Genomic DNA, 69,553 nt, shown 5'->3' with positions numbered 1-69,553 from the left:
CAAGGTAGCCAAACATTGATGACAGGTATGACCACGGGTAACTGCCATCTTCTAAAGAAAGAGATGCTGTTGATGGTGATGTCTTTATCCTCATCAACGTTGGGCAAAATGTCAGTGGTATTATTTGAACTTTTAAATGTAGTAGAGTAAAAGTAAAAGTGCTGATTAAAAAAAACTCAAGTAAAGTACAAATCATCAAAAAAATTATGTTTATGAGAAATATGTTTATGTATGATTCTTTTGAAATGCAAAAAATACCTAACTAGTCTTTTGCTATAGTTTACTGCCGGTGGTCATTCATATACATGTATATAAGTCCCGCCTTCGTTCATAGACCCCGACTTTGCCCAGCCAATAGGCTTTGACTTCCCGGAGCGGGCCACTGTCAATCAAAGTGAATGCACGTGCACAGTCACAACAGCAAACAGGTATTACTCATAGTATTACTGTACAGCATAGCGTCATAGTGGAGTGCTCCGAAACTCCAGTTACTCATTCCACAATTGCCAACGTATAAAGCTTTTACTAAAAACAAAAAGAAAAGTCCGGGTACAAAGCTTGTGGGTAAACGTTTTCGTGACCGCAGCAGAATTTATCTCGGGGCTGCTTTTCAAAGGTGGAGGGACTTGCTACTTTTAAAAAGATTCCAAACAGTCCAGGATTTGGCGACAGGTAATAAACATTTTTTATCAAAAGTTATGGCACGTTAACAATAAATGTGTAGTTTTTGTAGTGATGTGAATTTATTATGTTTTGCAATGCGCATGCACAAACGTAGAGGCATAGCTTCTGGTAGATTGGCAGAGGAAGTAGAGCTGTTGAGGGTGGGACATCGAGACGTTCTCTCAGAAACTCCGGATAGCAGCTTTAAGTATTGTTACGAAGTACATTTACTGTACTCTGTTACTATACACCTCTGTCTACTTGTCAATGAAATCAGATGAAACTCATCAGTTATTAAAATCCCAGGCCTGTCTTAAAGACATCAGATCCTGCAGGAGCTGTAACTTTCTTCTTCCAAAACACTGAGGAGGCATCATCTACCCTCACAGCAGCCCTGGTAGACATACAGCAGTGGCTCACCAACTCATTCTTACTATTAAAGAAAAACAAAACCGTGTCAATGATGTTCACAAAAAATTTTTATTAAACTGGATCGGCCCAATGTGTTCCTTGGAGACACTGAGCTTGACCTTGTTGAGGAGTTCAAGTATCTCGGGGTCACTCTGGATTCAACACCCTCCTTTAAAAAACACATTAAACTCACTGCTAATACAATAAAGTTCAGTTTACAGAACTTCAAACAAATCAGGCCATTTATGACAATAAATTCAGCAAAGATGTCTCTACATTCAATTATATTTTCACACATAGATTACTGTATTACAACCTGGTCACTCACTGGAGAAACAAATATCAAAACCATAGAAATCCTCTTCAAAAAGTCCATAAAAATTCTGGATCAAAAGCCTTGGTCATATCATCACTGCAATATCCTGGAAAAAATATAAAATGCTCAATTTTCAAAATTTCATAAATTTTAAAAACTGTTGCCTTTTTTACAAAGCACTTCATGATTTTGCCCCGCCCCCGCTCTCTAACTACATTAAACCTAAACCGGTGAGGAGTCTCCGCACCAGAGCCTCTTCCAGAGGAGAACAACATTTGGATCCATCAGAGGAGGTCAGTTTTGGAACAGCCTTCCAACAGACATAAGAGAATGCCCGACTTATAGCTCTTTTAAAAAAACAACTTAAAGTAAATCAGTTCTGCGCTTAATTTAATTAAAATGAAATTTGTATAGTTTTTTATATTGTGTTTTGTATTCCTGTATAAATTGTAGTACTTGTTTGACCTGCCTCTGGGACTACAGATGTAAATTGGCAGTTTTGCTATAAGTTGGCACATTCAGAATGTGTGTACAACTTGTATATGATTGTTTATTAATGTGGTGTTGTCCCGATCAAATAAATGAAAATGAAAAAACATCAGAGACAAATTATCAGAGCAATAGTGTCTCTGGATGGCATTGCTTAGTTACCCAGTACCACAGTGACAAACCAATTTGTTACTTTTGATACCGACTTATCCTTTAACTCTCATATAAAGCAAATCTCAAGCACTGCCTTCTTCGACTTTGGTAATATCTACTTATTTGTGAAAGTGTCTAACTATGGCCATTTATTATTCTTACAAGCATGCAGCACCTGGTGCTGGTCTATCACATGAAACCCCAATAAAATGTATTTACAAGTATGATTGTAATGTGTCAAAATGTGGAAAAGTTAGCCAGCCAGTGTAAACATGCTGCTCACAGAAACACATTGAATAATCAATCGCACCCTTTGTGTTGAAAGGACAGTGAGAATAAAAGAAAAAGAGGCAAACTGAAAAGGTTGGTACCTCATCATTAGTCACAGTAAACGGATAGCGCCCCCACAGCTGAGGTGAAGCATTTAATGAACATGTGTGTCAGCTTGTTCCTAATCCATCATCACAAAGTAACAGCCCACTCAGATGAATCAAGTCAGACCGTGGCTCACATGCTGCCATTTATGGGTAGATTTTGCATGAATGGGAACCTGATTTATTTCATTTAATTTACAGATTCTTCCAAAATCACTTTTTTGGCATTCAAGTGATTGGAGATTTAAGGCTAAAATCTGATTGGGAAGGGGTAAACGTTCTTATCTGATTGACCTCAAGCCAAGCTGATCTTCAGTGCTGGAGCAATGGATTTACTAAAGAAAGTGTCATTTAAGAGCTGCGCGACACAAGGACATTAAACAAGCTGGGATTCTGTTTGGAGAACGTCTGCATGCCGAGGACTCAAGATGAGGGAGTGTAATCTGGCAGGATTGGGAGGATCTACTGTATGATGGATTCAGAAAGGTATGTGTACCCTTCACAAAAGCCTACATTATCCTCTGAATCAATGAGCTCCTTGGAGGAGATAGTTTTTCATAATAAGAATAGGTAATTTAAAGACGACAGATGTGAGTGGGACTAAATGTGCCTTCCTTACTTTTATTATTTCTTACTCTACATTTTTCCTATTTTGTGTCTCTTTATGGCAGAAGCTAGAACAAAACTTTTCCTCCCGTCTGCAGAAACTGACTCAGGATATAAAAGTGGGAAGGAAAATTGGGAAAAGTGCAGCAGGTTTTTGGGTAAAGCTGCCCTTTTATCACCCTGCAGGATTTCAGTCTCTGGCATTGCCTTGACTTTTGAAGTTGTGTCTTTTGTTGCAGGGGACATGTCCACTACGGCTGGATGCTGCAGTGAGACACAGAGCTCTGTGAAATGGCAGCTGTGTTATGATGTCTCTGCTAAAACGTGGTGGATGGTAAGTTTGACTTTTGACATTTACTCTGTGGAGGGTCTAAAACCTTCGAGGCCACTACACTTGTGTGGTCTGACCTACATGCTGGGGCTGAACTGCGGAGCCCACAATGTTTCTTATTTACTTAAAGGTTTAGATGTGGTTTTAAGAAGGCATGCTATCAATTTGGGCCTCCCAAATTGTCTACCTACGAGTGTAAAATAGCAGGAGGGAGGGGCAGCATTTAAAATGGTGAGCATCAAAAGTTGGACAGAAAGTGAATGCACAAAGGGGTTGAGAAGATCAATCTCTCTTTTCAAATGCTGATTTTGTACAGTCATTTAATGCTGCTCCCCAATTGCCAGTTCCATCTCTTATAGTTTCCCTCAAATCAGACATCAGCCCTCGGTCTAATTATGTGAGGCCCCCAAAGTGAATTAACAAACATTTAAAAATACACACAAAAGGACATAAAAACAACAGAATGATATATAAAATGACAACAAAAATACACAAAATGACTAAGAATATGAAAATTACATAAAAATGCAGAAAATTACATCAGAAATACACAACCAGACAGTCCACAATCCTGTTTAGAAACACTTGGTCCTTCCATCATGACAGCAGTCATACATTATGTATTCAGAAAAAAGGAACAAAAAGAGTCAGAGCGTTGTAGTAGCTGGAATCCTATGAAAACTCTGACCAATCTCTACCATTTGGGTCCGAATGGAAAGTAACAATCAGAAGTTTTTATGTTTTGTCCTGACCACGTTCCCTCTGTCTATCCCTTCTCCTGCGTGCACACTTACCACGTTACATCTATTATGGGAATATGAAGCACATTATTTGTTTTTTTGTTTTGGTATTTTGTTATTTTTATTTTAGATGTGTGTTTAGGCTTGTGGGGGGAGGCTTTGGACGAAACCCTGATGGGAGCATATGCGAGGGGGAGGAGGAGCTTAGAAGAGGTATTACTAGCTCATATCATGCTAGCTTTCCAACATTGTGGACTGCTTCTTTAAACCAACAGCCCTGCATTTTACTGCTACGTATATTTAAAACAAGTTCAGATGAACTACGACCGGGCCCGCGGAACGTCTTCACGCCGAGTAACACATACCACATTCCCGAGTATTCAGTCAAATGACTCGGTTCCACTGAGGAAAAACCAAATTGTGCAATGTAAAATGGTAATCTACGTTGAATTGCCTTTGAAACATTATATCACATGTTCCGATAATTTTGGAAATGATTGGAAATGGAATTTGAAAAAAAAAAAGGGCTCGTGTATCTTATCATATTCATTCATAGAGTATTATACTGAACTGCATTCTGATCTAACAAGAACTAACAAAGGATAGGGTTACACATCTCCCTGTGATAAACGATTCAATATGCAACTTGATACACCGGTTACGATTTGATTCAAAAACATATCCTTTTATTACTGACCGATTCAATATGAATGGAAAAAGATGGAAAGATGGCGCCGCGGATGGTCCGCCTCGTACTGCGCTCTCTCGTAGTTGTTGTGTTTTTCTTTATTTTTGTAGTTTATTGCTCCCCTTCTCTGGTCTCTTTCACCAGAGAAGAACTATTACAAGTTGGACAGTCCTCTGCTGATCTTTTTTCACCGGTTCTCATTGAACCAGAAAGTTATGCAGAGATTCTCACCGGAGGAGCAGCAGCTCTCTATGGAATTTGCAGGAGACGCCGCAGACGGGGTAAACGAGCAGGCGCGCTCGTCAAACTGAGACAGCGGGGATTACGCACTGCGCTTCCATCCATTCACCTGGCGAATGTCCGCTCACTGGCAAATAAAATGGATGAACTGCTGCTCCTAAACACCAGAAACTCGGACTTTTGCAGATCCGCCACCCTGTGTTTTACTGAAACCTGGCTCAGTGAACTCATCCCGGACAGCTCTTACATCTACCGACTTCAGCTCCTCAGAGCGGACAGCGTAAAAGAGCTCTGTGGGAAGACGAGGGGCGGTGGGATATGCTTTTACATTAACCAAGGTTGGTGTACAGATGTCACAGTGTTGAAAACAGACGTGTAGCCCTAATCTGGAGAGTTTTTTATAAACTGTAAAACCGTTTTATTCTCCACGGGAGTTCTCCTCGTTTGTTATGGTCGGTGTTTACATCCCACCTCAGGCTTGCGTAACAGAGGCGTTACAGCACCTGGCCGACCAGATAGCAGACGTGGAGAAACAACATCCCGACTCTTTGCTAATCATTCTCGGGGATTTTAAACAGAGCAAATCTAACCCACGAACTCCCTAAATACAGATAGCATAAAGTGTCCCACCAGGGGTGCTAACACACGGACCACTGCTACACTGTAATAAAGGATTCATATCACTCTGTTCCCCGTGCAGCTTTGGGGCTCTCTGATCACTGTCTGATTCACCTCATCCCCACCTACAGGCAGAAGTTTAAATCTGCTAAACCTGTAGTAAGGGACTGTAAAGAGGTGGACAGAGGAGTCAAAGCAGGAGTTACAGGACTGCTTTGACTGCACACTGATTGGAGTGTTTTTGAAGCTGCATCAGACAACCTAGATGAACTGACTGATCCTGTGACATCTTACATCAGCTTCTGTGAGGACATGTGTGTGCAGACCAAGACTTTCTGCACATACAACAACAACAAACCCTGGTTCACACCTCAACTTAGGATGCTACGTCAGGCTAAGGAGGAAGCCTACAGGAGTGGGGATCAGGCCAAGTACACACTATCCAGGGAGATCAAAGTAGCCAAGAGGTGCTACACTGAGAAGCTAAAACAAAGCTTCTCAAACAAGATCCCTCTGCAGTGTGGAAAGCCTGCATGAAGTTACCAACTATAGGAAACCCTCCCCCCACCCTACTGGTAACAAAAGACTAGCTAGAGACCTGAACAGCTTCTACTGCAGGTTTTCACACCCACCCCCCAGCTCATTAGCATCAGCCCATCACCTGGACTCTGCCCTTCCTGCTCCCCCTACTTCCCCCCCTACCTCTCCCTCTGTCCCCCCACCTGCCTGAAGATCAATGAAAGAAATGTGTGCCAGCTTTTCAAAAAACAAAAGATCAAAAAGGCTCCAGGGACCAGACGGAGTATCTCCCTCCTGCCTGAAAGCCTGTGCTGAGCAGCTGGCTCCCATCTTCACACGGATCGTCAACACATCACTGGAGCTGTGTGAAGTACCTTCCTGCTTCAAAAGTTCCAGCATCATCATCCCAGTCCCCAAGAAACCTGCCATCACAGGACTTAATGACTATCGACCCATTGCTCTGACGTCTGTAGTCATGAAGTCCTTTGAGAGGCTGGTTCTGAGCCACCTGAAAAAGATCACAGGACCCCTGCTGGGACCCCCTGCAGTTTGCCTATCGGGCAAACAGGTCTTGTCGAGGATGCAGTCAACATTGGTCTGAACTACATCCTGCACCACCTCGACTCCCCAGGGACCTACGCTAGGATCCTGTTTGTGAATTTCAGCTCTGCATTCAACACCATCATCCCGGACATCCTTCACCAAGAAACTCACCAGCTCACAGTGCCGGCCTCCACCTGTCAGTGGATCACCAACTTCCTGACTGACAGGAAGCAGCAAGTAAGGCTGGGAAGCATCACATCTGGCACCCCGGTCACTCAGCACTGGCTGCTCCCCCAGGGGTTGTGTTCTCTCCCCACTGCTATTCTCCCTCTACACAATGACTGCACCTCAGGGGACCCCTCTGTGAAACTCCTGAAGTTTGCAGATGACACCACCGTCATTGGTCTCATCCGGGACGGGAGACGAGTCTGCCTTCAGACGGGAGGTGGAACAGCTGGCTCTTTGGTGCAGTCAGAACCATCTGGAACTGAAACCCGTTCAAAGACCGTGGAGAATGACAGTGGACTTCAGAGAAATCCCCCCCTTACCATTTTAAATAGGGAATTGGCTACCGTGGACTCCTTCAGGTTCTTGGGATCCACAATCTCACAGGACCTGAAGTGGACCTCCCACATAGACTCAACCAGGAAAAAGGCACAGCAGAGGATGTACTTCCTGCGTCAGCTGAGGAAGTTCAACCTGCCCCAGGAGCTGCTGATCATGTTCTACACCTCCATCATTCAATCTGTTCTGTGCACCTCCATCACTGTCTGGTTTGGATCTTCAAAACCAAACTAGACAGACACAGACTACAAAGGATAGTCAGGACTGCAGAAAAGATCATTGGTGTTGATCTGCCCTCCATCCAAGTCCTTATACCTGTCCAGGGTCAGGAAACGGGCAGGTAGCATCACTGCAGACCCCTCTCAACCCTGCACACATCTGTTTAAAAACTCCTCCCCTCTGGCAGACGCTACAGATCACTGTACGCCAAAACAAACCCGCCATAAAAACAGTTTCTTCCCCCAGGCTGTCACTCTGATCAACACTAAACAGTCAAAGAGTGTCAGTCCTGTTTCTGTGGAAAAACCCTGGAACCAAACATAACAACCCTGGATCAATCTGACACTGAGAATGTTCATGTACATACCTTTAATTTAAATGTTCTCCTGCACTACTTATCATGCTCTACTGCACTATTTTCCTTTATTATTATTATATTTTATTATTATCTTTCTTTTCTATTATTTTTTTCCTTCTTTTTATCTTATTTTTTTTAATTTTATTTTGTATTTGTTTATTTTTTTTTATACTATTATTATTATTATTATTATTATTATTATTATTATTATTATTATTCATCTTGTTATTTGCACATTCTAGTCTAACTACTGTTTATATTTATACTTATGTTTATACTTATTATCATCTCTTCTAGTTGATTGTTTATTATTGAATGTTTTCACTATTGGAGAGAGCACAGTTGACCGAGTCAAATTCCTCGTGTGTACAACATTCACTTGGCCAATAAAGATGATTCTGATTCTGATTCTGATTCTGATTCTGAATTGATTCGATACAGTGTAGGAACTATACAATTTGTTTCTGTGGTAAATATTTGTTGCAGATATTTTACAAAATAAAGAAGCCAATTCTATAGTGACAATACAATATTTTATTTTCAAATATGTAAAAGACCACATATCCCCAAGCATTGTGGTTTTATGGCACTGCCAAAACAAAAACAGAACAACAAAATCACGTCAATGTATTTATTTTTAGGCATGGACCATAAAATAGTCTGGCTGACTCATTAGATGGGAACTCCAGAGGTAAAAGTAACACAGAATATTAACAACAGAATGCAACATTTCAGCCTGAGCATAGTGTTTTGAGCATAAGAGGTAGGTAACAAAGATGCATGTAAACAAGTTACAGACATAAACAAATCATAAAACAATAACCTTATAATGGTGGTCATCTCAAAATGTGGCCTCAGGCCTGGGGAGCAAGAATGGAAGGACAAAGCAGCAACCACATTCTTATTTTAACAATGCTTAAAATACTCGTCACATTTTTTTTCCAAACCTAAACTCTGCTGTGATCATTAGTTATTATCACCCTCCATTGTGTTAAAGTACTCATTTTGGGAATTGACGTCATATATGACAGCCGCGGGTCTTGCATAGCTCTCTTTGTGAATAGCATAAGCAGTCACGTTGTGAAGGAAAGCTGAGACGTCACTAAACTTTTCCGTTCAGTTTTTTTGACTTTTTTGAGCTATGAGTACTAGTACTAACCTCTATGATCTGAACATCTGAACAAGACGTTGGTAGAATTTCCAGTACGTTAAATGGGTGGAAGCGTGTTACCAGGGCTTTTCGCACCAGACCCTACTGCGCAGACTCTGGCTGCAAATGACATCAAATTTGCAAGATGGAAGCGCTCCTAAGCGCCGTATTTTGGCTACAAGAATGTTGAGTGGGAACAGCTACAGTGCACGCCCGCGATACCTGATCCATGACTCTACAACCGATTCATCTTGGAATTCATGGCTAATTCCTATTGATTGAGGAGGCTGCTACCGATGCAGCCGTATCTCTCACTTGTTGAACCGGAGCAGTCATTTGAAACCGCCCGTGACACATACGAGGTAATGGGCCCCATTTATATATTGGTATGCACCAACTGTCGTAATATTTGACTCGCAAATAAATGAGAAATCGACTTTCATTTTTTTTTCAGATGTGTACTATGCGTACACATCTTAACAAATTTCAGTTCTTGAATAACAGAGGAGTAGCGATTTTAACTAGTGTACACAAGAAAAAGAAGAACAACAGCAACAAGAACAACAACAAAGTGAGTGGCGTTTTGAGTCCGATGGCTCGGCCGAAAAAGGTTTTTTGCATCAACATGGAAGTATTGCCAATCTCGACATTTTCCCCAGTTAGACTTAACCCTTTCAGTGTAAAATCCATATGATTTAAAAAGCACTTTACGCACCTCATTAAGTTCTATTTCATAATATTGTGTGAGATGTGGATGGGATACACACTCTCTGTAGCCCTCAGAAGCACTTTTCTCAATTTGCCAAGCCCTGAGTGGCTGGAAAGAACTTTCCATCCCCCAGGGACACTCCCACCCTCTATAAGAGGGAGGGCGAATGTACAGTTCCTCATTTAAACACCTCTTCTCTCTCTCATGCACATCTCGCGTTCTTATCAGCTAAATTTGCACAGGCGGATTCCTTCGGGTTTTCTAATCGTTGGGTGCTGGTAAGTATGAACGCATTGCGTGTACTACAACAGGTCAAGAAGCAACCAGCGCTCACCTTGCTCTGCTCGGTAAGTGCTGCTCCTTCACAGTTAAGTGAAATTCAGAGCCCCAGCTCTGGCTGTTGGCTCTCTCACTCGTGGTGTCTGTTAGCCACTCCGAGCTCTGCAGCGACAGGTCCAGAGCTCTCGGACATCACCACTTGACGCCTCCGGGCTTGTGTGCTAGGCGTGAAAACCCTGAGCCTCAGCTCTGGCTGACTGCTCCTTCCAACGTTGCCGCTCCGGCGTACACGTTGGCCTCCAGTGGCCTCTCACTCTGATACGACCCCGGTGACAGCCCTGCTTCTAGCTCTGTAACACAAGGCCAGAGCTCACGGACCCCAGCACATCTGCTGCTGTCCCAGACCACGGCTTTCATCACCCTCCGGGCTCCGGCACTCGTAGGTCTCTCTCCCGAGCCCTCACCACCGTGTAAGACCCGGTTCCAGCTTCGTACCACAGTACCCAAGTGATCTGATGTCACAGGCAGGAGAAACGATCTTCCACCCACACCCAGAGTGACTGGGACTGCGGGCTTGGCCCCTGAATGGCTCCATCTGTCAGCGGTGGAACCCTCACAGTGTGTGGTCTCCAGCTTACAGGGTGCCCGGGCCTCTTCCACTCGATCTCTATATGATTGCAAGTGGAGGGTTCTTTGTCATAAATATGAGTGAGGCATCTCTCTCATATTATTCATGAAACCGGGGTTATGTAAATAACCTACAGTGTTTCGAGGTTTGGTTCCCCCAGGGGTGTCATACCTTTTCAGGGCCCGGGGAAGTGATCTTATCATCCTTGCAGGGCCTGATAGACAAACGCGTAGCCTGTTACACTGTGAAAGTGTATTTGGCGGCGATCGCAGCCTGTCATGTTGGCTTTGGGGATAAAACGGTGAGTCAGCTCTCGCTGATCGGCCATTTTTTATTAAGTGAGCACACGGGCTCCCCCCCATGGCCAGACCGCTGGTTCCACCGTGGGTTCTGGTTCTAATTACAACTTAATAATAATTAATTATTTTAATTAATAATTATTATTGGTTTGAGGTTCTAATTCATAATATGAGTGATACATCTCACTCATATTACTCATAGAGCCAGGGTTATATACATAAGCTCGAGAACTTAAGCATCCTCCCATTTAGCCGCTAGGGGAAGCTAGCCTTAGGGTTGCTTCCATGTGACCTGTGTTGTTACTAACGCTGGCTTCAGCTAAGCGGGTTAGTGACATCCGTGCTCTCTCGATTCACATGTTATGCTTCGCTCAGCTCTTCCCGAGAGATGTGAGGATGATTTTGGAGCCCAACTTGGCCTTTGTGCTGACGATGGTGGACTCTTCATCTCCCTATGACCTGTTGGCCTTCCTGCCTCGCAGGATGAGCAGCGGTCTAATTTGTCGTGTTGGATGTATCAGTAAACCCTGATGCATCCTTTACCAAAGGAGACGAGATAATGCTGACTCACAATTCCTTGCAACGACAACATTTAAAGGGACACGCACACCCGAGCGCTCACGGAAACTCACACACACACTTACATCAATAACAAAAAGTTGTACCACTTTTCTATTCAAAATATGGCTATTACTTTTCAATCTGAACTCAGAGTATTTATACGTACATAAAAAGTCTGCACTCTGCCTTGGTTCATACCCTTTGATCCAGGCATCACATAGAGAACAATGTGCCATTTTTTTTTTACTAAGTGCACCCAAATGATGTTTTGTTTACGGTGTGAATGTCTTGAATGATGAATCAAATACCTCAAAACATCTCCCCTCTCATTCTAAATGTAGAACATTTCTGAACACTCCAGTGGTGATTTGATCAATTTACCTATTTTACTTTTTGAGATATGATCATTTTTATGAACAGAGTGTTATCCTAGTTTGATCACTACTGCTGAACCAAAACAATACATAAGATAGAAACCTGAACAAAATATTTCTCAACAATGACATTGTTTCAAGTTACTATATAACTTATATAGACATTTTATCATATACATATATACATTTTACACACACATACACGACCTGCTTCTATCCCGCTACAACAACCCTTTCATTCAGCGGTGGCGTGAATAATTGCAAGTTTTGTACTGCATGTAGCTTTTACGTAATGAAGTCACTACCGCAAACATCTTAGCTTTCTGTAGGAAAAAGAATGAGGATTCTAGCTGCTTTCTATTTTACATCCGTTTATGCGGAATGATGCGTACAAAAGGGGAGGGGTTGGGCCGCCCGTGAGAGCTTTGTCCCCTAAGGCTTTAAAGGTGATATCCAGAGTATCTGAGAGGACGTCTCGATGTCCTGTCCTCGACACCTCCACTTCCTCCCCCTGCCTCTGCAATCTACCAGAAGCCACGCCTCTACTTTTCTGCACGCACATCGCAAAACATAACAAGGTTGCATCGGGTCGTATTGATATAGGTCTATGGGTCAGGTAAGAGCCAAAATCATTTTTACCTGTTTGCTGTTGTGGCCTTGTTTCCGTGCACAGTTCCACATTCATGTTGATTGACAGTTTCAAAAACATAAAGTCGAAGCCTATTGGCTGGCCGCCCTCAGCGATCGTTACCATTTGTATAGGGTCTATATTAGGGATGTAACGATTAATCGTAAGGCAGTTAAAAATCGATTCATAGGTATAACGATTCACATCGATGCTGTGAAAATTGAATCGCAGTACTTTTTTTAAACCAGCAGAGGGCGCTACCCAGAAGTGTTGGCGGCGAGCGAAATCTGCTAATACTTTCTTTCTGGCCATCTTCTACTTTTAAACATGTTCATAAATGATTCCTTACCCCTTTAGCATCGAAAGAATATCTGTAATATTACGTGAATATCTGTAAAAGTCACGTTTTTCTATTAGCTCTGTCTGCTAGCATAGCATCTCTTCTTCACTGCAAAATATCTGCATGCCAACCGACCACTGGGAAACCAGCGCCCTCTGCTGGTCCAAACAAATATCTGACCTAAATACAGTAAAATGACTGTTTTTTTTTGTTTTTTTTTAAGTCCAATTGTTAAGGCACAAAATACATTTTCAGTTGCACTTTTAAAAAGAAAAAGAACTATTATGCAGTTTTGTATTGTTTGCTATAGAACCAGAATTTAAATAATAAGCTTCTTCATTTGTATTATTCCTTTATTTATTTCATTCAAGATTTATTTTTAGTTAAATTGCATTGTTTTGAATAGTTTTTCAAGGGATTCTTTTGACAATGAAAAATAGTACAGTATATCCCCAAAAAAAATAAAGAAATATTTTTCAGTCATTTATATACAGTCCCATTTTGTAAAAAAAATCGTGAGAGAATCGTATCGTGAACCCAGTAACGTGAATCGAATCGTATCGGGAGTTGAGTGGATCGTTACATCCCTAGTCTATATACATTCGTGTATATGAATGACCACTGGCAGTAGACCATAGTAAAAGACTAGTTAGCTATTTCTTTTTTTTTGCTGTTCAAAAGAATCATACATAAACATAGATTTCTCAGAAACTCCAGATATCAGCTTTAAAGTACAAAAGTTTCTTCGGTGTTGGGGCTACATTTTGTTGAAAGTTGCAAATCTGTAGCACATATAGATACATTTGTTGTGAATTTTTTTAAATTTAGAGGCTTGCTGAAGTGCCACTTTTTTAGCCCTTAAATGCATTTTGTTGTATATTTAGAGTGTTTAGAAGTACAGAAAAGTTCAAATTAGTCTCTTCAGGTGCTCCGTTGATATCTTTATATTCTGTTTTGCTCATATTTTTCAATCTGTTTCGATTTTTCTATTCTCTAGTACGTTTTTTGAACAATAACGTCACAGTATTTGCAGAGAACTGCCAAATTAGGACATCGACTCCAGGCCCAACACTTCGAGCAATCCACCATTTTTATTTCTCGCTTTTATTTTGTAGTCCAAGCTCAAGGATGCCGAAGTTACGAGAGGATAAGTCAAAATGTTCGGTTGTTGGATGTAGTAACCCACACGCTTCATTAAACCGTCTCCCAGTATCAAAACCTTTTCGTAGTGCCTGGTTGAGTTTTATTTTTCAGAGAAATGTACCCACATCTGTGGGTAAGGTCATTTTTGTGTGCGCGAAGCACTTCAAGGATGACTGCTTCGCCAGTATAAAGAAGGATTTGCTGAACGACTTCATCTGATTGAAGGGTCAATTCCTTCTATCTTTGGAGACGACGAACAGAGCACTTCAGTAAGCTGTAAATAACGCTAAAAAGTGTGATGATAAGACGTCCCTGTCATTGTTTTGTTAGCATTAGCAGTTGCACCGTCTTCATATGTTAGCGCTGTGTGCTCGTTTTAGATCCTTGATGATATGGCCTACGTGATTTAATTTAAGTCTAAAGTTTTCATTAGTCATTTCATTTTGCCGTTTTTGTCTCTGAAAAGACTGTATTAAAATGCATTTTGTGACGCTAGCTTGGCGCTAGCGTTAGCTCGGTGCTTGTGTTAACTCACTTGTTAGGGTTCTGCAGGTTCATCATCTTCATTTTCATCTCGCTCCACCAGGTCAGACTCTGGCTCTAACATGTAAAGCTGGATGGACAAGTCTTCTGTTGTTGACATTTTGGAAATAACGTGTGAATAAAAAGTTTATGCGCCGCTATATAACCGTATCTCTTCAATCAAAATACAAAAATGGCCGAACAGGGTGGAGTTGAACCGAGTGTCACCTCTGCAACCTGGAGAGGGGGCGGGGTATGAAGTGTCTCATTTGCATTTAAAGAGGCCGCACCAAAACGAGTTGTTCTCAGAAGCACATTAGAAAAGGGGTAGAAAAGGGGCCTGTGGAGCTATAATAATGAGGAATTCAGACCCAAGCATTGCAGTTCCGCTTTATATAGACCACAACTGTATGATTTATATGTAAAAAAGGAAGGATTTAAATGCATGATATGTTCTTTTAAGACGATTGGCCTGTTTTTGCAGTTGAGGCAAATTGGGATGGGACTGAACATTTGTGCAAAATTCAGTGATTTTAGAAAGAAAGAGCAACATGCAGGATAACAATAGGCTGAGGCTATCATGCCGAATGTCCCACCCTAACTCCCTCTTCCCTGTTCCTTTCCCCCTCATTAAAGTGTAACACTGCCCTCTCCTTTTTTGTATATCTTTCCCTCTAATAAAGTTTATCCTCCAATCTTTAGGGAGGGCTGGTAATGGTTACAAGAATAAACATGCATAGCTGTCATAAAAATATAACACTACATGTAGTGTTGACCTTAAAAAGCTTATGTAGACAAGGTAAAAAATTTTTTTTTTTAAAAATCCTAAATTTATATAATTACTTTCAACGAGAATATGTGACTAAATAAACATAATATAGAGTGAACAAAACCATGCAAACACACACGGGGTGAAGAAGGGCAGTACGGTGAAACAGGTTGAAATTACAGGTTGAAATTAAAGGTTGAAGACCAGTTTGAACAAGTTAGTTTAAAGCTTCATATGTAAAGGTGTGCTGATCAATGTAACAACTGTCTTTTGAAACCAAACGTGCTTTTGTGTCCTTCAGCCAAGTAAATTGATTAGCTATCTTTCCTCCGAGGCAACACTACAAACTTATTTCTGAAATACAACTTAGGGATTTTCCACCCCACTTTAGAGCTCATTGGACCATGACAGGGGAAGCTTGGGAGCAGAACATCATGTGTATTCGTGGGAGAACTAAGGGATGGAGAGTGGAAAGCTCACTGACCAGCAGGGACTGGAGACAAAGAGCGAAGAAGAAGGAAGGTACCGACTGTACTGCCGCAGCCTGCGGGGCGGGGGTGTGTGTGGGTGGGGGGTGTTACTGCCGTGGAGCCCGGAGCCTGACGCGGGACGTTCCTGGTGTCGGATAACGGAGTTCGGTGCAGCTGGCAGCACGGCCCGCAGAGAGCACCGGGAATGGAGCAGCTCTGAATTCACCCAGTAGCTTCATAATGGTAGGACTGGCTATTTCGTTGTGTAGGATGTCAATTCCTGTCCGTGTGCTGTTGGGTGTTTTCTAAAAAATACGCAGTGCGAGGAGTTGAGTGGGTAACCCGGCTGGGCAGCTGACAGCGGGTCACGGAGCAGCAGCATCCCGCACTGTGGATGTCCCCGAGCCGCTCTCCCCTGTGCCTTTCCCCGCTGGAGCACCTAGGTGTCCTCTGGACATCTTTGACTGACGGCTATGGGGAAAGATGTTGAGTGCTTTGAGCTGAGCTCACTGCGGAGCCGGCTGTGAGTGTGTGTGCTGAGGCAAAACCTCCTCCACTGTTCTGTTAAACACACTACCGTCCGAAGCGGAAGTGGGCACCACGGAGAGATATAAGAAAGATTATAGGGGCAAAATATAATCCTTACAAAGGCTTTATGTGTGTCATATGTCAGCCGAACATTTCAAAACACTATAAAGTAAGACATTTTTGTGTAATAGACGTGAACTGACACTTCTGAGTGTGGTACAACGGAGCAACTTTAAAATCCTGCGATTTCTTAATCAAGTTTTGTGAGCGCCAATGAAAACAACGTGTCCATGTAACATTAGTATACGTGCCATGTCTTTGGCATTCAGACAGATGGGGCAGAGCTGAATCACGCGTGCCAGTATGCTGAAAGTTACGGAGCCTTATGGGCTCGGTTAACCAGGCCTAGCTTAGCCCGAAGGCCAAGTTGAAGTTCAGCTAGAGACTTGTCCTCGTTTAGCTGTCTTTCATTAGTCAGCAGAAAATGGCTGCAGTTTGAGGTTGAGCTGAACGAGCGGCCGGCAGAGGGCCTCCTGTGAGCCTCTGCTGGGGCGGGCACCGGAAAAAAGTCCGGTGAGGAAGGCATGGCCCATAGAAGAAGGATCACAGTGTCAAGTGTAGAGGCAGGAACAAAAGTAAGGCAATCGATAGACATTCATTACAAACTGTGTTTCTACTCCATTACACATATACAACTGGATAAAACCCCTTTGGTGCCAAAAGTTTTGTGGACTCATCAAAGACAGTTTGTAATAAAAGATTTGGTGAATTCAACCTTTTAACAACAAAAAACTTCCTTTTTCCTTACAACAAAAAATATGAAATTATATATATATATTGTTCCAAAAAAATCTAATTATGGACATAATTACTTCACCTTATGTAATTAGAGCCACCTTGAGAGAAAAAGACTTTGAAAATAAAGTCTAAATTTATAAGAAAAATCTCAGAAAATGATGAGAATAAAGTCTCAATGTCACAAGGGGGAAAAAAAAGTCAATTCTAGAAAGAAAATTGTATAGAGGGTTTTCACCTACGTCACATTCTGAGCAGTAACTCGAATGCGCAGCCATATTGGAGGCACTCAGAGATAAACACTGTGATGGATAGATGTCCGAAACCACAGAAAAGCTCCTCAAATGCGGTATAGATGCAAAGGCATACAGGGAAAGACTTGGTCCACAGGAAAGGGAAGGTACGGTTTATTGGTGGTGCAGATCTATTCAAGTAGGCTCCCTCATCATGGATCAATGACGACCCGGAGAGTCTTCCATCTATTGCGTATCCTGATATCATCAACTACCTAGTTTTAATAGCTGCTGCTATCAACAATTCACTTACCTGTCAAATGGGCCGGATGTTGTCCAGATTTTTGCCTTGTAGATCCTGGTTTAGCTTCGCTAAGCACAAGCGCCTCCTTTCCTCTCATAACTTTTGATGAAGCGGTGATGACGAGGGGTGAGTATTGGCAAGGATGTTGCGATACGATACAATATAATATATTCTACCCAGTTAATATCAAAATTAAATGTAGAGATGAAAAATCATGTTGCTGTATATGTTCATCAGAAGATATTGATCATTCAGAGGACAAATTGAGTCCAAACTATTTGCTTCAAAACATCCTATTTATTATTTATTATTAGTGTTTTTGCACATTTTCACTGAAAAAAGAAAATGCAGTGTTACACACTGCCATCATAAAATAAAGTGCAACAAGTTTCTTTTCACTTTAACTACTGTGTAGGAGTCTGAAAGTAACCATTACAACATAATGATGGCATTGTAACAACTTTAAGTGAGAACATTAAGGATAAAGCTCCCTGAGTTACTGACAATGCACAAAATAAGAAAAAAATAATGTATCCTATGGTATCAGTTTAAGCACTGATCTGAACAGATTATATGAAAATACAATGTCTGTGCATACATAAATATTGCAGGCATTACACACTGCCAAATATAAAAAAAAAATGGATTTTTTTAAATTAAAAAATCTATTTGAAATCGGCACCCCAAAAATCGCGATATATCGTGAAATCGATTTTTTTTCTTCACACCCCTAGTGATGATGCGCCGTGAAAACCCTATAAGTTAACAAGAAAAACAACCCTTGTAATTGTGAGAATAAAGTCATTATATTTTGCGAATAGGGTCAAAATATTACATGAAGAAAGTCATAATTTTATGAGAATGATTCAAGGATAGTTAATTGTCATTCATACAAATGATAACATGTGCAGAATGAAGTTACGCACCCAAGACACCCATTAAGCACTTGAGTGCTTATGAATATATAAATAAAATAGAAAAGCATACATATATACAAAAGCAGAATAAAGACATACTTTAAAGACAAAGAACTGCAGTGCGTCTTCATCTCCACATCTACAAATGCAGTGCATTAAAAATTAGATGTGTGCCGCGCTTTGTGAAGTTGCACTTCACTATAGATTTTACAAATATAAGGAAATACTTCATCTTTTGGCCCATCTGCACTCGTATGTTTTGTCTGCTGTCAATGTTTATTTCCAGAGCAGAGACTTTTCTTGTATAATTACAACTTTTTTCTCATAATATTACAACTTTATTTTCATTACAAAATAAGTTTTTTCCTCATAATATTACAACTTTATTCTTGTATTGTTATAAATTAATGATCATATTCTCGAAAAAGAAAACCTCAAGGTGGCCCTAAGATGCCGTTGTAGATATTACCTACAACAGCATCTTAGGGCCACCTTCTTTATGGTTGTTATCCACTGGGTAATAACCATAATCAATGCATTTTGGGTCATTTTAGAATAGTGATCTTTAACAAATGTTTGACTACATGGTTTGAGTGCAAATGTATAAGAAATACCACAAACAGTTTAAAAAGTCAAATAGACTTGTCATTTATGAACAGTTTACTAACAAAACTAGTGTTAGAATGCCACAAATTTTTACTGGTTTTCATTTTAACACAGGAATGCTTTGAAAAAGGAACAAATATTTTGTATCAATGAAGCATTGCGGAAAAAGGTTTTGTACTGTTGCACATTACAGATGAAGTGAACATGACACACTTGCCACCTGCCTAATGCAGGCACACATGGTGCGTTCAAGTTACTGCTGGGCCACTCCCCATCTCACTAGATGATGTTGGCTAGAAAGATGACAAAGTTTTATGAAAACTGTACAACACGAAACTTTCCAACAGTACTGTACCCAAGCACCTGTGTGTTTCACCTGATGATGGCAAAATCAGTGCACCACAGGAAGCTAACATTAGCATATCATTGTTTGGGAACGATGTAATGATCTCAGGACTGCTCTGTTGTATAATGTCGTTCTTCATTCTTTGTGAACCACTTATTCTCTTCAGAGTCGCTTCTGCCACCATCAGTCTATTGCAGGACAGCTCTGCAACTTTGTATACAGAAAATAGTGCTGGGTATCCATCACCTTTCAGTGTGATTAGCTTACTTTTCGTCATCCCTTATTAGATACACTGATGTTCAGCAGTGTTCAGTTGCTTGTCTATCTTACAGTGTGAACATCTCACTGGTATTTCTTGGTGTGCAGAGGATGTTTTCAGGCTCTTGTAGATTATTTTCTACTGTAATTTGAACTGTTTTCAGAAAAACCTTGTTTTAATAAATGAATTATCTAGATCAGTGGTTCTCAAACTTTTTTGGCTCAAGTACCCCCTTTCTCTTATTTCTGAATCCAAGTACCCCCTTTGTCCGACTAAACATTTTGCTCAGAATGCTATAAAAAACAACTTATAGAGCATAATGATGGAATAAATAAGTGATAACACATATTTTAAAGAATTTCATTTGTAAATGATTGGAATTGAACAGTATTTAGTGGCTCCTGAATATAATTTTTTTCTATAGTTTTTATCATTTCCGGTCAACCCCCACCTGTTGTGGACCAAGACTGACCCTTGTATTTTTAGTTCATGTTCTAGTCAAGATAATTTTCCATTATTATTACTATTACCTCTGCCAAGAGCGAAGCGAAAGAGCGGTAAGGTTATGTTTATCCTCCGTTTATCTGTCATTCTGCCTGTCTGTGTGTGTCAGTCAGTCTGTTAGTAAGATAACTTAAAAAGTTATGAATGGATTGGATGAAATTTTTAGGAAAATTGATAAATGGGACAAGGAACCAGGTGATTCAATTATGGTGATGTTCTGGCTACCAAAAGAAAGAAAAAAAATAAATAATATATATATCTTTCCTATCCACACTGTGGAACTTGTGATGATGTTATAGGTTCTCTCAGAGTCAACAGCTCAATGTTGACACGTAGCAAGGGCGGGCTGGCATACGGGGACACCGGGGATTTCCCCAGTGGGACGTCCGCTGGTGGGCCGCTGGGTCGGGCCATGAGAAAGAGAAAAAGCAAGGGGGAATAAACATACCTGTCAAGTATCCCGTTTTGGCCGGGAAACTCCTGTAATTTATCCCTCTTTCCCGCCATCGTCCCGTATTAGTATTTTACCATAAATATCCCGTATTTTAATGTAACAACAACTAAAAGATAAATACAAAAAGACTTTCATCTGCCTCTCGAAACTGAATGCTGTCACTAGCCTCGTGAGAACTGCCACTTGAAATTGCTTGGGTGACAGTTCTCGCAAGATTAGTGCAGACAGCAGGAACAAACCCGGAAACAACTCAGAAGAGAGATGGTTGAATGTAAGAAGATGTTCCGGTGAAAAAAATAAAGAACTTGTGTAAATATCTTGGAAAATGGGACAGAGAGTTTACCGTCCTAAAGAGCAGCAGGATGGAGCACAGTTACACGTCTGTAAGATTAGTAACTGAGATTTTAGCATCTCCACGGGGGAAGGAATGTCGTAAGTCACCATGAAAAATACGCCAATCACAAACTCTACAAATATTCTCAATTCAAAAAGTGTTAAAAGATGTGAATTTAGTCTGCAACAAATAAGTCTAATAAGTCATTAGTGAATACCAGAGAACCACATAAGTGAGCATGAGAAACTAAGAGAAAATATTTAATGAAAATAAAATGGTAATGTCTAACTTAAAGACAAGCAATGTGAAATTAACTGTCAATATGCAATGTGTTGACTTGTATATGAACTGTAAGTATATTAAATAAACAAATGTGTTTCATATACCCATTTATGTTTTATTTAGGCTGTTTTATAATTTATGAATTAGCGCTGGGCGATATATCGAGATTTAAGATGTATCAAGTTTTCTATCTTGACGATATAGAAAACTACAATATTGCATATATCAATATATATTGTATTTTGTATAAAATACTTGTTTTAGGAGTCGCTGCTTTACTACTTAGAACAGCATATAAAGCTCAGTTAGATGGATCGCTGAGTGCATTCTTACCCAGAACTTCCCCATAACAAGCCACACTACAGAACTCACTCAGGTGAAAAAGCCAAAAGTGACACATATTGTGCAGCTGTTTGTAAATAAATGAGTCTGTATGGCATTTTGCATCAATAATCTCCGTATCAGCTCCACTTTACTCCCTGTACCAGCGTCACTTACTGACAACCTGCACTAGAACTCTAACTTTGCACCTAGATACTCTAGTTTGTATAGTCTGTTTTATTCCATTTGTATTTATCCTTATTTCCTAATTGTTATAACTACATCCCCTCAAGATGTTTGCTTTTACTTACTGTACATAAGATACCTATTTTTACTATTTAACTGTCTGCACATTTCTTGTATATTCTGCACACCCACGAGTGATCTTATGCCAAATGTAACAAGTGAATTTCTCCATTGTGAGATCAATAAAGGATTATCTTATCTTATCTTATCAGCAAATTTAACCCAGAATTGTATTTCTGGCCAAACTTCATTTGACATGAACTTATGAAGATTAATATCAGATATCACCATTTTGATATGAGTTTTGGTCCATATCGCTCAGCATAGGTTGGAATGTTCACTGCATTTCACTGACAACAAAGGTAGGTCTGTTTGCATTACAATCACTACAGCTGTAAAATCACTATACTGTTGTTATTATTTAACTCTAGGCTACTTAAGTTTACAGTTAAAAATTACAATATGATATGGTCCAAAGCAACATCAAATGCAGCTTTTTTTTTTTTTATCAGGGGACATAAAACTCGTGTTGCCAACTGGCTGGCTGGCTGGCTCCCCACAATACGGATGAAGTGGGCCGGTCTGTCAATGACTCCCAATTATGACTTCAAATGACGTTGATGCGCGTTCTCGGTGACTTGGAGAGGCGTCCCACTCTGCCGGAATAGGAAGAAGTTGAAGAAGAAGACAGCTTGGAGACTGAAAGAAGACAAGCACAGTGGACGAAACTACTGTTTGGTTCTACGGATGCATGTAGAGGCACATGCGCAAAAATAAATAACTGTGTCACAGTTGGAGTGCGAATCGAGCCACATTTTCTCATCCGAGTCCAACCCGACAGTTAAAACCTAATTTTTTACTTATACAAATGACATTTACGTTTATTTTAGTGGTAAGCCAGCTTTTATTAACAAACAACTGTTAGTGCCAACATCAGATCAGCGCACGGGGTAAACACAAACAGGGACGCAAGAGTTTCAGTCGATCTATTTACATAATCCATGTATCAAAGATAAGGATAATCCACGTTTTTGTGCAGAAAAAGGATTGTTTCAATGGTATATGGCTTCAGAGCTGTCCTCCTCTGCTCCATGCTCCTGTCTGCAGCGCGGATCCTGCTCTCATTGCTACTGCTGCTGCTGCAGGAATGGAAGAACGCTGTTGCACAAAGGACACTGTGACCAAGCCCGACCACCAGTTGTAAATACCTGTCCAAACCCGACCTGTCGGGTCCCATCGGGCTTCGGTCTTGTATCCATCCTCTAGTCACAGTATCAGGTGTGGTGCTAAAGAGTTCATGCATGCCCACATGCCGGCTTGGCTGATGACTGCAGTTACTCATATTGCTGTTCTGTCACTATGGAGTCTGATTTCTTGATCCTTCCCTATGCTCCTTCAAAGACAAGGAATCTTCTTTTTTTAAGCATTTTTCATTTAGTGGCTGTCACAGTGGGTCTCTCTCTGTGTCTTGTCCTCTTTTCTCATACCAATGGCCTGCATTGTGTGAGAAAGTATGAGCATGTCCTTCGTCACTGCATCATCGACATCTCACTGGCCCTCCTCTTCTTCCCTTGCCTTGCAGCTCCATTCCTAACATCCTTTTTCCTACATAGTTATCCTCTCTTTTTCATACTAACAAAATATTCACTTGTCACTTTCCAACCAAAGTGTTTAACATGAACGATTCCGCTGCCATTGTCATTCCTAACGCAGTTAACATTCATCCACCGGCTTACGAGAAAAATTATTGTGGAATGGTCAGAATATGTGGGCCATATCTATGTTGAGTACGGCACGCTTTGGAGTCACATAAGTGCGCTTTGTGGCTTTTGCATTGACCCGTTGAAAACACATTCTTAGAGGCACAGTTTGTCTATCCCATTTGTCAGAAATATCACTCATAGCTTGTTATGTTAAGGTTTTGTTTATTCAGATAAGGTTTTTCAGAAAACCTTGTATGGAACTATCACTCATAGCTGCTGACTTGAAAGTAGTGAATATACCATTTCCTCTGCTGTGACAGCAAGTTCCCATAGTTTTCAAATGATGTCCAACATCTTCACATCCTACTGCTCCTCAGAAATGTGTTAAATGCAGAGGACAAATTTCATATCTGTAATAAAATACAGAATATGACCGATAAAGGCGAAATCCCCAATTTAATCTTTAATCTTCACGTCCTTCAGTCATATTCTGTTGAAAACCAGAATTTCATTCTAAAAAATCAAATTCGATGAAACATAGGTCTGTATTTAGTAGGGATGTAACGATTAATTGTAAGGCAGTTAAAAATCGATTCATAGGTATCACGATTCACATCGATACGGTGAAAATTGAATCGCAGTACTTTTTTTTAACCAGCAGAGGGCGCTTTCCAGAAGGGGGCGGGCAGAATATGCTAATACTTTCTTTCTGGCCGCGTTCTACTTTTAAACATGTTCATAAATGATTCCTTACCCCTTTAGCACCGAAAAAATATCTGTAATATTACGTGAATATCTGTAAAAGTCAAGTTTTTCTATTAGCTCTGTCTGCTAGCGGAGCATCTCTTCTTCACTGCCAAATATCTTCATGCCAACCGACCACTGGGTTACCAGCGCCCTCTGCTGGTCCAAACAAATATCTGACCTAAATACAGGGCAAAGACTGTTTTTTTTTTTTTTGTTTTTTTTTTTTTAAATCCAATTGTTAAGGCACAAAATACATTTTCAGTTGCACTTTTAAAAAGAAAAGTAACTACTATGCAGTTTTGCATTGTTTACTGTAGAAACAGAATTTAAATGAATAGGCTTCTTCTTCATTTGTATTATTCCTTTATTTATTTAATTCAAGATCTATTTTTAGTTAAATTGCATTGTTTTAAATAGTTCATCAAGGGATTCCTTTGACAATGAAAAATAAAAGGAATATTTTTCAGTCATCATTTTTCTACAGTCCCATTTTGTAAAATAAATCGTGAGAGAATTGTATTGTGAACTCAGTATCGTGAATCGAATTGTATCGGGAGTTGAGTGAATCATTACATCCCTAGTATTTAGCCTACTAGGGGTGTAACAAAATAGTCAATTCACGATACGAACTGTTCATGATATATTATAAAAAAATTACAAAATACCCAATGAAAAGTAAAAAATGTTTAACATATCTTTGTTGATGAAAAACTATTTGACTGCAAAAGTTGGAGACAGTGTGGCGAGTGCTTTTGCTTAAAAAAAAAAAAAAGAATGAAAACACATTCACCAATCTAAGAGTTTTTTTTTAGAAATAATTTCTAATTTCTCAAACATAAAAGTTTTGAAAGCTTTTGTCTTTGGGCCTGTAACGACGAGGTGACGTTACTTATGGACTGTTACACTTATGAACTGTTGTAATTTAAAAAAGAGTCAATTGTAATACTGTGATAAACTGCAGTGCTTAATGAAATTGAGAAACACATTTTTGTTGTATTGGTTTAATTAATTTATTGGTCAAATGGTGAAGCACATGGTTCAGGCCACAGGATTCATCTAGTGATAAACACAGAAAATACATTTCAGTTAATTGATAAATAACTTAGCAGTGACATGAAAGATTAAATCGGGGCTTTCGGGGCTTTCGCCTTTAATTGGCCATGTAATGTTAGTACATTATTGGAATTTGTCTTCTGCACTTAACCCATCCCTGAGGAGCAGTCGGCAGCCATTTTGCGGCGCCTGGGGAGCAGTTCGGGGTTAAGGGACTTGCTCAACATCAAGATAAAACAATTAAATATGTTCTGGTATTTTGCATGTGATTGAAATGTGATCTTTGACAAATGGTGTCAGAAGTGGGATTCTGCCTGCACTTTAAGGAGGAACCATGACCAGAGGAAAGAAAGGGGAGCTGATGGTGGAGCCAGATGATGGTGAACCAGCTACCTCAGCAGAGCGGCAGGGTGCATCAGCAGCCAGCAGCCCAGACGGGTTGGAGGAGTTGACAAAACTGGTAAAACCTCTGGTCCACTCCCAGGCATCAAGGGACCAGCAGATGGAAAAAGAGTCTGGACGCCAAGACCAGAGATGGAGAAGTATGCAACACCAGTTTACTCAGATTCAAACACAGATGAGAGAGTTAAAAGAGGACTATGAGAACAGAGTTCTTGTTCCAGATGAGCACAATGATGACATTGATTATCATAGTGTGGCTCCAAGCCAACTCCAGCAGCAGGAGGAGCTACAGCAACCTACACCAGTGAGGACACCTAACATCCCGCGAGAGCCAAAGCTGTTACCTCTCTCTCCTAGTGAGGATATTGAACATTACTTGACAACGTTTGAAAGAATTGCTACTGTCTGCCGTTGGCCAAGAGAAGAGTGGGCTATTCAGCTGATCCCTCTACTCACTGGTAAGGCACGGAGTGCTTATGTTCACATGGATATTGCTGACACAGAGGACTATGATAAACTCAAAGATGTCATTTTGGCTAAATATGAGATCACAGCTGACACCTATAGGCGAAGGTTTCGTTCCCTGGACATCAACCAAGGTTAATCACCCCGTGAACTCTTATGTGCGGCTGAAGGATCTATTCAATAAATGGACAAGGCCAAAGACTTCCACAGTTAAAGACATATCAGAGATGTTAATACTAGAGCAGTTTCTGAGAATGGTGGGACCTGAGCTTGAAGTCTGGATCCGAGAACGGGACCCAAGGTCTGCAGAGGAGGCTGCCTGTCTTGCAGAGGTTTATCTGTCAGCCAGAACGGGATCAAGACGAACCACTTTGGGCCGAGACAACAGCTTCGCCAGACGTAAGTCCAATGGGGGTGAAAGGAGTGGTCATTCACAGGTCAGACATCAGTCTAGCTCAAGACAAACTTCCCCTAGTAAACCAAATAGTAATAAGAAATCTTTTTCTGCATCCAGGCAGGATGTGCGTTGTTATCAGTGTAATAAGATTGGTCACACCCAATACTCATGCCCTGCCACCAGACAAAGTAAGCCCTCTCTTTCTATGTTCCTTTCCCAGACCCACCCACCCAGGACATTCTCAACTTCAGGGTGAAGCACTTACTACCCCTGCACTAGTAAATGGTCAGCGAGAGGAGGCCCTTCTTGACTCGGGTTGTTTTCAGTCTGCTGTTCTGCCTAGTTTAGTGCCAAGGGAAATGTGGAGTGAGATGACTTCCAACATTAGTTGTGTACATGGGGATAAGAAGTTGTATCCCACAGCTGAAATTTATCTTACAGTAGGGGGTCAGACTTATCTTCTCACGGTAGCATTAGTGCCCACACTTCCATATCCAGTTGTTCTTGGGCATGATGTTCCAACTCTACTTGACTTAATAGAGCAGGAGAGACGATTTAAACACCACAAACGTCCTGTTAATAAATCAGTTCAAATTGCCCAACCAGCTGTATGCAATAGTGTAATGACTAGGGCTCAGAAAGAAAGAAATACCCTAGAAGAGTTACCTTTTTTCATTCTGACCTAGGGTCAGAACCAGTGAAGCGACATAAGTCAAAGGCCCAGAAAAAGAGGGAAAAGTTGTGGAGTACAGCCAGAATCAACGGTGCTGAAGCATGCCCCGAACTGGTTGTTAATGATCTGGTCCCTTCTGATATTGTTAAGCTGCAGCAAGCTGATCACACATTAAAACCATGGTTTGAAATAGTCTCAGAGATTGATGGGGTGAGTAATGGCAGAGTAAATTGTGTCTCTGACATAGACTATATTATAAAAGATGGCATACTTTACCAGCGACAAGGTGAGGTTGAGACGTTAGCTTTACCACAGAGCCTTACATATAAAGTAATGGAGCTGGGTCACTCAATCCCATGGGCAGGTCACCTAGCATTCCAAAAAACACTCCGCAGGGTAGGCAGTAGATTTGCATATTAAAAACTTTTGTGCATCCTGTGAGACATGTCAGGTAACATTCCCTAGAACTGTAGCCCGTGCTCAACTACAGCCGCTCCCGATCATAGATACACCATTTGAAAGAATAGGCATGGATGTAGTGGGTCCCCTTGAGAGGACAAGCTCAGGAAATCGGTACATTTTAGTAATATGTGACTATGCCACGCGTTACCCCGAAGCCTTTCCTCTTAGAGCTGTGAAAGCTAAGCACGTTGCTGGCTGTCTTCTACAACTCTTTTCAAGGGTAGGCATCCCAAAGGAGGTTCTCACTGACTGTGGCACAACATTTCTTTCTAAGCTGTTAAAGCAGGTGTATCAGTTGTTGGGGATAAAGCGCATTAAGACCACTCCCTACCACCCCCAGACGGACGGTTTGGTTGAAAGATTTAATCAAACTTTGAAAAATATGTTACGTAAGTTTGTATCCAAAACTGGGTCAGACTGGGACCAGTGGCTTCCCTACCTACTGTTCGCCTACAGAGAGGTGCCACAAGTGTCGACAGGATTTTCCCCCTTTGAACTGTTGTATGGTCGGCAGGTGAGGGGCCCACTTGACCTTCTCAAAGAGCATTGGGAGAATCCAAAGGCTGAGCTTGAAAATGTGGTGGCTTATGTCCTGAAGATGAGGGACAAATTGGAGCAGATGACGGCACTGGCACATGAACACATGAGATTGGCAAAAGAGAGCCAGAAGACCTGGTATGACAAGAGTGCCAGAGAAATAATTTTCCATCCGGGGCAAAGGGTGTTGCTGCTGCTTCCATCCAATGACAGTAAGCTGCTGGCGAGATGGCAGGGTCCTTATGAGATCACAAAATGTCTTGGTAAAGTCACCTATGAACTGTATATGCATGATAAACAAAAGAAACATCAGGTATTTCATGTTAACTTGTTGAAAGCATTTAAGGAGCCTGGTTTCCTTATTGACTGCCTCCACTGCTACGGTTGATCTTTGACAGGGCCTTTATACTTTATACTGGACTTTACATTTATTAGCTGTCTCTTTCAGTACTGCACCAATGTGTTGGCCTGTGTGTGATACAAATATCACTTGTGTTTGGACCATGTAGCTTTTCATTTTCCAATCATTGACTCAATGGTGTTGGCTCTAACTGTTATGTAGCTTTGAGTAGCACGTCTGCAGGTATCGCTACTCTCTCAGCCTTTTCCATGGCATCTTTTACTTTAGCGGGCCAAGTACAGCTTGATGAAGTGCAGAGGATCTCAGTTGACAGGCTCTAAAGCCCAATTCATGCTGATGTGTTGGGATCAGTGTGTCGACAAAGGTTCTGCATGTTGACGTGACACAAAACTTTTGACTGTTTTCACTCCATGGTCCTGTCAGCGTAGAACATTTAATGCTGGTGTTTCCAAGGATTTGGACATGCCAATTTCTCAGATAGATTAACAGATTTATTAAACGTAATCAATAATCAGAATCAGAATGGTTTTTATTCGGCAGCTACAGTACAGTAGAACAGTACAAGGAATTTAACTTGGTAGTTGCAGCGGAAAGAACACACATCAACACACCTGCAGTTTTCAACGCCATCATGTTTAGATACGGAGTGGGATAAGAACAATGGGTAAGAAAGAAGTGGTAAAAAAGAACAAAAACCAAACTAGGCCCTTGTAGGGAGGGGCAGAGTTTGGGATCATGAAAAAACTCATCAGCAACATTGCGACAGAAACCAACAGACACATCAATCACAGTCATGAAACCATAGCACGTGGGCAGGTGGTTACCTGGGAAAGGGATGATGACCTTGGCAGGTCTGGTTTAGAAGACAGAAATCCAGGTGGCGATAAGTGAGTGAAGGTGGAAAAGAGGGGGGGGGGGGGGAACGGAGCGTCAGATCTGCACATTTATCTATGGTGAAATAGAGTCACAACCTTGAGCTGGCGTGTGGGGGGGGCTATCAATGATAAGACAATTGTTTTTGTTTCAGGCTAGCACTGTTTTTGTAGTCTTGAATGTCTTGGTCTCAGCAGCAATCCAATAAAGTGGCGTCAAACCGTCAGTCAAGCACTTATCTTCTGCAAGATTGATTCCATTTTACGTTAACGCTCCAAAGTAGCTTCTTGCTTACTTGTGAGTTCGTTCATCGTTTGAGTCTTAGTGTTAAAGCAGAGCTAAGTAACTTGCGCTTAGCGCTCCCCTAAAGGTCCCTTTTGGTTATGTCACTGTCGTAAACACTCCGCACCCCCCGTCGCCTGCCCCACCCCACAGCTACATGCGCACCTTTGCTCTCCCAAGACGGTAGCAACCCGTCACTGAAAAATCCTATTAAAACAGTGACACAAGGGTGCTTTCACGCTAGGGCTGCACGATTTTGACAAAAAACCTAATTGCGATTTTTCTGACAGATATTGCGATTAGATTTCCAATTTTTAAAAATAGTTTATACATTTAAATGCATATGCGTTTTATTTTTTTCCAAATTCTGTTTTCCACATACATTTTTTAAAAATCTGTTTTTTAGGAATATTAATGAATTTTTTTTAGAAAATTTGTTTTTAACTCATGTGAGGAAACATAATAAATACTAATAAATAAATAAAAAAACACAATTAAACAAAAATGTATGTCAAAAATAAAGTAAGTACAATTAAAAGGTTGATGTAAGTTGTACTGACATGGATTGTTCTGCTCATTTTTAATTATTCATATCATATATATGTATGAGAGCAGCATTAATGTCACCCAATTCCCCTTCGGGGATCAATGGTTTACCGAATCTGAGCAGGTTTATTGATTAGGTTTTGATCAACTTAATTTAAATTAACCTAATTTAAATGATCCTGATGACATCATTCCAGATTGTAATGATTAAACACAAATAAATGGACAAAGTATCAGAAGTTATCATTAACCTATGATGTTTCAGACTACAATACTAGCATCAATGGTCTTGTCCACAACAACAGAACAACTTAATCCACAGATCTTCTGTAGCTCTGATGAGATGTTGTTCAAATGCTCTGAGCAGGTGAAGCTGATTAAAGCTGATCATTGTTTCACGGAGCGCAGCAGCGCTACATGACAAACAGATGTAGCTTCATAGACACGTTAAAGTTAAGCGGGCACTGAGTGCAAATAGAGTCTCCTGTAGATCCACACGACAGAGACAGCAGACAAAACAGAGCGGGGGGGATAGGCAGGAAGCACAGAGATTGCGACCACCTTCACAGAGAGGCTGAAGAGAAGAAGAAAACCCTGATACATGTCGTAATCAATATAACCCTTCTACATATAAAACTACAAGTTTGATCGAGGTTCTCTGCTTCCTTCACACCAGGCTGCTCTGGATGCCAAAGACAGCTTCCTCTATCGGACTTCCTTGTTTTTCTGGTGCTTCACCACTCTTCACCATTTGCTGGTCTTGTGATAACCAACAGCATGACTAGGGTGTATTCCAGGGCCTTTGTTCTCTTCTGATTGCTGTTCCAAGAATCATCATCTTCAGCTCTCGTCAACTCATTTTTACGATGTGTGTGTGTGTGTGTTTGCACATTTACCAATTCTAGTTCCCCCAATAATAATTCTACAGAAGCGTTCAGGTTACAAGCTCACATTCTGGCATCCTAACCTTGGCTCATAGAATCAGTGTACAGAATTTGACTGTCCATCTCAATCTCTGCTTAGAAGACACTTAAGTGCTCAGATGTGTTGAAATATGGCCGCTCCATGGGCACATTTCTCCGTTTCTGATCATGGTGTTTGCTTGTTACACACAACCGACTTAGGAGTCGACGGAGCATCCATTATCTCCACGTAGTCCTCCATCTTGTAAACACTGCAGCGTGTAAGCTTCTACTGCAAGCAAGAGGGTCAAATGTCATTGCTTCCTTTGTGTTTCGTGCACCTTTGAATTTAGCCGTTTTTCATTATATTCCAAGTATTTATGTCTTATGCCCTACCAGATTACTTATCTGGAGAGATGGGACTGGCACCGAAGATTCAAAATGAGAAAGTGTTATAGTTTTCCATGTTTCACCTTGGTGCTCAGTGTCAAGTGAAAATCTAGCCCTTGATATCTGTGTGATTGTAAGATTAAGTGGAACTTGATGAAATGTGGCATCAAAACCAGAACTGCCATACCATATTTTTAAGTTCAGCCCAACCTCTTCATCTGCAGGAACATCCGACAAATTAAGGATTTTATTTAGCTTTCAATTTCAAAAAGAAAACCCTGCTTCCTGTAATCACCACAAACTAAGGAAAAATGTGCTGTGTAACATGAGTAATTGAAAGTCTCTCCCACTGTTTTGTAATAACTACTGCCACATAAGACAGAGGTACAGTCCACGGTGGTACTGTTATACATCACACGAAGTGTACATTTCAGCTGGGCGCATGCAAGTGCTCATATTTATCTTTGTGTTCTTTAGGATGAGTTTCATCCGTTTATTGAGGCTCTGCTGCCCCAAGTCCGTGCCTTTGCCTACACATGGTTCAACCTCCAGGCCAGGAAAAGGAAGTACTTCAAAAAGCATGAGAAGAGGATGACTAAAGAAGAAGAGAGAGCTGTCAAGGATGAGCTGCTTGGAGAGAAGGCAGAGGTATGCTAATCCGATCATTGGAAATGGAATTTACCTTTTTTAAGATTACAGGTTAGAACAGGGGTCGGCAACTTTTGTGCCAGTTTGAAATTTTCTTCTTAACAAGTGTGCCATTATTAATAATACTACAAAGTTTAATTATTACACAAATTTAGAAAAACATTTCCAAAATACCTCACATTTTATGTCAGTCATATAGGGGTCTATTCTCCCGTCTAGACTTTTTTGCGCGCCTGCAGTTACGCGCTTCTCTCCTATACGTATTCTCTGGTCCAGGCTGCTGACACGCCCACCATGCGTAAGGTAGACCAAAAGCACGTATGTGTGAAAGAAGGCGGGTTGATGGAAGGAATAGGCGGTGATGTCATCTTTTTGGGCTATCTAGAAATCACAGAACATGGATTTTTCCCAAAGCTTGTAAATGTCATTGAAATCCGTGAAAATTATAAAGTTCACTTTTAATTTGAAACGCCTTCTTTGATAAACAATGTAACAGGTTGATTTGATCAGATCATTGTTCAGATTATTGCAGTGTGACTGAGTCACAGTTCAAATCTCTTTCCTTCATCATCATCATCATCATCATCATCATCATCATCATCATCATCATCATCATCATCGCTGTAAAGCATGACAGAGTTAAATGCGCTGGAGATATGAGGAAATAACCCGGCCGCAGAGCGTCCTGCTTTAATACAGAGGATGTTTGCAGTGAAACAGAACTATTGGCTTCCATAATACGCAGTTTGAAATATAAATTGTTGAAAGCGAACTGAGCTGAGCCTCATTAAAATATGTGTGGGAACAGTTTGTGGTCCATTCTCATCCGCATCTGCATAAGACAGCTTGTTTCACTCTGTAGTGGATCAAACTGTGACTTTATGTTGGACTTAATATGAAAATTGTTGAATCACTGTGATCAACGTGGACAGAAGTTTGCGTCTGTCAGAGTTTTAATTAATCGCGCAGCAGCAGCTGAGTGATCACTGCCTGACGCACGAGCCCGTGTGGCTTCAAATGTAACTAAGTCCTTATTTCTCGTGCAATATAATGTTTCGCTTTATCGGGGCACTGCACTTATTCCAGGGTGAGAAGCGTGTAAGAGGAAAAGGACTTATGCACACCGGAGAATGCATGTAAAGCCAGATTTGAATGGGAACGCCCCCATTTCAGGGCTGCTCCACCCACAGTGCGTAACTGGGATGAAGGCGAGCAGTACAAGGAGAGAATAGCACACAGCCAAAACACCACCGTTTGCGTGGCTTTTTGGACTTACGCACATGGGAAAATAGAGCCCATAAAGCAAAGCTAATCATAATTTAAGATACAAGAACAACTCAAAACACTGCTTTCAGAAATCCATTTTAAACATATTCTCCTGGGAAGACAGGCCCAAACTGAGACTATGGTACAACTGTACTATATCTGTTATATCATAATAAACAGAGCCATAACAGTACTACATTTGTATTATATCAACACAAGAGCTACTGCAACATTTAAAATAACTTGTTCTATAAACGTGTTTGTTTTGAAATTCAAAATAAGCACTTCAATCAATCAAACTAAAAGTAAGTGTAAGCTGAGGGAACATCAAGTTAACAAATGAAATTAGCAAAAAGTTAAAGGTTTTGCGTTCTGAGTTTTAAGAAGAAGAATTGCTTAATTTCTTCCTCAATGGAAAAGGATTTGAAATCAGTATATAATTTTATCAAACTTATGGTCAGTACGTTGCTGTTTGGCAGGGGTCATGTGTTTTGGTATAAATTGAATTATTTTGCTTTGGTCGCAGGAGGAATTTTTCTTGCGTGTGTATGGCAGTAGATGTTGCAGCAGTAAACTCTCTTCTACAGTAACTGCATCGTAGGATGGACAGTTCTCATATGTCTATGCAGGTTTGGGGTAACACCAGCTCTGAAAATTATTTTCACTTTGCAGTGAAGACACTGTACTCTGTTAGTTCAAAGATCTTGCTTTATTGCTGCACACACTCTCCTCACCACTATTTCACTTGCTTCTGCCCCCTATTTTTTTTCAATATAATAGTATGATCCTTTATCCTCACATGCGATTGGCCGCGTGACCGCCATGCTAACCAATCAGTCTGCCTTGAGCAGAGCTGGTGCTGAGCACCACGATAGCACAGCAGCAAATGGATGCGATGCAAACCTGCTCTTCTGATTCACTACAGAGCCTTGACTCTCAGAGCCAAATGTTTTGCACATGACAAGTCACTAGCGGGATCGTCATAACTTTGAGTGGTGCCAGAGTGCCAGTGTTCATGCCGTTGGTGCCAAGGGATGCCAACCCCAAGGTTAAAATAATATATGTATTAAGTTATTTATTTTTAATCACACCAAAAGTAGTACAAATATTTAATAAAATATTTAATATGTCAATATGAATAATAATCTATAACTCTCATATCCTAAGGCAGTACAGTGGAAGCAGGGCCAGATTAACATTTCGCTGTACCGTGGGCAACAATTTTCAAGGGCCCCATCATCACAACCCCAAGATAACTATAATTTAGCAAAAGAATAAATACATTCTAGTAATATACACACATTTTCTCAATACACCAATATCTAACTGTCATCAAGTGCATTTTGATGTACAGATGTGCAAATGCTCATAGAAATACAAATGCACCATCATATCCCCTCACCCACATATGATGCTATGAAAATAAAACACATCAGCATAAGTTTAATCTGGCAAAACAAACATCTAGAAACCTGTCAATTTCTCTCAAAGAAATGCTGATCTGGCAAAATACACTGGAGTGAAAAAATTACCTATATTCGTTATTTGCTTTTTAATGTTTTCTGCATTTCTGATCGCCTTCTCCTTTTTTAGTTTCCGTTTAGTGCTCCCACTTCGCTGCTTCTCCATGTTTGCATGTTTTGAGTTGCGTAGAGCAGTGGTTCCCAAACTTTTTGTGCCCAAGGTACACCAAAGGACAAGTAAAAATCTGAAGGCACACCTATTGTGCAAAATATCACTCATATCATGTACAATATTTGTAAATGTGCATAATTATTTATGAAAGCCAAATAAAATGTGACAAATTACTATATTACTCATGAAATATATATTTACGAAATATATATATAAAAATTAAGTGTATTTTGCCTATGTATTATGAAATGAGTGCATACAAAGTAGTACATTAAAAAAATAATTATTTTTGTGTAGTTGTATATTGCAATAACTAGGGCCATATAAAAGCAGTTTTAGTTTTTCCAAATTCTGTTTTCTACATTCATTTTTTTTTTTTTTTTTTTCGTTATTGTGTTGGGTTTTTTTGTTTTTTTTAAATACTAATAAATTAAAAAAAAACGGTAATTAAACAAAAATGTCAAAAATAAAGTAAGATACAATTAAAAGGTAGATATAAGTTGTAGTGACATGGATTATTCTGACTGCTCCTTTTTAATTATTTATATGTCATATAAATATGTATGAGAACAGCCTTAATGTCACCCAATTGCAAATTCCACTTAGGGATCAAAGGTTTACTGAATCTGATCAGGTTTATTGATGAAGTTTTGATCAACAATTTAAATTCACCTAACTTAAATGGTCCTGATGACATCATTCCAGACCGTAATAATTAAACAACAACAAATGGATCCACAGATGTTCTGTAGCACCGATGAGATGTTAACTCAGTAAAGTGGTGGCTCTGTAATTATAGGAGCCACTGATGATTTGAGTAGTTTTTTTGGCAGTGTAGACACGGGGTGGTTTAGGAGCTATTTGAAGCATCCAGGACGGGAGGGGAGTGGGCGGTGCACCTAATAAACGGTCCCCGGAAACATTTCCCCATAAAAAGTGCTCCTTTTCTTCATGGTGACTTCATTTCATTTATAGGGCACTAAATAATAATGTATGATTGTTGTCCCAAAATCTCACAGCACACCTTGACTTGCCTCATGGCACACCAGTGTGCCGCGGCACACCGTTTTGGAACCACTGGTGTAGAGGTTGATTTGCGTCACCTGGCTTTGACCCGCCTGGCCGCCTCTCATTTTAATACAATAAGGAGAGGGTCTCAGCTCACAGTCACAGGCAGGTGCAAGGTTTCTGTGCAGTGCAACTGCTCCAGGCCGCGGACAGTTTACATTATAAGGAAGACAAAACCAGATATTTTCCTTACGCCCTCACTGCCACAAGCCCTTTCGAGGTCGCGGGCCCCTGGGCAATTGCTCAGTTGCCCATATGGTTAATCCGGCCTTGAGTGGAAGTGTTCTATATGATGAGTGCCATGATGTGATTATAGAAGCATTTTATAAGGTAAATATCATTGAATTGAGATGTGTTTTTAGACTGTGGGAGAAAGCTGGAGCATGGGGAGAACATGCTAACTCCACAGAGAACGTCCTTAGGTCTCCACCCCTGTTTTGAGCATTACTATTGGCTGCTCGACTAAAGTTAATGCGCATTCATGTACCATCAAAAGTAAAAGTGCGCTAGGCTCAATGGTTACACGGCAAAGCAAGTCAAAAACCTGTTTATATGTTTTGCTTTTGTGTAATTTTTTTCCCAAAAAGTTCTGCATTCACACAGCAATGTTTTCAAAATGATCTCTGTTTACCTGAGACCGTGGAAATTATTAAAAACGATGTAGTGTACATGGCAGGCAAATAGATAGTGGTGTAATTTTGCAATGATCCAAAATATGTGCATGCGCAGACACACTTTCTCCGAACACACTTTAGAGTAGAGCTTCAATTGGACCTACAAATTTGGACCCGGCCCGAAGCCGACAGAATACTGCCCGAACCAGCATGAACCCATTGCTGCCCGACACTATTCAAATTTGTGAGCAGCGTGCACATGTAGAATGATCAGAGACGAGTTTCTTTAATAACTCAGCTCTATTTACTAGCCCCTTGTTCTGCATTCATCTATAAACATGACAAGCAGTTTCATGTGCCGCTACACGCAATGTAATAATAATAATAATAATACATTTTATTTGTTTGATGGCACCTTTCAAATCACCCAAGGTTATCTTACATAGGATAAAAGCATAAAATAACATCCATCCATCCATCCATCCATCCATCCATCCATCCATTTTCATACCCGCTTATTCCCGTTTAACAGGGTCGCGGGGGTCTGCCGGTGCCAATCTCCGGCTCTCATAGGGCGCTGGGCCCTGGACAGGGCGCCAGTCCTTCACAGGGTAACACAGACACAGACAACCATTCACTCTCTCATTCACTCCTATGGGCCATTTAGAGACTCCAATCAACCTTAGTCATGTTTTTGGATTGTGGGAGGAATAAAATAACATTGCAGAATATTAAAACAAAAGACAAGTGTAGTATGCAGTGACCAGTTAGAGTGAGTATGCCAGTTTGAACATGTGGGTTTTAAACGTAGCGGTTTACCTAAGCTGTAAAGCAGTGGTCTCCAACGTTTTCAAGCCCAAGATCCCTGACCTCAATGAAGTGTTTTATTCAGGCTAACTATATTTGAATTACATGAAATGCTGTGGTCCATCATTCAAAAATAATGAACCCAAAATGCTATCTATAACGAGCGTATTAAACTGGCCGTATCATTTGATCCTATTGGTCAATTTAATGTGCCTGTTATGCTGAAAAAATACAAGGACTGGATCGACAGAAACATTATACAGCCATAATGTATTTGTGTCATTTTTGTTATTTATTTTCTTTGCGATTATTATACATTTCCTATGTTTCATGTGTGTTCCGGTGGTTTTGTGAAGGGCAGCTATTGTTTTTTACACCACTGTATTCTGGATCGACAGAAACAGAGAGAAAAAGTGCGCTCGCAAAAGTTAACATTAATCAGCCATAATGTATCTGTGTTATTTTTTTGTTTATTTTTTGCGATTAATATGAATTTCCTATGTTTCATTTGTGTTCTGGTGGTTTTGTTCAGGCATCTAAATGGGCAGCTATTGTTTTTTACATCATTGTGTTAGGCCACTAAGGGGTCCGGAATGTACGGGTGATAATATTCTCTGTCACCCTGGATTTCCACTGGATGTGTAACTGCTCCGTAACTGCTGCAAAACAGCAACGCATCTGATAGAGCTGCTCTCTACATATGTGACAGCAGAGACCTTTGTACATTTTTCACATCATTTATTCATGTGCCAGGGGACAGCCATCCTGTCACCCCCACAGCATCCATTTGTGCATCTACAGTATCTTGCGCTAATCAAAACACACCACCTGATCGTTCATTTACCACGCAGCGTCCGAGCCGAGTCCGTGTTAAAAAGATAAGAGGAGTAGCAGCACTAAGGAGGAGTGCAGCACTGTGATTGTAGTCAGAATCTGATGCAGGCATTAAATATGTCTCTGCTGATCCAAGTGATGGTGAAGTAAATTAACACTTTGTTGGAGAAGTACAATTAAATTCCAAAGAGTGAGGCACACAAATTGCTTTTAAAAAGTTCAGTTTTCAAGAACAATATCAATAACACAAGATAAAGTCCCTACGTTTGCAACTTTTTTCTCAATAGAAACTAGTGACAAAGAGTTCCACAGTTGTGCGTGTTTATGAGGATGCCTGTGAATTCAAAACAGAGAGGTGAGGAGGGGAGTGTGGTTGATTACATTCCAGTCTCATGATTCTATATACTGCAGCTTTAACAACTCACCAGAACAATTAGACACTCCAGGAAGTGACCTGAGTCTGGATCTAAAGACCCTGGGCAGGGGTTCATCTACTTATCTGGGTCCCTGTTGCAGTGGTGAAATCCTCAGCAGAGAAGCCCAGAGGGATGCAAATGGTCTTTGCTTTGCAACATTTTCTGTTCTTTGTTGGATTTTCATTAAATGAAGGGAATTTATCCAAAACATTGACATGTAATGACAATTTCATCACAATTTTTTACAGAAAATAATCACAAAAACAGGGTGCAAAGTCCGGGAGGGACTGAGCATTGCACAAGACAAAATATTTCAGGCCTGCCCTTACTATAACCCTGTAGTATTGGTACCAAGCATATTTATTTATTTATTAAATTATTTCCAAAGCACTCACATCTAGGTTAGAGAAAGTAGTACATTCAATTATACACCAAGACCAGACAGGTTTTATTAAAAATAGACACTCCACAGACAATGTGAGAAGACTGTTTAATGTGATCAACATGGCACAGAACTCTAAAAAGAAAACAATAATCTTGTCACTCGATGCAGAAAAAGCATTTGATAGAGTAAACTGGTCATTCCTCCTAACTGTCCTTGGCAAATTTGGCTTCGGAGAATCATTCATACAATGGATCTCCACCCTGTACAATAAACCTAAGGCCTCAGTAACCACAAACAAAATAACATCCCAAAGCTTCACACTGCAGAGGGGAACCAGACAAGGCTGTCCACTCTCACCTTTGCTTTTTGCAATATTCGTTGAACCTCTCGCAGCAGCTGTACGTCAGAACTCTGTTATTAAAGGAATCCACTCATCCATCTCAGAACACAAAATTAATCTCTATGCGGATGACATTTTACTCTATTTGGAAGAACCGCAATCCTCTTTAGAGGAAGTATTTAATCTAATAAACAGCTTCTCTAAATTATCAGACTATTCCATTAACTGGACAAAATCATCAATCCTCCCTTTGACAAAAAACTCTTGGAATCCTGCACACCAAAATCCACAACACCCCTCCACCACAAATACAATTAAATATCTAGGCTTAAATATATCACCAAACTTAAATGAATTAATTAAACTAAATCATGATCCGATGTTGGACAAAGTCACAGAAGATCTGCGGAGATGGAACAATCTCCCCATCTCACTACTTGGCAGGATAGCCTCAGTTAAAATGAAAATCTTACCAAAAATAAACTACTTGTTCTCAATGATACCACTGAAACCACCAAAACAATGGTTTCAAAGATTAGATTCTACAACTACAAAATTCTATACTAGAAATAAAAAACCTAAAATAAGCCTTTCTACCCTTCAAAAAAACAAAGACGAGGGTGGTTTAGAAGCCCCTAATTTCATGCATTATTACTTAGCAAACCAAATACTATATTTAACAGAATGGCTAAATCCAAAAGAATACTACAACACCTGGCTAGAAATAGAACAGTTAGACTGCAAACACATTAAACTCTCTGATCTCCCTTTTATCACTGCGACCCTCAAACATCACAACTGCTTTAAAAACCCACTAATTGCCTCCACACTGACTGCATGGTGGAAAGCCCTGGACATCACAAATGGCCAATTAAAAACTAGTATACTCTCTCCAATCTGGCACAACCCCGACTTTAAAAATAAAAAAACACCACTCTATCTGAAGACATGGGAAGAGAGTGGAATCACTCATCTCCAAGACCTTTTTGAAAATGACAAGATCAGGTCATATAACAATCTAACCCAAGCATTCGATATAAATAAAAGTAACTTTCTACAGTACTTACAAGTAACAGAGACAATAAAGAAAACCACTCCACTAGACTTAACTACGTTACAACCTCCAGAACTGGCTATATATATGAAAAAAATCTCAACAAAATCAAAAAAACTCTCAAAAATATACAGAGCGCTTTCGAACACTAACTGTAATTACTTACCAATCGCGAAGTGGGAGGCCGAACTCTCAATCACCCCGAGCACTGATTTCTGGGCAGAAATTTGTTGTAATACTTTTAAGATGACAAAAAACACAAACCTTCAGCTAATTCAATACAAGGTCCTCCACAGATCCCACATTACCCAACAGAAAATGCATAAAATGGGCTTCTCAGCAACAGACATCTGCTCTCAGTGCACCCAGAATACAGCGGATTCCTATTTACATGCCTTATGGCTTTGCTCCCCAGTTCAACACTTTTGGATTCTAATCACTGAAAAACTGTCCTCCATTTTGGACTACAGAATTCCTTTATCTCCAAATCTCTGTTTGATTGGAGACCTGACAATGCTTCAACCTCCAGCAAACCAATCACAATCAATCCTTGCGGCACTAGCCATAGCAAAAAAAACAATATTACTAAATTGGAAAGACAAAAAATCCTTAAACATAAACCAATGGCAAAATCTCCTCACAGAATTTATTTCCATGGAAAAGATGTCTGCTCTCAGAAAACAAAAAAAAATAACGTGCTTTGAGGAGCGTTGGACTCCTTTTTTAATTGCATTAAATCTAAATTTTTAAAAGCCTGATGATCTAGCCTGCAAGCGACTGCCAGCACCACTCTTTACTAACGCACTAGCCCAACTGTAGGCCGGGGCCGCCTTGGGCCTCTGGGGTGGTCTTGGTCAGGATGGCTGGGGTGGGTTGCCGGGGTGCCTTGTTGCCTCAGCACGGGTGTGCATTCCTTCTGGGTGTTCACGGGGTCCCGGGGCTGTTTGATTTGGCGCCGTTGCTTTAAAAAAAAAAAGGAGAAAAAAAAAAAAAAAAAAAAAAAAAAAAAAAAAAAAAAAGGTACCAAGCATATTTACAAGCTCCTTACAATCAGACGTTTAGCTTGAACACGGTTAATAATTAGGACGAGAACTCAAACAAAGTCAAATTCAAAATGTAAAGAAAATGCCATGCAACTTCAGGAATGTTCAAACTCTAAAATTCCATAAAACAATAGCACATGCAGGGATAATAAAAGCTAGATACTAAACAACTAAATATAGAAACCATCAGACAAAAAGACCTGTAGACCAGAATCAGGAGGAAAACATCCAAGACATTCCACGAGTAAATGCTCAGAGTTCAAACACTTCAATAGTGAGGATAATCAGGGTGGTGGGCTTCACCTGTGAGAGAACAGAATGCACTTACATACAGATAGGACAATGTGCTATACACAAGAATGGAATAAAACTCAGAATGAGAAACTGTGCGAAACGGAGAGTGTGTGGTAACTACATAAATATAGCTGATATTGTTGCCTTCTCAGGTGAAACAGAAGTGGGCAAGCCGACTTTTGGCTAAGCTAAGAAAAGACATCCGACCTGAATGCAGAGAAGACTTTGTCCTCTCGATCACAGGGAAGAAAGCTGCTTGTTGTGTCCTGTCAAACCCAGACCAGAAAGGCAAAATGAGACGCATCGACTGCCTTCGACAAGCTGACAAGGTAAGTCACGAACCTTTTCTCTAAAAACATTCAGCATTTCTAATTGTATTAGTTAAAAGCTGTGAGTGTCAGTGAGGTGGACACATCCAAGAAGTTAACTCTTTCCATCTTTAACAACAATCTATGCAATTTATAGAACATTTTTATTAAGGGATTAAAAACAAATGGAGTTGCTTACTGGTTGCTTATGGTGCATTGTGGATTCTTTGTTTTTTATTTTTAAATATTAATGTCTTTTTATGTGATGAAAAAGCTTAACAAAGATGGATTTAAAACAAATCTAACTGTACTTAGGAAATACAGGGTCAGTAAAGCTGCTACTTTGAATGTTTTATTTGGGACAGAAGCAGCAAGTAATCAGTGACATGTTTTCTTATTCCCCCAGAGTTCAAAGCAGGGTACTACAGTTTCAGATGACCTGCCCAGTAGAAACTGTCAATGAAATGTAGTGGAGCTGGTTGAAATAACCCAAAAATCTTAATTTTTAAAGAAATACATTGGAACCTTTTGTAAATTATTGTAACCAAGACATTAACTTAACTGGTAACTGGTAAGTATGAAGTGAAGTGGGATTCACCTTGGTGAGGGGGTGGGGGGGTAGGGGGAAGGGAACAGGGAGGAGAGACTCTAGGTGGTAAATGGAAAGGGTGGGGAAGAGTTGATTATTTTAAAGTGAGAGTGAGATGTGAAGTTGTAGTTGTGTATATTGTGCTTATTGTGTTATGTACTCAAACCAGTCTGGTGACAAGTGTGAAGCTTTGGTATAATGGTGGTGGCTGTGGACAGAGGGAAGGATTGAGTGGTAATACCTAGAACAGGTATTTAGGATCAACGTGTCTAAGATTAAACCCAGTACAAGTTTTATCCCACAGCCCAAGATATGCCAGTGCATCGTAGACCAATGTCTGTGCAAAAACCGCGACTGCAAACCCAAGAGTTGCCCCGGAACCGAAGATGCAGCCAGGCCAGCAGAAAGAGCGGGGCCAAGGAGCCCCAGGCCATGACCCCATGGCCAAGCAACCCCCCAGAAGTCCCCAAGATCCCAAGCCAAGAGGCAGCCACCTCCCCCTATATACACATCTGAGAAAGCCCCTAGGAGCAGATGACGCAGCGCACCCCGCCACCGACCCGAATCCCCAACCCCAAGGCCCTTCACCAAGAACCACCCCCCCCATCCCCGCCCACACCCCCGCACCCAACCCTTGGAGGGGAGGCCCAGAAAGTTCAAGAATGCCGGTATATTGATCAGCGGTGCTGAATAATCATCCATAACCGAAACTATGAAGCTTACGGGCAGGGATTTTACATTAAAAAGAGCCAAATTCAACACAAAGTTTACTGTTTTAAAACCTTTGATACTGTTACTTAAAGCGTGGAGTGTTTTTTTTAATGACTTTAACAAACATATTCTGCAAAAAACAAAATTCACCATTATAATACAGTAAAATTGAATACAATACACCTTTATTGATTAATTCACATTTGCAGCAACACACTATAAGACCAGAGAGTAAGAACAAAAATAAACTAGAATATTTACATTTCCTGAAGAAAATGCAAGTGACAATGCAGGTGCTGGCCCACGTCGCACTACATTAGCTTGCATTAGCATTAGCATAACGTTAGCAAAAGCTTAGCAAAAGTTTAGCTATAACATTAACCTAGCATTAGCTAAGCAATTACCTAGCAATAGCTTTACATTAGCAGTAAGGTTAAAAGGTTGAAATTATTTGAAATTGTTGAACATGGTTAAAAGTAGGGATGTAACGATTAATCGTAAGGCAGTTAAAAATCGATTCATAGGTACCACGGTTCACATCGATGCTCTAAAAATTGAATCGCAGTACTTTTTTTAAACAGCAGATGGCGCTATATATTAATCCTTCCAGAAGCGGACGTGACGGGCGGAATCTGCTACTATTTTCTTTCTGGCCGCCATTTACTGTTAAACATGCTCATAAATTATTCTTTACTCCTTTAGCACCGAAAGAATATCTGTAATATTACGTGAATATCTGTAAAAGTCACGTTTTTCTGTTAGCTCTGTCTGCTAGCATAGCTTCTCTTCTTCACTGGTGGAATAACTGCATGCCAACCGACCACTGGGTTACCAGCGCCCTCTGCTGGTCTAAACAAATATCTGACGTAAATACAGTAAAATGACTGTTTTTTTTTTTTTTTAAAGTCCAATTGTTAAGGCACAAAATACATTTTCAGTTGCATTTTTAAAAATAAAAAGAACTATTATGCAGTTTTGAATTGTTTACTATAGAACCAGAATTTAAATTATTAGGTTTCTTCTTCATTTGTATTATTCCTTTATGTATTTCATTCAAGATTTATTTTTAGTTAAATTGCATCATTTTGCATAGTTTATCAAGGGATTCTTTTGACAATGAAAAATAAAAGGAAAATAGTACAGTATTTCCCCCCAAAAAATAAAGGAATATTTTTCAGTCATTTGTCAACATTCCCATTTTGTAAAATAAATCGTGAGAAAATCGTATCGTGAACCCAGTATCGTGAATCGAATCGTATCGGGAGTTGAGTGAATCGTTACATCCCTAGTTAAAAGTTACAAATTATAAAAGTAAAAGCATAAATCTCGGGTACTCTGAATTTTTTGATAGCTTATTTGTCAAAATAGGACAAACGGTGTAGGAGGAGTTAATGCAGATGGAGGAAAAAATGGATAAACATATAATAAGTGTAAAATGTAAGGCTGTAGGATGTAAATATATTAGAAAAACAACAAGAACAACAGCAGAAAATAAATAAAGTCAGTATGGTGACAGTGGTATTGTACAGTTTGATGGCAGTGGGAACAAAGGATCCGTTTGGCATCATGGTGGAATGATGTGTTGGCTGAAGCTGCTTTACGGTCCACAGCTCCAAAATCACTACTGTCTCCAGGGAGTCCAGGTCCAGTCCAACCACAGAGCGGGACTTCCTAACTAGTTTACTTATTCTCTTTGCCTCACCAGCCTTGATGACACCCACTCAGCACACCACCAATATTCTGTTTTCTAAAAGTTGAGTGAATAAAGCAGAGCGCTCTCCTTGACATGCTCTAACAGTGTGTTCCTGTGAGAACGTTGTTGTCATGGGGCACTAATGTGTAGTGTTATATTGTTAAGTCACAGTCTACCAAGGAGTAGCAAATATAGTCAGTTTCTCTCATTTTCCGTTCAGCTGAGGTGCTCTTACAGCGCTGTGTGAGTGTGGGTGGAGCTGTACTGCCAGTCTGTGAGTGAAAGAGAGAGGAGGAGGAGGGGCCAAGCAACACATGTGGAGAGTTGCTGTTATGTTACAGATGCTCAGGAGAATCTTTGAGTGGTAGTATCGGTTCAACATGGGTTACATATTAACTAGGAGTGTTACAAAATTTTGCGAAATATAAAAACAGTGATATAAAATTAAAAGGTGCATGAAATGAAATCAGGTAAAAAGAAATTTCAAGAATGCAAAGGGTCGCGATGACATTTGATCCTCTTGTTTGCCATAGCAGCATATACGCTGCAGTGTTTACAAGATGGAGGACAACCCATAGGTCAGTTGCAGTGACATGCAGTCAGGGTAGGCAAGGTAGGCGGTGCCTACCCAAAGGTGAATTGATATTTTGAGTAGTTTTTTTAATTATAATATAATTATAAATTCTTTTTTTTCAATTTTCGATAGCCTACAATACGTATAACTTTGAATGTGTCAGCATTTTGTGCTTTTCATTGCCCAAATCGCTAAACATCGCTATTTCTTAATCGCTGTAAGGCAGGAGGAGACCACACCCCTTCTCAAAGGTACGTTGCTGCTCTGCCTCTATTCCTTTAGCGCTTTTTTTTCGCTGTTACGAGTTGTTGTTGTTGTTGTCATTTTCTCTGTGTCTCCAACACAAACAACGGATGTGCTGTCGTGTCATGAGATATATCTTTTTGGGAGAGTATGGAGGCTATATTAAATAATTATTTATGTTTCTTTAATGGTGTTTTACGACATTGATTTTGTTAGATGCTAAATGCTTGTTAATGTGAATCTTGTTGTTGTTTTTTTTTCTTATTATGAATTTTACATTTTGATAAGCACATTGAGATGACTTTGTTGTATATTGCGCTATACAAATAAAGTTGAATTGAATTAACATTTGCCAGCAGAAACATATGAAATTGTCATTGGTGTTGACATTGGTGGTCTCGATTTGGGACGCCCTGCTTACCCTACCCTAAGTGCTTACGGCATGTCACCGGTCAGTTGTGTGTAGACACTACTCAAAAAAGTAATTCATTACTAGTTACTAGTTACTTCCGTAAATTGTAGTAAGATTACTTTACTTAATACTGCATTTGAAAAGTAACTTCACCGCTATTACTATTACGTTACTTTCCTATTTCCAAATTGACGTAAAGGTACATGGACAAACATCACTCAGCCATAGCGTTAATGAATTGATTGATTGATTATACTTACCACAACAGGGAAATGCACTTGTCACAGCAACAAACAGATAAAAATAAAAAGTTAAATATACAACAAGTACCAAGTCAATATTCATAAATATGTGATAAGTGAAGGCCTTGTATGAAATATTATAATAAAAAATATGACTGAACAGTGTGAGTGTAAATTCAGAAAACTTTTCTGATGTACTGTACAGTTTGAATGAATGTTTGTTGTAAACATGTAAACACAATGTACAGTATATTATTGTTATTCAGCCTGTTTGGTGCACTGATAATTGGCACCTTCTCGAACCAATGTAGTGGCTCTGTTATTAGGTGGCACTCTGTTAGCTGACAAGGGTGTCAATCAAACGACTCAGTTGATCAGAACGTGCAGGTAGGCTAGGCAGGCTTTATCCTCTGTTTCGGATTTACGTTAATTCACTAACTCTACAGTTGACTGAGTTTCAACTGAAGAGTTTCCATTTACACATAAACTTGCAGGCTCGCGCTCGCCAGCCTAATACGTCTACTTTTTCTTGACCAAAATGTAAGGAATTGTCTTTATCAAGTAGCATAGATTTGCACTTTTATGCTGCAAATGAGTACAATTTAATTTAAACCATGAATAGTGTCAGATTCTGTACACCTGAAATGAATGTGGGTTGACAGAGCGGTGGAGACAATGATTTTCGGAACAGGAAACAGAAAAGAACAAAACACCCTGAAAGTCTCTCTGTCATGTTGGTTATCACAGGACAAGCAAATGGAGTTAGTGATCACAAGACCGGCAAATGACGAAGAAGTCAGGGGGACAAACCCCATCCCTGGACTCTGAACTGTAGGTTGAAAGCAACAGAATCACACAAGGACAGATGGACAAGGGAGTCAAATAGAGAAAGATGGCACGATTGTGCTTGTAGTTTTACATATATCAAGGTTATTGATTGTGTTAATAAATTTATTAATCTGTGTGAGGTGATAAAAGACAGAAATTGACTGTGGTCCAGGTCATTGGAAACACCAGCATATTAAGATCTACACTGACAATAGGCTTTGGTTTGAGAATTTAATTCAAACCTCAGCCTGAGTATGTTCCAATATGAAAACACTGTTCACTTCCTCCATTATTCTCTTCTACAGAGCGTTTAAAATGAGCTCCTAAATTTCCAGTTTCCACATTACCGAATAGCACATCTTTGTTTTTCTTTCTTTCTACCACAGATGTGAGGATGCTGTTTTTCAACTTGGAAATGTTTATTTCCTTCCCAATGTTTGTTTGACCTCAGTGGGCGGGGCCTCTGAAACAGGGATATTTGAGGGTGTATCAAGTTAATGATGATCAAATTCAGCCACCGCATTTATCAACACTTTGAATGCAGGGATTGGTCAAACATAGGAGTGCACCAATTTTTATAAAAGTCTGACCTGTTGATTCCGATTTTGTCTGATCCTGTTTTTTTTTTTTTTTCATAACAGAGCATACATTCTAGGGCTCATCGCGCGGGCGGCATCAAGGAAAGGCGATCTGGCGCGCTCTGGGGTGCCTGGTCGGTGTGCCTGGGGGCCGGCGGAGCAACTTGCAGCATCCCCTTGGTTCCCTCGGCGACTATGGGCGTGGTCGCTGTCCCTGGGGGCGCTGCTCTTGGTGCTGCTTCCGTTCCAGGTCCTTCTGGCCTGGGGTCTGATCCCTGCTAGCTCTGGGCCCGCCGGCGAGTACCCACTGGCTGCCCGTTCGGCGCGGCTCTGGCCGTCTGCTGGGCGTGGGCCTTGGCTCCGCTGCTGGGGTCTCGGGCAGGGGGGGTTATTGGGGCCCTCCCCTCGGGGGTTGGGTGCTTGGGTGTGGGTGGGTGGGGGGGGCGGGATGCTGGCGGGGGGCCTTGGGGTTGGGGGTTGGGGTCGGTAGCGGGATGCGCTGGGTGCTCGGGTGCTTGGGGCTTCCTCGGATGTGTGTGTGGGGGGCGGTGGCTGCCTCTCAGCCTGGGGGGTTGCTCGGCCGTGGGGGGGGTGGCCTGGGGCTCCCTGGCCCCCACTCTTTCTGCTGGCCTGGCTGCATCTGTGGGCCCGGGGCAGTTCCTGGGTTTGCGGTAGCGTTTTTTTGCACATATACTGGTATACGATGCACACTGGCACGCCTTGGGATGTGGGATAAAACTCATACTGGGCTTAACTTTAGACACGTTAATCCCAAATACCTGCTTCAGGTAATACCACTCACTCATTCCCCCTGTTCACAGCCACCACCATTATAGCTAAGCTTCACACCTGTCACTATACTGGCTTGATTACACAACATAATAAGCACAATATATTCTACAACTTCACATCTCACCCTCACTGTAAAACAAAATATTCCTCCCCACCCTTTCTATTTCCTACCTTGAGTCTCTCCTCCCTGCTCCCTTTCCCCTCCCCCTCCCTCTCCACGTAGGTGTAACACTGCTCTCCCTTTTTATATCCTCCCTCTAATGAAAGATTTTTTACCCTTCCTTAGGGAGGGCTGGTGATGGTCACAATTGAGCAATAAAATAAATCAATTTATTTTTTTGCAATAACAAAACATGCATTGCTGTCTCATAATGATTGCACTTCTTGTAGTGTTGACCTTTGACAGCATGTGCAGACAAGATAAAAAATAAACAAATAAATATATCAATAAATAACAGAGCATACACCTTGAATATACTCATCTTATTTTACTGTAAAACATTGAACAATATCATGAAACAATACAAATGTCTTGTTTTAACTGCACATGAGGTAGTTTTCTTCAATATAAAGGAAAAGTTTACTGTATAACACAATAAAAAAATTAGTCTTTCATTTTTCAGATTTTAAAAACAAACTAAGCAGGTTACACTGCAGACCTGTTTTCAGCTCTTTGCCAAAAATAAAGTGCACAACATTATTTTGGTTTTACAAATAAAGAAAATCACAAGGTAGATGAGGTAGATGACAAAATAATAATCTACAGGACAAACTAACAAAACATCTTACAGCACCAATATAGTGTCCTGATTTTTAAGTTTTCTTGTTGTGCAAAAATAAAAAAAATGTCCACATGCAGCAGCTTTGTGGACATTTAAATGTTAAAATACCATTCTAAAAATACCTTGCAACAGGTTTCTGGAATAAAACTCCTCAAACATCTATCTGTAATGCAAGAATGGTCTGTGTGTGTGTGTGTGTGCGTGTTCATGTGTGTTTGTGGAGCAAATATTTCCCCGACACAGTATTTGTTCAACCTGAAACTTTGTCAACGGCTTCCAAATACCCTGAGTGTGTGCATCCGTTATTTTGGAGTAATTTGGTCATTTCAAAATCAATTTGAAAACCAATTTCAAATGACCAATCCACACTGTGGAACTCCTGTTGAACATTGTTTCAGAACACTGATGATGTCATCAACAGTGATGTCATCAGAGTTCCAATTAGAATGTTCCAACTGATGATGTCAGTCTGAAGGGCACCCTCGTCAGAGTGCTGCCCTTTTTAGGCTGCGGCATTTGTGTAGATTTTTCTTATTTGTGTGTGTGTGTGTGTGTATGCGATAAGCATCCCTGCACTGCAGCCCTGTACTACTATTACTACTACTACTATAACGTACAGGGAAAGATCATAAACACTGATATTTTCACCACGTGTTTATAACCTAATGCGCACCTTGTGTAAATAAGGTAAAGCAAAACAAAAGCATGTGGGGAAGCGCGTGATGCTGTTACATTGCGAGAATATGAGACGAATTTGCTGAGGGGCACCTTTGGTGTAAAACCCACGCTGTCTTTATGGTAGTATGTTGGATGTACATGACATGTTTGTGTGCACCGGTAATTAATTTTCCCACTGTGTTTTCTGAGTTTTTTCTTGCCAAAGGAGGGTCTAAGGACAGGGGATGCTCCGAGACATTAATTATCCATTTGTTTAAGTGCAGCGAACATTGGTGCAAACTTTATTTACCAATTTATCATGCGCTTGTCCCATAGATATAAACCAGAGAAATCGCACACCCTATTTTATTTTGCACCTGCAAACAAAAACCCCTTTATAACACTACAGAGTACAAAGTATCTACACCTCTTTGTACATCTAACCTTCAAACACATACTCATTTGGCCATAATTGCAAACCCTACTTAAGCCCCCACTATATGAATACATATTTCCGACGGGTACTGTACTAGGTTCAATAAAAATAATAAAGTGCAGCATTTTTAGATGTCAACGGGTAATGACAGAATGAACATGGCACATGATAGTTCTTCTCACAGACCTGTTGCAGTCACTTGTACATTAGTGGTTGATTTTTCTTGATATCCAAATCTACTTTAAGACCTTTGTGGTGGTAGAAAAGATTGGCGGAAAAGATCGGTTTCATATGCAAGGATTGGCCGATCGCCTATCCCCCAAAATAAGGGAAATCAACATTGATCGATCGGTCGGTGCATTTGTAGTTCAATACGAATTTTTCATGAATCATACATTGGTCCTGTCATACAACTGTGTACCCCCATTTTCACGCAAGGTTGATAAATGAAAGTGTTACGGCAAATTTGCGGTTGACATCATTTGGAGCCATGATTTATTGCTCTGGTTGAGTGATGGAGTCCAGGCGAAGCATTGATGATTTTATAAAAAAGGTTTATTATAAAACTAAGTAAAAAAAGTACAAAGTGGAACAAAAATTGGTGACCGCCCGGGCGGACGTTCGATGATCAAGAGCCGCTCTGTCTAACAGTTTTCACAGCTTAAGCTTTTATACAGATAACATAAGAAGTTCCACCCTGAGGTGAGGAGAAGGGGGGAGTCAGATGCAACAGTGGAAACATTTGAGGATGATGAAGACGTGTATATTATGAGGAAGATTGGGCGCCACTCTTATCTGTCCTTGATAGTGAGTGCGTTCGTGTATATCTGCATGTGAGTTTGAGTTTTGGCAGAGACTCTGTGTTGCACTGAGTACAATACGATCTGTACTGTTTAATCTGACATGATTCAGCTGTTCAAAGAGTAATGGAGTCATCATGTATTAAAACATGACAAATTGTACACATGAACACACATTTTGACGATATGATGATGAATATAAAAATTGCCATAACAAAAGCCATGGTCTCCAAATTTGGCAGTCATTGGGTTTTTCATCAACGAAGATTTGTTACTCTTTATTGGGAATTTTTTTCATTTTTTATTTCTTATCGTGAGCCCTGTATCATATTTCATATGAGTTGACTATTTCATTACACCCCTAGGAGTAAAGGATGTTGATTAATACGTGACTTGCTAAAATCGGCCTGATTATTGGCCTGACGATTAATCGGTTAGGCTTTAATATAGATCTATATTTTGGGTCAGTCACTATAGCACAAGCCATACAGGCACATTTATCAATATCCAGCTGTACAATATCAACATGTGACACCACTCCTTTATGTTAGTTAGTTGATACCCCTTTGACTTTCCTGAGGAAGGCATATGTGAGTGAACCTGAGTTGTGTAGCACAGGACACAGTCTTCCTATTGTAGCTCAGACACAAATTTGAAGTTGTTTTCCTCCTCAATGTTTGATGATGTGCTGTTGTAGTTCAAGGGGTAAAGGGGTTGTCTTCACATTTAGAGGCTGGAGGTTCATGTTCATGCGTTACACGTCATCTCTAAATTACCTCCAATTGTAGATTATAGCCATGCATGTGGCAGCCCCGTCCAATTTGAGTGTGTAAAGTGAACGTGTTGCGTTCAGGGGCCCTGGGAAACCAGTCCGTTCGCATTAGACAGCCGTGAAAAGAGGACATGTCCAGGTAAATCCGGACGTATAGTTACACTACACAACAGAAGATATTAAATTAAAAGCAATGAGCATGTACTGTCAACAACAAACCCAAAGTCGCTTAATGATGACGTAATGCCATATGTGTGTCGTACATGAACGTGATGACGTGTTTGTCTGTGGGAAGTGGGAGTTGAGCTGGTGATCACGTCCGTTCTACCGTGCCAGAAAAGGGACAGGGAGGGGGGATTCCTGCTGTGAGGCCCGAGCTGGCAGTATGAGTACACCCTAAATTAATGTGCTGCTACTGTAATAAAGCACTGAGGGAATACAGTAAATATTAAATGCTGTATAAATCAGATCCATTTAAAATGAAGTAAAAAAGTTAGGAATGGTCTGAAAAGCAATGCAGTCCATGACAATATAATGCATTTATTACCATGCTGCAACTGACTCTATACAGATATATTATTGTTAATCAAACTGAAATGCTTTAACTATTAGTTCCAAGAAAGATGTTGAGCTAATTATTAGTTCATAAAGCTGTGCCCACACACATGGTCACAGTTAGTGAGTGGGTGAGTAGAGGTTTGTCTTTGTCCTGACAGTAAAAATGGTTTTGTATTTTCAAAGGTGTGGAGGTTGGACTTGGTCATGGTTATCCTTTTCAAAGGAATCCCGCTGGAAAGCACAGATGGAGAGCGGCTAGTGAAAGGAAGTCTGTGCTCTAATCCCATCCTCTGTGTCCAGCCTCAACACATCTCTGTGTGCGTCAAAGAGCTGGACCTCTACCTCGCCTACTATGTACAAGAAAGAGGTAAACATATCAGTTTGTAGTCTTGCTGATCTGACACAAACTGGCATTTGAAGATTCTGAAATAATGTGTTTATAAGGACATCTGATAAGATATCAAACAAAACCTGTAGTCTGACAAACAAGGGTCAATTCAAGCTTTTCTATTAGGATCTAGAACAACTTATTTTAACGAGTCATTGCATTGCATTTTGGAACTAGGGGTTCTACTGGGAAAAAAAGGTACAAGGTCATTCAGGTCTTTACATAAAGTTCTTCATAAACTGTTTTGGTTTTTGGTGAAATCCTATTCTTTTTTTTATCTCTTCCTTCCCCAGTGGCAGAGCAGAGCAGCAGCCCCCACACAGGAGTGGGTTCTGATCAGGAGGACAGTCGGACTGCCACCATTGGTAATGTGCAGAAACCTTCATTGAAGAGGATTATATTACTTTTCCTTTACAGTAAATACGGGATATAAACAGACACCCTTAGGGTGCATTCACATGTTATGCTCAGCCTCATTCCCTCCCACACGTGCGTCATCATGTTCATATACCACATACGTTAGCATGGCACTAACTTTTGTTTGTACGTGGTTACAGCAGTGCAACAGGGAATTCTGTTAGTATTTTAGATCCGCTCACACGGTACAAACTTGTTTCACTCGTTGCCTACATAGGGCCTCGGAAATTACAGAACAAACTCCCTGAAACAGAAATATCTATGTGACAGAATATACCATCACCCAGGTTTTGCGATGAGATCACAGTTTTCACAATTTTTTCTCCATTAAAGGGGTGGATAAATGTGTAGGGGTGGAGAGGGAGATGAGCCAAAAGGCAAACTCTTGATTTTGCGGTCGATCTTTGTTCCTACCATCACCTATGGTCATGAGGTCATGACAGAAAGAACAAGATCACATCTACAAATGGCTGAAATGAGTTCCCACCGTAGGGTGGCTGGGCTCTCCCTTAGAGATAGGGTGAGAAGCTCAGTCAACCAGAAGGAGTTTGGAGTACAGCCGCTGTTCCTCCCCATTGAGAAGAGCCAGATGAGTTGACTCGGGCACCTGATGATGGTGATGTGTTCAGTGCACGTCCCACTGGTAGGGGACCCTGTGGTAGACCCAGGACACGCAGGAGAGACTGTAACTCTCGGCTGGCCTGGGAACACCATGGGATCCTCTGAGGAGATCTGAATGTATAAAATTAGTGGCTCTACATGCTGTACATTTATAGCACGATGCACTCTTTTTCACTATGAAACATGCTCTGCGCCAGTCATCAGCACACAGTCCATCATATACAATTATTTTTCTGCAGATGGTCCAGAGTTTCAAGAAAGCTTTGTGACGTCTGGTGTTTTCAGTGTTACAGAGCTGGTCCAGGTCTCCAGAAGTAAGTACCACATGCATGTTCCTACTTTAGTGATCAAAGTGTGGTTGTATTAGTTAGTCAAACCAAGTCAACTACACACACACACGTTTAATTTTGATTTCCAGAGAGATATTTGCGCTTCAGGATGAGATGAGGTCCATTTTATTCCTATCTGTATCATGTTATCATCAGTAGGAACTTTAGGTAATGACAGATTTTGCAACTGCTACAATATGAAAACACCCACTTTCTCTTAGTCCCTACAACACGTGGTTCAAGGGAGTAAATTAAATGGTTTTGAAAAAAAAAATTTGGTGGTGACACACCATATATTAGGGTGGAGTAAGGGAAATATTTAACCTATTCATTAATTTGATTATTGCTATAAAATGTAATGAAGCAATCACACTCAGAGTCAAACCTCCACCAAGCTCCAAATCTCCTCTTTTCCAGATATTGCCAGTTATCTGGATTAGTGATCCTGACCATCATTCACACTTTAAAGGTTTGGAAGAGATTTCTATCCCCATTAATAACTAGAGGTGTCCCGATCTGATATTGATATCGGATACCGGTCTGATATCAGCCAGAAAACGAATATCAGATTTTATCGGACTGCATCGAAAATCACCGCTATAAGCTCGCCGATAAAATTTTGCGCTCCAGCACTTCTATCCATAGATGACTGTGGTTCACATTCCAACAAATTAACCTACTGTTGCTGACTATTGTTTTCTGTTTGAGTAACATCACTTCATGAAGCCTTTTCCAACATTCCACACTACAAAATAAGTAATAAAAGTATGTATGATTTATGCTGATATCGTATCAGATCAATATCGATATCGGCCAATACGCAAGGCCGAAATATCGGTATCATATCGTTAGCGAAAAAGTTGTATTGGGACATCCCTATTATTAACCATACAGTAGGTTATGATGTATGGGCCAGAAATTGATTTTGTTAGATGTTATTGTAGGATTCTAATTAGGACCGTCCAAATCAACATCTTTTCCTTTTTACAATCAGTTTACCTAGTGATAAACTACACAGGTATGCCGCAGTTCTCACTCTGTCCACTGTGTGGCGCTCTAACACAAGCGGTATGCTGAGATTACTCATGGCCAGCGGTAAGAAAACCCATCCTCTGCACTCATAAAGAAATGTTGAGCTAACATAGGACAATCATCCAAATGTTTTTTTTTTCTAATTTAATTTTCTAATAAATTGTTTGCTGGTGTCAAAAGAATAATGTTAATATTTATTTTATTTATTTATTTAATTTTACCTTGTTTGAAGTTCCCAATTTTTCAAATGATATTGGATAGTATTAAAATTAAAGTCACAGGTATGAAGAAATCTTCATTTTAAAAGAAAGGAAATTTACAAAAGGCAATGCCCTGCTTTGACCAGAATTCTGCGGTAGAGGATGATATTAGTTTGATCGATGGAAGGGAGACCCAACCTGGAAAGAGCGAGAAGCCTGATAAATGTTCTGCCTCCCATTAGACTTTTAGAGAAATAACCATTAGTTGGACACTAACATGTCTTTAAAATCTACTGGAGCTGATCATTAAGAGCTTTGTATGCTAACAGGAGGATTTTACACTTTTTAATGACTTACTGGTACATCCTGACAGCAAAAACGTACAGTAATCTACTCTAGATGTAACAAAAGTTTTTCACTGTGGTACTGGGCGATAGAGTAATGCCATCCAGGCACTATTTGTTCTAATCGTGTCTCTGAGGGGTTTTGGACCAAATCAATTCACTTCCTTTGAGTTCTGGATGAGAAGGAGGAGTTAAACCTCATCCACAATTTTTTTATTTAAGTCAGATTTGGAGTTTTAGTGCAGGATGTGTCAGAAAGGTTATCATTCAATCATTTATAAGAAAGATGAGCAACAGCTTGACCATACAAATGTGAATGTATCTTTTCTGAGGGTCACATGATCAGCATTCATGTCAGCATCATTTAATTTTTAGTAATGTTTTATATTTTTGTTGTATTGTTATTTAGGAGTTTTTTTTTTTATTATTTGTGTTGTCATTTTGTGTATTTTGTTGTCATAATGTGTGTTTTTGTGTATTTTTGTTGTTGCGTGTAATTTTGTTGTTTTATTTATTTTTCCTGTCATGTTTTGTGAGTAACTTTGTGCATTTTTGGAGGCATTTTCATGTATTGTAGTTGTTGTTTTATACAATTTCTGTTCTTCTTTAGTGTATTTTTGCTGTTGTTTTGTGTGTTTTTCTATCCTTTTTTAAAGGGCCACACCCTATATGACTGAGGGCTACATGTGGGCCCCCGGGCTGCCTATCGCTTATTGTAACATCAGTATTTGGCTCTTCCAGTCATTGGAAAGCGTGAGATTTGTTGATCCATTAATAGGAAAGATGAACTCGGATTAGAAATTTTACCTCTGATTTTTTTTTACTATTAACTGGATTAAATCTGGAACTGTTTTAATAGTTTATTAAATTTGGGAATTTGTGGAATAGAAGTGTTGATCATTGATCTGACAAATTTTATTTTGTTGTGGCTTGACAGTTCCAGTGATTACAGGAGTAGGACCTGGCTTTTCTATGGGGGAGCTGCACAGTCATATGGTCTATGATCTCCACCAGCCTCTCAGCCTCAGACGCTCATTGGCCAGCTCCTCATCCAGCGGGTAACACAAAGACACAACAGCATGCCCTGATACAGAAGTGTTAAACTAAAGACGGGGGGAAGATGGCATCAGCTCTTTAGCTGATCATTCAGTGTTTAAATGAGCTCATTTAAGTCCAGATTTTGCACTGTCAAACGGCACATCTTTGTTTTGGTGCACCTCAGATGTGAGGATTTTCATTTTGGAAATGTTGCTTTTCTTGCCAGTTTTTCTTTGACCTTAGTGGGCCTCTGAACCAGAAATATTTGAGGACGTAACATGTTAATGCCAATCAAATTTAGCCACTGCATTCATCAACACCGCTGGGATGAGTCAGAAACATATGTTTCATAAATCACAGGTTGGTCCTGTCGTGCAAACAAATGTGCACCTAAATTTGCACCTATTTTCATTCAAGGTCGAGAAATGAGGTCTTCTGGGATCACACTGTTTTAGTAACAGATTACACAAAAAAACAACCAAGCCTAGAGCTGAAGAGTACACTCTCACACCAATTTTCTTGTGGATGCTAATTAAAAACACTCCGTTAAAAGTAATTATTTTTTTTTATTATTATTATGTCAATTTTAACAAACATTTTTAAGGAAAATTTGACGTAGTTCTTGAGTAGAGACAGTATACAGTCATGAATAGGGAGAGGGAATCCCTCCTCCGACCTCATCAACATGGCCCACAGATTTCGGCAGTCCAAAAGCCAAATACTGGCCAAAATGTTCAATTAGTGATTACTGGCAAAACGCGAATACATTTTTTCCGCACGTTTTTTGACACTGGGACTTTAGTGTATTGTAGCAGGTATGAGTTAATATAGCCACTGTCAGCCATAACCATAATGTTTCATGCAGATTTCCTGCACACACACACTCAAATGTTCATCACTATTAAAGAACAGATTTAAAAAAGAATATAAATGCTGTTGTAAATGAAACTCACAAACAATTGGGTCACTACATTATCAGATTCCACAAATTGTTCTGTTTTCTGTTTTTCTGTTTTGTTCATTAACAAGGCACTTTGTTGCACTTGTTTAATCAAGAAATTTAATTTTGTTCATATTACATTTTGTTAACTGTGAGTTCAATGTGAGCTGGAGAAAGACTCCAGCAGACCCTCACGACCCCGAGTGCAGGAATAAATACTGTAGATATGGATAGACTTGTACATATTTGGACCCAAAAAAGAGAATAGTGGGAATTGTCATTATTTATGGTGGAATCAAGACAAACAAAAAGAGAGAAAGGAGCAAAATATCTACTGTAGGCCAAAAACATGAACAAGCATTTAGCGACAGTGGAAAGAAAAAAACTCCCTCTTTTTATGGGAAGAAATCTCCAGCGGAACCAGGAGTAAACGTTTCAATAAACGTTGAACCTTTGTGTTTCTTTAGGAGTAAGAGGCTAAAGTCTGGTTCTGTGGAAGAACAAGCTGACAGTCCAGCAGGGGAGTATTATCACTCCCCTTCATCTCCTGCCAGCAGCACCAGGAACTGGACAGATGACATGGAAGGAGGTGACACAAAAGGAACACACACTCTGACACACATTCCATTTTCCCCTAGACTGAAAAACTTGTCGAATTCTGGCCTTTTCCACATTGATGTAATGTGTACGTGGATGCTCAAAGCATTTTGTCTCTGCTTTTTTTAAACTCGACCATTGTCACTTCTTTCAGTTTCAAGTTTATCCAGTTAGTACACATGAACTGCTATAGTAATCATTTGAATAGTTTCAAAGAAACCTCACTTAGCTTTTGTATTTGTGACTTAGGTTTGTCTCCAGTAAAAAAGACAGAGCTGGACCCTTCATCTCCTCAGGCAGACTCTCCAAGAATGACCTCCTTCACGGATCAGCACCGGCCTGTTATAGCAGTCCACAGTGGTCAGTGTTTCTCACAAAACCCTCTGTGCTAATAACCTTTACGGCAGAGATGATCAACTTATATCACAGCAGGGGCCCAAAAATGTTCATTTTCTGATCTGATCAATATTCATGCTGGCATTCAGAATAAAGACCAATCTGAGCATTAACATAGGACACATTAGACTGATTTTTGTGGTTTTGGGCTAGTTTTATTGATTCTTTGTTGTCTTTTTGTGTATTTTTCTGTAATATTTGATGTTATTTTATGTCATTTTATGTAGTTTTGCTCTTGTCATATGTATTTTTTTGTCATTTTGTGTGTTTAATTTGGGGGCCGTACAAAATTTCATCAGTTGCCAAAAGCTGCTTAAGGAAATTTGAATCTACATGTCATTATTTCCCTGGAATAAATTCCCCTGTAAATTTAAAACAGTTTTTTCACAGAGATCCATCTTTGTTAGACTATAATGAATTAACTTTTATCTTCCTTAGGTCTCACGCGAAGTCCCCTCCCCTCGTCATCTCTTCACTTTCCACCTTCTTCCTATTTTCCTCATGGAGCCATCCGGTACCCACCCCACCTGTCTCAGGATCCCCTCAAAGACCTTGTGTCATTGGCCTGTGATCCTGCCAATCAAAGCCCGAGTTCAGTAAGTCCATCTTAATCCTGCGAGCTAACAGTCACTGTAATGTTCTACAGCTTTAAAATGCATGTTTGCGTGCTTTGTGTTTGTACTTCAGCTACATACAGACTAATTATTCACATATAGAAACAATACTTTTTAAAATATGTGAATAGAGAATTGTCACACCTAGTGGATGTGGTGGTAGATGACCCAATCGCAGGAAGATATGGAGGCAGCAGGCAGGCATAGCGTTCAGAGATGAGTTTTGTTCAACAAAAACCCTAATCCAAAAGACTGAAGGAGACATGAGGAAAACAGCGAGCAAGGGACAAAACCGCCACAGCACATGAACAGGGTGACATTGACAATGAAACAGCAAACATTGGCTGTGTCCCAATACCCACACTACGCCCTTCAGACTTCCATAAAGTGCACTTTGGATGTAATGTGTGTAAGGCAACAAGTGTGCTGAAAGGACAGAATTGGGGCAGTTTGCGATTACTTTATCCACCTGAGTCAGGACGTCATCAATTGTGACGGCTACGCATATTACATAAATGAAATAATTGATGCTTACACTTGAAAATATTTTTTTTTTGCCATTTTTTCTGCCAACAGGGTTTATTGTGAAAGTTTGTCCACCATCGTTTTTTTTTTTTTTGTTTTTTAAATTGAATGTCCCACAACAAAAGGACATATGGGTAATTTCCTTCATCAAAGTCTGCTTGCATGCCCACAGTGTGCATGAAGGGCGCTTAGTGGGTGGAGCAAAATGACACTCCGCACGATTGGGACACCCTTCAGCGGGAGTGCACAACCGAGAGGCATTTTATTGGGACGCAGGCATTCTGTGTCCAAACACTCAGCTAAATAGTGAGGCTTGATTGGGAACAGGCCACACCAGAGTGCAAAACATGAGGCAGCTAATCACTCAAGCCAAACACACTGACATCACTGGGAGGTGGAGACACAAGCAGGAATACCTGGGAAGCACAAACGGACAAGAGCTAAAGAGTAACTAAACCCGTGCTTCCTGCTGACCTGCCACAAGCTGGGAATTCAAAAAAGTGCTTTGATTATGGGCATCACTCCTGGAGCAGTAAGACACTCCCAATCAGGCAGCGCACATTGCTGCGCAGCGAGTTCACACAGCTGAGATGTCAGACTCACTACAATCACAGGCACACACGATCATGACGCAAAGCTTACACACAGCCCTACATATACTATCACCCAGGGACAAACAGCTCTGCTGTCCAGTGATCAGCCTCCCACCACCTCAGGCACACACATTGACATAAATGGGGTGTCCGCGGGGTCTTAAAAGGTATTAAAAGTTGATAATTAAATTGTGGGAAAATTAAGGCCCTTAAAAAGTATTAGAAAAGTCTTTGAGGTATTAAATTTTATTGGTGTGCAAGCTTTCGCTTGGTTGCGTACTCGAAGCTAGATCGCCTCGGGGCCGCGCACGTACTGGTGTGACAGCGAATGTTCCGGCGCGAAAACAGACGAGAAGAAAACTAAAATGGGAAAAGTGCAAGTTCTCTGACTCCTGACTCAAGATGCCCAAATTCAAAGATTGAATAAAGCCAGTCGGGAATAACACCCTGTTTGCCTATTGCACGCTTTGTAAGAAAATTGCACACTGTAAGAAAATTGCACACTTTGTAACAACTTTGTAGCATCGATGGGCATGAATGCAGTTAAAGAGACATGGAGTGAGCGTCTATAGACACGCCCACTCATGAATATGCATGCAAGTAGGCCCCAAAACGGCCCGATTTCAGAACTGTTCAGAAAGTGACTTTTCAGAGGGTTAAAACTCTGTAAAACAGGCGAATTTGGGAAAATAAGCATCAAATACTATTTTTGGGGTTCTTAGAACTAATAAAGATGGGTGAAAAATTGCATATTATGTCCCCTTAATGCTGTTTTTTCCCTCTAATTTCAGCTGAATGGCAGAGACCAGATTAAAGTGCCCAGTCACTACATCACCTCCCCAATCTTGGGACCTCCAGGAACAGGAGCGTCCCTCACAGCTCCCACCTCGTCACTTCCAAGGCAGACCCTTCCCTCAGAATCAAAGCCAACCACCACATCCTCTGATGGACGTGCCAACTCCCCCACATCACCGAGTGAGTGGATGGATGATTTAATGTGCACTTTAGGATTCCTGCTCCCACAATAATATATAGAATACATGTGTGTGGCTGACACTGGCTCAGGTGTGGTTGCGATGATTTTCACTGGGCTTCCTTCTGAAACTATGAAATTGTTGATAGTTGAATACACCGGAGCTACTGACATTGATCAACAAATAAAAATCGATCAAAAGAAAGAAAAAAAAACCTAAAGGAAGGAAAATTCCTACTAAAAAACAACATTTGTAGTAAAATTAAGTAAGTGGTTGCAGTGTGCTATATCACGGTATAGACCCTTTGTTTGTAAACATTGTGATGTATTTTGTTGGGCGGGGCTTAGCCTGGAGGCAAACCACCATAGATATATATAAACACTAGATGACTTACCCATGCTTTTAGACAATGGGGAGCAATGTAGCAACGTGGCAGCCATCTTACCTCAGACAGCTGGCCCCGCTCATTACATCGATGTCAACTATTTAAATAACCCTAACTTGGTCAATTTTCCACCAATTTTCAAATGGCAAGTGGCAATTTCAACGTGTACAAGCATCCTATGTCATACAGTACCTTTGTATAATAAGGTTAGTAATAAGTTAGGGGTATTTTTGTTTAAGCTGATCAATCAACTTCTAACCGCTACCGTAGAACGCGTCAGAATGTCAGTTGCCTGAGGTAAGATGGCCGCCGTTGAGCTACGCTGGTGAATCCCACTTGCGTCATCTAGTGTTTATATATATCTATGCTTTAGCCAGCGGCGTTTCCTGTTTTTGCCTCAAGCCCATTAAGGGGTGTCTGGTTGACGATTTATTGTAATCACTATTATTTACACATTAAAATTCATAAATATTCTACAAATGTGGTAAAACCAAATCAATGAGAGTAAGATTAAAATAACCTGATTAGCTCGCTCAGTGATTATTGTGGTGCGACAGTGCACCTCACAGAAGTTACTGAATAATACGTATTTACAGTTTTTACATACTTCAAATTAATCAAAAATCATGGAATGTGTTTTTAATATCTGCTGTAGTAGTTTGAGGGTTACTTAACTCACTTAGTGCCATTGACGAGATAACTTGTCATTTCAAATCCAAACGCTCAGTGCCATTGACGAGATAACTCGTCATTTGCGTTTTTTCACGGGGATTACTAGAAAACACCCTAGCAGAGATCCCTCATCAATATCTTAAAGGGGACATATCATGGTTTTGAATCCTTCCTTTTTACATATAAATCATACAGTTGTGGTCTATATAAAGCGGAACTGCAATGCTTGGGTCTGAATTTTTCATTACTATAGCTCCACAGGCCCCTTTTCTACCTCTTTTCTGATGTGCTTCTGAGAGCAACTCGTTTTGGTGCGGTCTCTTTAAATGCAAATGAGACACTCCATACCCCGCCCCCTCTTCAGGTGACACTCGGTTCAACTCCACCCTGCTCGGCCATTTTTGTAGTTTGATAGAAGAGATACGGCTATGTAGCGGCGCATAAACTTTTTATTCAGAGGTTATTTACAAAATGTCAACAACGGAAGACTTGTCCATCCAGCCTTACATGTTCCAGCCAGAGTCTGACCCAGCGGAGCGAGATGAAAATGAAGATGATGAACCTGCAGAACCCTAACAAGTGAGCTAACACAAGCGCCGAGCTAACGCTCGCGCCGAGCTAACGTCACAAAATGCATTTTAATACAGTCTTTTCAAAGACAAAAACGGCAAAATGAAATGACTAATGAAAACTTTAGACTTAAATTAAATCACGTAGGCCATATCATCAAGGATCTAAAACGAGCACACAGCGCTAACATATGAAGTCTGAAGACGATGCAACTGCTAATGCTAACAAAACAATGACAGGGACGTCTTATCACACTTTTTAGCGTTATTTACAGCTTACCGAAGTGCTCTGTTCGTCGTCTCCAAAGATAAAAGGAATTGACCCTTCAATCAGACAAAGTCTTTCGGCAAATCCTTCTTTATACTGGTGGAGGTTGCTGAAGCAGTCATCCTTGAAGTGCTGCGCGCACACAAAAATGACCTTACCCACAGATGTGGGTACATTTCCGTAAAAAATAAAACTCAACCAGGCACTTCGAAAAGGTTCTGATGCTGGGAGACGGTGTAATGAAGCGTGTGGGTATACACAACATCCAACAACCAAACATTTTGACTTATCCTCTCGTATCTTCGGCATCCTTGAGCTTGGACTACAAAATAAAAGCGAAAAATAAAAATGGTGGATTGCTCGAAGTGTTGGACCTGGAGTTGATGTCCTAATTTGGCAGTTCCGCTGCAAATACTGTGATGTAGTAGTTCAAAAAACGTAATAGAGAATAGAAAAATCGAAACAGATTGAAAAATATGAGCAAAACAGAATATAAAGATATCTACGGAGCACCTGAAGAGACTAATTTGATTTTTTCTGTACTTCTAAGCACTCTAAATATACAACAAAATGCATTTAAGGGCTAAAAAAGTGGATTTAGCATGATATGTCCCCTTTAAGCTGTGGGGTGTTGTAGTGACCAACTGTGCCCTGAAGATGGCAGCAGTGCACCTTTAGATGAGAGATTAGCCACTGATGCTACCCAGCAAAGGTAGAAAGAAGCAGGAACGACTGAGATTATGGCGCTACGGAGTGATATTGTGACCTATCCAGCAGCTCACAGCTCCACATACTAACACAGAACATGTGTGGACCTGAGTGGATTATTGATCATGTTGCGATGGTGAGATAAAACCATCAACTAACCGAGCCAAACGGGTACAAAAAGGGTTTTTTCTCAGCTTTTTGCTCTGAAACTTTAGATTTGTGTAAAACGTGCTCTATTCAACGGCTGATTACAAAAGAACGAAATGTGCCAGAAACAAAAGTTTTATTTTGATGAAAGTAGAGGCTTCAGTCTTTCAAAATATGGTGTCAGATTTCAGATAGCCATATAGTAGAAAATATTCTGTGGGTCTTTAAAATCAGTCAAAATGCTCAAAAATGGCTGGCACTGAGGGGGTAGAAAATCTGAAAATGGCTGGCACTGAATGAGTTAATACACACGGTCTGGTTTACAGTAGTGACAACTATTTACACAAATATCATCACTAAGAGTTCCCTAAAGCCTTAATTCCTAGATTAGCTGTTGTGGTCAGATTAGTTTGGCCTGTTTAACATTTCCCATGATTATACAGGACAGTAAAAATATTGATTTTTCTTGTGGAAATGTGTTTTGGGTGTTGCACTTTGTAGACGCTCCCTGCACTCTCTGCTCTTGACCTGCTGCTCATTGACTGTTGAATGTTTCTGTGTTACACTGACTACATCACGACATGTGGAGCTGTTGGATGTGCACACTCTATCTGATAATGGATGCTGGATAAGCCTATTGTTGGATAAAGATGTTAGAAATGACTGATGTTACTATGAACACCTTTAGCATACTCGGCCCCTGGGACTCCCCCGGCCAATCGCTCATCCTTTGTTGGAGTTACTCCTCGAGACCCAGGCGGACTCTACCAAGCTCAGGTAAGTAGGCTTCATCTGACTTTTGATCAAGTACCACGTCTAGATAAGGAAACAGTTTTCCTCTTGCACTCAATATTGATCCTGGAAAATATGCTCAGGATCATGAAGATAATAAAGCTACTTTGAAGGAACAATCCGATACTTTTGGTCTCAGGCTGCACAAGAAAGTGTTCCTTTTTCATCCTTTTCTTTTGCAGAAACTGTCAACCCTCGTTCTTTACTCATTTATTTTAACTGCTACACTTTCCAGCGTTGAAATCGCCAATATACTGTATATCTCTGTATATATCAATGTAGGTTCTCAACTCTGACCCAGCGTGGTTGATATTGGGATTTGTCTGACTGGAAATGCTTTGTGTTTTTCTCTTGTTTCCAGTCTTGGTATTTGGGAAACTGAAAGAAGTGTGGACGAAGCCTGAAATCCATGACTGAGCTGCCAAGAAGAAGAATGCCCAAGGACAAACCTATGATGTATTATATAGTGTGAGCTTGTACACATGAGGATATACATTATGGTATATTTTATGTGTGTGTGAGTAGAGAAGAAGGCCCTTTAGTGAGTCTCCAACCACTGAAAGATTATTGCAGTTACTCTAAATAGCTGGAAAAACAGCCACGTCCATGATTGGACGGAACAAAAGCTGCTTCCTCCAGGATGGATCTAGTCTGAATCCAGTGCTCGGCCTCCTCCCTCAAATCCAAAATCTGCTGCAGGTGCTGCCTTTGATATATGCAACGTTGACAGTTGTCACTATGTAATTTTTTTTTTTTTTTTTTCGCATTTTCTAACTTCTTTATTGAAATGTCTGCCGAGAACTGTGCTGCACAGTTTGATGATCATTGGACTGAGCTTCTGTCTTTTTTACTGACAATCATCAGCTTTAAATAGTGGCAATGCTTTGCAAGGCTCATGTTTTCAGAACCGCTGAATGAGAATGGATACGTTTTAGAGTGAGTAAGGAACACAAACCCTTTACTGTCGTGTTCTTCTGCACATCACAGTTTAACATCTGCAAAGAACACACGTCACTTTTTTAATCAAATACTGGCGCGGGCGCAGTGTTTAAATTAAGGTTCATGATGAAGAAAACGACCGTCAACAGCACGACAATGAGACGACACAGTTATGCAGCTTTGTTTTTAGTGTCAGTGATTGAAAAGGAAGAGAAATATCAGGCACTGCACTTTGATGAAAAGCCAAACAAACAGTTTGTAGACTGGCTTAATGTCTGCATTTACCATTTGCAGAAAGTGGTTCACAGGTTTTGAACTGAGCACAAATTCCTGCTGTCTTTCCTTGTGTCTGTCACTGAGTGTGCGAAGCAGTGGATGCTCAGAGGGAAGAGTTTGTGCTGAGAAACAGACACATAACGTGCTCGCATGGCCCTCGTGTTGTAGTGAGGCTGGCTTTTTTCAGCCTCACGCACTCAAAGATCTCCTCCAAGCTTTTTTCTAAAGTCAGTACCAAAGTACGGACCTAGCACTAAACATGTGACTGTTTGAATTCAAAGCTAGCACTACGAGCACTCTGTCAGGGCATGTGGAGCCAGGTCTTTTGATACTTAAGCATCCATCTCATTGTTTGTTCTGATGAAAAAAGAAGCCATCTTGATTATTTGGTTTGGTTGCAGGTTTAGTTTGCGATGATTACAAACCATAGACTATGTTACTCCCTCCAAGGCTTTGCAGCTCACGTAGATAAAATATAAATGCTCCAAACAGTACATGAGGATGAGATCAGCGCTCCTACTCTCCTACCATTGTGGATCAAGATTTTCCAGCCTGATGTCCATCAGTACAGAAAGTGTGTGTGTGTGTGTATGTGGGAAAGAGACGAGGCTTTAGCCTGCATAGCTCCGTCTGTATGGTTTTGCACTATGTGTAACTTCATCAGTTTTTGCTTTCTTGCTCTTTTCTTTGATGTATGCAGTTGACATTTCATGCTCTGTCTGAATCGAGGTGTCTGCATTGCGTTAATATTTCCCTGAGTTTGGGTGGGAGCGCTGTAATGAGCGAGGCTTTATTTAAAGCTTTGGATAGAGTTGGTTTCCAGCTGTATATGCATGGTGTTATCCAGGTTGCTGTGCTGAATAATGCATGGCTTCCTTCTTCTCTTCCTCCCTCTGTACTTTGCACTACCGCAGAGGATGAGGCTTTAGTCTTTTGCTTTGAATACTACAGTCGGGAAACTATTTTTGCACGATATTTCCTAGAACACATTATGTGCCTTGCTTTGAGTTGAGGAATAATATAAAAACCTTGTAGTATAGATCCAACTTTTCATGGTATGGCTGGTAATGTAAAAGAAAAGAAAAAAGCATTGCTGCATGTGAGTGCTTGACATGACCGGATGGACACAGGTTCAAGTGGTTTCCCCTGCTTTTTTGTTGAACAGGGGTTCACTTAAAGTCATTTGGACGTTAAACAACACAAGCACATTTTGTCACTAAATTTATCACTCAATTATCCATAGCAGAAGGCTTCCTTTGAGAGAGCAAATAATAAAGTGTGTAATCCTCACGTTAGCTCTTGTCCTTCGTGTTCCTTCTGCTCAGTGTCAAAGCACTCAGCTGTCAGCAGCTCTACTATTGGCTGGGAACTAGATCAAGTCACGCAAATATGCGTACAGGATCCATCAAACATCTTGTGGTGATGTTTTCATGTTAAAGCATGTCTTCAGAGTGACCTCAGTGTGAGTGACCGACCCCAACAGCTTCTTCCAGAGATACTGCATTTCTTTGGTTTAATATTGAATATCAAGAACATTGAATAAGTCATTTGTGTTCATTACTACGAGAAGAGATCTTGATATAGAGTGGCCAAGCCACGTATTCCATGCAATGGAAGCATGTTGGACATGCAAGAACAAATGTTTGATAACTCTGCAGAGCACATGCAGAGATGGAGGAACATAGACATCAATATGGGTTGTAGCAGGACTACTGCCTCTTCAAATAGGTAGAAGAAATGTTACATTGAGTTAAAACCAAAAACAAATCATCATGATGGTGTATTTTAATGTAAAGTGTTTAGAAAATGGTGAAGAAGCTCATCTGTTTGTGAAGGAGCTGCTGTTCAATACTTTTTCTCAAAATTCAATAATTGGATTTGTTGATTCACAAACAATATCAGCCTCAGAGACAGAATGCAGAAGAGAATTATGCACACGTTGAGGCACACATTAACCCTGTTTCATTCACAATGGTGAAAATGCTGCTGCTGAGTGCATGTAGTAAGTCAGCAGAATTTAAACAGACCCTCTTTGCTTTTTAGAGTTTTTTCCAGCTAATTTTAAACTGCAGTTTTTCTCTGCATGATATGAGGTTTTTAAATAACAAATGTTTCTGTTTAAACTTTTATTCACACTTTGAGCAAAGAAGGAGTTAGTGGTACTGAGCAGATGTTATCTGAACCGGAGCTTTGAACATGTACAGCCATATTTAGCCATTGCTATCAGCAAAATTCTTAAGACTTGATTACTCAAAAAAAAAAAAAAAAAAAAAACATTCCCTATGCAAAATTATACATTAATAAACGAGCTATGCTGGAACTCATGCTTGTTTATTCTGTTTGTATCAGCACCTCACAGAAGACGCCAACATCCTCAAGGGACAAGAAGGTCCTGGGTTCAATTCCCAGGGAGTTATCACTGCCACTACTATCAGGACTCCATTTTCCTCCCACACATTAACCATGTCAAATGATTGAAAGACCAATGAGAGTCACAAAAAGGATATACCAATTAGGAAATGAAAAGTAAAAATGAATTGATCGTTCTTGTCCTGTTAACAGATAACAGGTATGAGTAGATGTATGAAATTCATAATTATTTCTACAGTTTTATAAAGTATATTCATATAAACAGTACATGCATGTATTCATAAACTACAACATCACTTTACAGCCATATGAAGTGAACACCCCTAGCCCCACCATCTAGCCCCCAAAGGGTTGGGTATGGGTGTGTGATGCACCAGACCAGCTGGGAGGGAAGTGAAGTGTCCATGGAGGAGG

The 69,553-nt window shown here is 40.4% G+C and overlaps 1 protein-coding gene and 1 long non-coding RNA gene across 3 annotated transcripts; both read left to right on the top strand.

Moving 5' to 3' along the window:
* Positions 1-2,015: 2,015 nt before the first annotated feature.
* LOC114461754 (uncharacterized) lies at positions 2,016-3,354 on the top strand. Its single transcript, XR_003673862.1, has 3 exons — positions 2,016-2,892; positions 3,078-3,170; positions 3,252-3,354. It is a non-coding gene; the product is annotated as an uncharacterized LOC114461754 (long non-coding RNA).
* A 12,449-nt stretch (positions 3,355-15,803) lies between these two features.
* nfic (nuclear factor I/C) lies at positions 15,804-69,070 on the top strand. 2 transcript variants are annotated; one of them, XM_028444065.1, is made up of 13 exons: positions 15,804-15,947; positions 32,104-32,274; positions 42,183-42,359; positions 53,189-53,372; positions 53,687-53,758; positions 54,671-54,745; positions 57,274-57,394; positions 58,782-58,903; positions 59,161-59,271; positions 59,746-59,903; positions 61,831-62,014; positions 65,451-65,539; positions 65,916-69,070. In XM_028444065.1, exons 1-13 carry the CDS (start codon positions 15,945-15,947, stop codon positions 65,934-65,936), a joined length of 1,488 nt encoding a protein of 495 aa, XP_028299866.1. In that variant the 5' UTR covers positions 15,804-15,944; the 3' UTR covers positions 65,937-69,070. The 2 variants fall into 2 exon arrangements, with proteins under 2 accessions (XP_028299866.1, XP_028299867.1); XM_028444066.1 differs by lacking the exon at positions 65,451-65,539.
* The last annotated feature ends 483 nt before the right edge of the window (positions 69,071-69,553 follow it).

This window comes from Gouania willdenowi, chromosome 4 (genome assembly GCF_900634775.1).
Source record: "Gouania willdenowi chromosome 4, fGouWil2.1, whole genome shotgun sequence".
NCBI lineage: Eukaryota > Metazoa > Chordata > Actinopteri > Blenniiformes > Gobiesocidae > Gouania > Gouania willdenowi.
The sequence above is the reverse complement of the archived record's forward strand: the minus strand, read 5'-3'. Positions and strand labels throughout refer to the sequence as shown.

Coding starts and splice junctions, on each gene's coding strand:
- nfic (XM_028444065.1), top strand. Junction 57,395..58,781: donor GCCAGCTCCTCATCCAGCGG/GTAACACAAAGA, acceptor GTGTTTCTTTAG/GAGTAAGAGGCTAAAGTCTG. Junction 59,272..59,745: donor TGTTATAGCAGTCCACAGTG/GTCAGTGTTTCT, acceptor TATCTTCCTTAG/GTCTCACGCGAAGTCCCCTC.